The following is a 72089-nucleotide window of genomic DNA, read 5'->3' as shown; positions in this document are numbered from 1 at the left end:
ACAAGCATAGGTCACTTATACCTTACATTTACATTCTACACGAAAATATGAAGTTTATATGCTTGCAAACTGTGTTTCTCTTCACCTATTTCTCAACAACTAAAACAACAGCAAGAAATAAAAAAATACAAAGTGTAGTCTAAGCACGACAACTACAACATAACATAATACTGCCTATACATTAGTACTGTTTCCGATGCTAAAAATAAACATTAATAAACAAAGCTAATAGTTTTGGCTTTTTATTGTGAAAAGGATTTTGTCTTTTCAATCTCAAAGGGACGTATGAAGGTAGAGCAGGACAAATGAAGGGAAGCACAGAGAGTGATATTGTTTTGCAGGAGTGAAACCATCCAACTGCAAAATCTATAGTGATTGTTACAGATGATCTGGCTGTTTCTGTGTACGCTCTCCTAGACAGAAAAGAGAAATGATGCACATGAAGATAAAATGGATATGTAAGATGCTACACTGTTGATTGTGCTTGGCTGGTAGTTATGATGTAGCAAGTGAGTACTCACCAGTGAGATTCTTCCATAATGTTGTGGCTATCATGGAGCTGCACATATGTATTGATAGAAATTAAGGGAAAAGAGAAACATCTACATTTGTGCATACATACCGCCTCTGCATGTGCAGCAAATCTATTTGCTGTGCTTGATTGACAGCACGTTTGTTTATAATACGGACAGAGTAGCATGAGCTTTGGTATTATTTCACTGATATTGAAGTGCTCCAATCATGTAGTAATGAACTTGTAGTTTTGTTTATACGTGTAGTGAGGTGAAGAAGAGTGCTGTTATATTTTGTGGACACTTACCATATTTGTATGTGCAGCTAATCCCTCGTGTTAGACCTGACATCCTTGGTGTGTTTTCGCCTGACTTTTTGCCTTCTGATCTCCTGTTTTGCTGACCTTATTATTGCTAGCTTTAGGATTGTGGGCACTTTACTACTTCTAACAAGTGCTAAAGTACATATGCTCTGTACTCTAAACATGATACCATTGGGTTGTCCAAGATTGACATATTTAATTAACTATTTAATTTACTTCTAAATTGTAAAAGTGCACTTTATGTGCCCAGGGCCTGTAAATTAAATGCTACTAGTGAATATAAGGTTCTAGAAAGAAAATGAAGAGCAAACTATGCTAATGATGACAAATAGGTCTACAGACTAGAAATGAAAAAAAATACACAGGCTGATAAAACGATCATAGGCATAATTTCCAGAGTTCACTATATCCCGAAAGAAGTTGTCACCAATTTTAAATCTTTTCTTAGTCTATAGCTAGCTCATCCTCCTCCAGTTTCCTTCTAGGTACCTTGTAATAATGTTGCATCCTTTTTTCTTGTTAAAATTGCTAAAATTCATTACATTTATTCTCTGATCCTTAGCCTACCACAAGACATATTTCTGGACCCCTAGTGTGGGAGCCTTTGCTCCCTGAGACCAGAAACAAAGCTTTTCCGGGGCAGAGGTGTTCACACCTCCCCAGGCCAGGAAGAGCCATCTGTGGTAGGGGAGCTTCAAAGGCCTGGCAGCCTTTGTAATGTGACTCCAGCCTTTCCTGCTATCAGGAGCAGGCCCCCTTCCTGTCTCCCCTCCATTTCGGCGGGAAGACAGACGGCAAAAATTAACCAACCCAGAAGGTGTGCCCACCTTTGCCAACTCCGCCCCTCAGGTGGGGGAGGTGAGGTGAAGCCCACTCTTCAGTGCCAGCCATCTTGCAGAAGGCAGGCACTACCCAATCAGGATTAGGGATTTTACTCACTCCCCCACGTGGGGTGAGCACTCCAAGGGTGTAGTCACCCTAAGGTCAGTAGCCCATTGGCTACTGACCCAGAGACCCCTAAACGCCCCCTAAATACAGTATTTAGGGGACAGCCCTGATCCAAGAAAGCAGATTCCCGCAACCTATGAAGAAAAAGGACGAAAGAAGACGCCCAGCAGAGAAGACTGCAGAGAACAACTGATTTGGCCCCAGCCCTACCGGCCCATCTGCAGTTACCGGAGATCCTGCGCCAAAAATCATCTTGGCCTGCAGCCAGTGACCTCCAGAACCCCTGGGAGGACTGACTGCCTTCAACAAAGATCAGATCTCCTGTGAACAGCAGCCCTGTTCAAAAGAAACTCAGAAAACAGACTATGAGCCTGATTAGGAAAAAACAAAAACACGCCTGGAACCATCACTGCACCCGATGCGCACAGACTGATTCGGAGTGGCCCATTGGCCCCAGCGAGGTCCCCCAGCACTCCAGAGTCCAAGTCCACTGTGGGTTGACCCCTCCAGGACTTCCCGACGTCGCCTGCAGCCTCTGCACGGAGACCCCCCAACCGCGAGTGGCCCAGTAAGGTGAAATCCGACCTCAAAAGACACCCCTGCCTTTAGCCGCCCTGCGCCCTGGATAAAAGAACCCAAGGTGCACCTATGTCCCCGAGCCCTCCAACTTACCTGCCCAGCTGTTGGTTCCTCCGGGAAGGCTTCCTGGACTGAGCCTGCAGCTAAAAACACAAAACTGAAAATCCCTATTGATAACAACACGGCACCCAATGCCAAAACAGCACCCTTCACCCAGCCGCCCCTGCGCCGCTGCAGGTGCACTTTGTGTGCTAAACCGGATACCCCTTTGCCCTGAGCCTAACACCAGGAGCTTGGCTCCCACAACCAAGTGGCCTGCTAGTCAGCAGCCACCAACCGGAGGCCCCATATCTCCCATTGGATAACATTGGGCCTCAACACTCTGCACCCGGCCGCCCTAGTGCCGCTGAGGGTGTAACAAGAGTTCATCACTGATCATGGGGGACCCCTGAGTCTACCCGTAGAACCTCAACTCCCACTGCCAAGTACTTACCTTTAAACCGATAACACTATTTTACTCCATAGGATAACATTGACTGTTTTTCTTGGAAAAGTTTCTAAGTGTGGAGTTTGAAAACCTAAATAAATTCTTTAACATTGTGCTTTTTTACAAAAACGATTTTACTTACTTGTTTGCATGAAATGTCCCAGGGTAGTATCCAGGTATACTACTCCGAGAAAGAAAAGTAATCTAAAAAGTAACTTACCTGGTATTTTACTGAAAAGCCCATTCAAGTCTATGTACTGTATTTACAAAGCATTGCATTTCTCTTAAACAATACTGTAAGTCAAAACAAAGTGCATATACAATTACCATTCCAAGCTGTATTACAACTGTATATTCACTGCAAAGTATTTATCCCTTACCTGTGCCAGGCTTGCTTGGTTCTATGAAATACAATAACTAAAAATATATTTTTATACAAAAACAATTGGTCTGAAGTTCATTTTTTGAGTGTGTACAACAAATGCTTAACACTGTCCTCTGATGCTGCCACACTACCACAAATAGAGAGAGGTGCTATCTAACTTTATCTCTGCCTACCTTTGGGGTTCCACTGAACTCTGTGCGCACTATACCTCACTTTGGTATAGTGTACACAGAGCCAGCTTCCTAAACTACCTCAGGGTTTTGGCAGGATAATCAGAAGTGTGTGATTTACCTGAAGCCACAGAAGAGACTGAGGATTTATTCAGTACCTGCACATGCACATTTATCTTCTATCCTGTCCTGTAGTTCCAGACTGAAATGCAGTGGCACGTCTTTCTCACTTAAGAGAAGCAGAGTGTGTCTGCCCATTCCAATTTAAATCTGTTAACCCTTGCAACAAAGCATACCTCAGGCTGTGAGGCTCAGTGACAGTATTTTGTTTTAATTGCTTTTTTATTAAACCACAATGTTTGAAAACCACACATCACACAACTATTAAATAGAAAACTGCTACTGTGGGACTGTCCTAATCACATACCACAGTGCCCCTGGAAGGAGGAGGCCCTGGGTAGTGACTCTTTAGCCCATCCCTTAAAGGTCTCTGAAACACAGAGTGCTCCCTGTAGGCCTGCAGCCCATTGGGCCGAGAGCAAGGAGGTTAGTTGGAGGGAATGAAGACCAGGCAGATATTCTGCCAGCCCACAAAGCCATACGCAGTCATCCTTTATGAATGTCTCAACACTCACTTTTCTCTTGTGTACACATCCCAAACTATAACAATTACTTTGATACAGAGGTAGGGAACACACCAGCTTACCAGCTGAAGGGTTTTCAATAGGTCAAAAGTCATAATGTCTGTGCTAAAAAGTCTTATGACAGTTACATTATCCCCTTGCTTAAAAGCCTGCACATAAGACCGGTACAGGAAAGAGTTAACTTTAAGATTTGTTGTTTAACATTCATGTGCTCGAATGTACTGCTGACAATATTGTAGCTAGGTCTGGTGGCTTAGTGGACTAATGTGCCTGCTGTAGGAGCCTGTGTTTCACCTCATGGACACAGGTTCAAATCTCACTGGGTCAACTCAGCCTTTTATCCTTCTGAGGTTGATAAAGGGAATATCATTCAGTAGGGTAACAATAAACATCTGTTATTCAGCGCCAAGATGCTCTCTGCATGCATGTGCGCTTTACAAATACACGTCTTGATATTAGTGCATTACAGATGAACGATCCCAAAGATGGTTAATTCAGATGCATTACAGTAGAGCTATCCCTTCAGGTACAGCTCTTGGATTCCAGGCTTGCAAGGCATTCCTCATTCATAACATAATAATCCAGCCTTTTCCTAGGACAGCATGGTTTAACTTCAGATCAAATAGCCATACAGGGCACATAGGCAGTGTAGCTATCCTTCTTGCTGCAATGCTCTGTAATATGATGCGGTTACAGAGAATAAAAACACTGCAGGGCGATGGATCATGTATGTAGTCCATCATTCTGAGAAATACAATAAAGAACAAAATACAGCTTACCCAAAGTCAATAGTAGGAAGAAATATAACATAAGGAGAGAATTAGTGTGAAATGCTGGGTAGATCTTTAGAATAAGGGTGACTTAAGAGATATTTCCTGGATATGTATGTGTGTCACTATGCTCTTCCAACTAAAGGTTGATGGTAATATAAATGCGAGGAGCTTAAGTATGATCACAAGAGAATATTCTCAAAAATGACAGCGGATATTTACGGTGGTTTTGTTACGAGGTTACTGATAACTTATACTTACATGCACCATTGCTCCAGTAACCAGACACTCCGATTTTTACTATTCCACACAATAAATGCATGTCCCCTAAACAGTGTTCTTCTGCAGTGTACCTCGGATTTGGAGCTGGGTGTACCTGTTATATGAAGTACATCATGCTGAAAAAGGGCTCACCAGGGCTCGAAGGCCATAACTATGGCCTAGCACTCGTACCCCTCTGCGTGGATTAAGCAAGTATATTTTAAAAAGGGGCATAAAAGTTAAAAGCACCCACTTTTCCCAATTATTGCTGTAAGGTTTTTATTTTTGAAAGGTTAATACTTGGTAATTCTTTGCGCTCTTCCCGCACTCTTCCTATCAAAAAACACACGCCGAAAACAGACAGCTGCTCGCATTTTCTCTGCTCCCCACAACAAAGATGTTAAAGAGTTTGCATTTTGTATTGGGAGGAAAGAGTGCCCTGCAAATCAGAGGTTTTAAACATTTAGAAAGGTAAACTTCTATCCTTTTCAGAACAGGAGAGAAGGCAGCGCTGTATTAGCAAAACAATGTTTTTTGGCCGACCACCTGAATAGGTGCTAATGTATGTAAACCAATGCCTTTGTTTCCTTTCCGAGGCAGGAAACGGAGGTCAAAGTCAAAAGCTGAGGCCTTCCCTGTCTGAATGAAAGGAACACCCCGCCCTTCCCCCAGCAACATGTTTTGGGCTGCGACTTCAAAACTTGCTCAGGAATTGCAGAGACCCGAGAATAATGTAAAGTGTAATGCTTGTAGCGTAATGTTTAAGAGGTTCTAGTATATTTAAAATAAGGGGGTAATGACTATGTTGTCACAGTCCCTTCAAATTTAATACAGACATCCTCATGTCAAATCTCAAATCCTATCAGCAATACACAGAATATGTTTTCAGTAAAATAAAAGGGTTTTGGTTGAAGTCTTCTGTGGGCCACAAACTGAAACCTTGACGTCCAGCAATAGTGAGGTGCGTTCAGATTTGGAAACGGCTGAAGCAACATTACCACAACAAAAGCAATTAAATAAACTGGCGCCAAACCTCGTACTCTGTGGTTCTTTGTACTGCAATTATCCTAACCCTTCATACACCTGGATCTCGCATTGTAAAAGTGATGGTTGTCCCCAAATATATCTGTTTTTGTTATCAGATTGTTTGTTTTTATGACTGTGATACAGTCACATAACTGCTGTAAGGGGTCCGTCTGTTCGTATTTAATAATTTCTCTGCATGTTTTTGTTTTGCGCAAGTCTTATCATCCCCATTAACAGTTTTCTTTCTTGTTATCTGTTACATAAATTCAGACTATTTTTTGTCATTTCGTACTGCCCCCAGCCCCCCAAAAATAAAAGTGGCTTATAGTATTTAGTGTTCCGGTGCATGTGTGGCAAGAGATTTATAATCTGGTATAATGGTGATAAAAGCATGCATAACAAGCATTGGCATAGCCAATAGGTCTCGCCTTTGGGACCTTATAAGTGTTTAGTTAGTGATGATTAAGTGCTTTAGGATGGGTAAAGCATGCAGGTGAAAGGGGGAGAATAGTGTGCAAATTGAGAGCTTGTCAGGAAAAGGGTGGGGATGAGATATGGCTTAAGGGCTACAGCTGCCACTTTTGGATCTGGGCTGGAGTCCCGACGTTGTTTTAACACCCTGTGATCCTGGGCAAGTCACTTAATCTCCCTGCGCCTAAAGCATAGTTAACTTGCCCTTGTATAATATAAGTGTTGATCTTGTAAAACACTCCAAATCCTTCTGGTTGAGTTCAGGCTATATAAAAACTGAGAGAAAGTAGTAAACATCACTAGAAAATGGACTGAAAACACAGAATAGTTTGACATACACATGTCACTTGCCTTGAAACGCCGGCTTTCTAATTAGGTGCCTGTATGTGACTTAATATGAATGGGACAAGAAAGAGAGCAAAATAAATTAAAGAGAGAAAAGAGAAGAGAGCGATGCAGGCAGGCATGGAGCAAGGGAGGGAAGAAAAGGGGAGAGGACAAAGAATGGTTGAGCGAGGATGAGAGGAGACAGACTGGGAATTAGAAAAAAAGAGGGGCAGGTGAGAATAAAAGAGAGTGAGAAATAGCAACAATTGATTGAAAAATGAGAACAGACCGAAAAGGAAGAAAGAGAGAAGAGTGTGCAGAGGAAGACGGGAGCGAGATAAGAAGAGAAAAGTTTAAAGAGAAGCATAGGAGAAATAAGAGAAAAGAGATTAAGAGTAAGGGAGGAAGAAACAGAGAGAAGAAGGCATGGAGCAAGAGGGTGGATTAGAGAGCGACTACAAAGAGTGAGACCGAGCGAGAGACCAGAGAGAGAGTGTGGGGAATGCCTGGGCTGTAAAACCGATGAACCCTGCATATTTTAATCTAAGCAATTTTCTTCAAGCGTATTATTTTTTTGCACATCACGTTGTCAGTCATATTGTCGGCACACAAAAGCATCTCGTTCCCGCTTTAAAAGCTGTTTTTTCACGAATTCCAAGACATCCCTTCCTTGACAATACGGAGAGACCATGATTGGGGCGATAGGGGAAGTGGCAGTTTTTGGGAGGCGCATAATTGAACAGTGTTGTTGGCGCGGCTGCCCATTCCTCCGCGGATTTGGCATAGTGGGAGGTTGACAAGAATTGGAGCAGTTATGCTTGCTCGAATGGTTTGTCCAGAGCAGTGATTCATGTTTTCCCCTAAAGGCTGCCCCTCATTAGCATGAACTCTGGGAGAGCGCACACCGACCTCAGACTCCCGGCAGGAGAAGCCTGAATAAGCTCCCGAAAAATGATTGCAAAGGCGCTTTGGCTCCTGCTTTGCGCCGTGGAGATGTGTAGCGCGGAGGCGCGAGGGAGAGGTCCCTGACGTGAACTACGCCAGCACGGCCAATTTCCGAATTCCTGCGTGACACTGTACCTAATGCTGTAATATCGCTGTGATTATTAATTTATTAAGCTGTTTAGGAATAGGCATTTTAAACATGAACAGCTAAAATACTGTTTTTTATGGCGGTTATGTTAAAAAAAAAAAAAAAAGCTGTACTCCACAAGACAAGAGCGATGTATTCACTTATGTATGTATTTATTTTAAGAATTTTATAAAGCGCGCTAGTTTGTGGTAAAGAACCACTTCATAAACCTGACCTGGAAAATGTGTTTACATTGTGTATTTTCAGGCTTTGTGAAGCTTATCACTCTGGTCTGTTTCATTAGCAGACTGGAGAAGGCTGAAACTCTTCCGTGCAGTAAGGGAGGGGGAGGAGCGGGTGAGAGAGGGGGAGGAAAGCCGGCCATGCCAGGAATGCTAGAAACCAGGATAGCAGCTGTGCACGTGCACGACATCGTGAACGAAAGCTGGAGGCCTGAAAAAAGACATTAGGTTAGCACTTCCAAAACCCGCTTACTAAAACTCTCGCCAGAGCAGGTCTATAAGCGCTGGCTCAGGCGAGACCTAAAAATGATTTAGATCAGTTGTGAAGCATCCTGGTGGTGACTGCTTTAAATGCCCATTGCCTCATGCAGAGTGTAGTACATTACAAGAAAAAATACAATGGCAGTGAGGGCTCAAAACAAGGGTGCACTGGTGTATTATCAAGACAACTTCTATTATCACACCTACACGCTCAACTTTCAGTGGCCCCACTGCCCCTGGGCCACGTTAATACAAAGTCCAGCTTTTGACGAAAAGGAGCGTGTCCCAATCAATCAATAATTTTTCTTTACAAGAATAGTAATTTATATTCCATTACTTATTCATCCAAATAATCACTTGGGGGCTCGCGTTTAATTTGAATCCAAATGTTTATTCAATCAGTATTATTTATCACAAGTAGTCAGCTCAGCCCAGGCAAATACGTTATGGAATAAAAATTACTATTGTTGTAATCTTGGAAAGAAAAATGATTAAGTGTGGTACATTATTCAGATGACAAAGGTCCTGATGAGACAAAACAAGTAGACATGGGTCGAAATGTTGGCAATGCCGCCTTTGGTTGTTTAGCGCTTTCGATTTCACTAGGAAATATTGCATACAAACGGATACTAATTAATTCCAAAACTGTTCAGAATAATTTTTCACCAATAGGCTTTATACAGGGTCTTGTTGTATGGTTTTGTATAGATGTTCACTGTTTGAGCACTACGTTGTCTGCACTGTCATTGCATTATGTAAATTGTTATGTTATATCATGCCAAAGCCATCATAGGAAATCTGACTGAAAGCATACGAGATAAACTACCAACAATAAGACCTGCAGTTTTGATAAGAAATACCACCATAACACATATTATAAATGTGCACATCTATCCGTCACACATCACACTGCTAAGTTCTGTGTCCCATAACAGGACAGCCAAACCTCTGAGGATATCATACACAATGTGGAAGCGCATCCCACATAGGCTCAAAGCAAAGACAATACATCTTTGGGCCGGCCCCTGTAATTAATTTAGGTAGGTAGTAGGTGGGACAAGTTGGTCTCTCTAGAGGACAACCATTCTGAACCACTATTAAATCTTCACACTATATAGTTTGCTAGGTTTCAAAGTAATAATTATGATCACTTAAAAAGTCATGAGGAGGAAGCAGGTTCGCAAATTCTACCTAGTATCAAGGTTACTCCTTGTAATTACAAACAGTATGTCTGGCACTTTAAACACTGATTACTTTTAGAACTTTATTGCTAACAGATTTATGAAACTATATGGTGACACTTTTTGACTTCGATTCACAGCAAATTGAACATATTTTGTTTTTGTATTAGGTATTCAAAATATGCTTTGTTTTTACTTCCAAAGAGTGAATTTCTTAAGTCAAGAATTATGTCAGAGCTGCTTGTTCCCTTTTCACTTACTTATTAAAGTCTCTGTAACATTCCATGTACCTAATGTTAAAAGTTAGTGGAACTCTATTTCAAGGATGTTTATTAAAAATATTTTTTTCAAAGGACAATAGTCAAAGACAGCATAAACACTGGTTAAATCTTACGGCATAGACAGTTCACTACAGTGGCAAAGGGAATGGAGCCAGGCGCGCAAAGCCCATTGGGCTCAAAGGACTTCAGCCGCCCAGGCCCTCCCCACCCGTCGTGTGTGTCAGCTCGGGTGAGACAGCTTCCTGGGCACACACAGACAATTTTTGAGCTGCTGGTCTGGAGTCCGTCTTACTGCAGCCGCACCAGAGTGCTTCACAGGTCTCTAAAAGACCATTTACTTGTTAACAAGGCTTTGTTGTTTTTCAACTCTTCTTAGAACCCTGCATCTCCACTCTGCACTCCCCCTCCCGCCCACGATATTTTTAGTAGCCCCGGCCCCCCGAAATTTGGCTCTAGTTGCGCCTCTGAATGGAGCTATGGGTTGAGGGTAGGAATTCCTCAGGTACCTTTGTGGAGGAAGCAAACAATATGCGGTAGGTATGACATACAAAGATGGGGTAAGTCATGATGCGTAGTCGGGTAGAGAGTTCAGCTGTAAACCAGTGTGGCAGATTAAACGTTCGCGGAAGGTGATGAAAGTCGGCTGATCAGAATCAAATTGAACAACAATCGGGCTAACCAGCTATCTATGGAAAGGAGAGCACGAACAGGGGATAAGGAGTGAGGGGGAAGAGAGGTATGCTCGGAGTGTATTTAGGGGAGTCGAGAATTTCAGAGGGAAAAGAGGCCCTAATTCCACCAAGAACCTAAAATGCGTAAACAAGTTAATCTGATACATCTCATCAATGCCTTACAAAAAAACAACCTTCTGCATGTACAATAAACAAACAAGACTAGTGAGAAAAAGAATACACAAGAGAAACAAAACGGCAACTATAAAATAAACATTGCTTTACCTGTTCCTAACGTAACTTAGCATGCTGGGATTTTTACTAAAACTACAAGTCACAGAATGCAGCGCACTATTGTTTTAATAGCCAGGCCAGACAGAGGGTCCACACCTGATGACAGGACACTTGAAATATTAACCTATGAGTTTTGGTGAATTACACTAGCCATACTTTGAATAATTGGACTTGCTGCTTCTGCACTGTTTAACCCATCAGACGGTATCCTTGAAGTTGCATGTAGGGTAGGGGACAACCATCTTGGATGCAGTGAAGTTTAAATACAAACAATTAGGAGAAACAACGAGCATTGAAGAACACATTTTGTCCCAACCATCTTCGACATAGTCAAGGTAAACAATTAGGGGAAAAAAACGGGTTCTGAAAAACAACCCATTACTTGTCTCACTTACTCTATCTTCTTGAAGCACTCCTTGCCTGCCGCCTAGTAGCATGGTCTAGATTTGCTTAGCATCCTAGCATCAAAAGAAACCAGGTGCAAATATTGAGCAAGCAGAATATCCTTTGATATATGCACCTGTAATATTAAATGTCACCATATTGCTCCCTTAGGGCCTAGATGTACTAAGCCTTTGAGTCGCCCATGCATCAAGCATGGCGATGCAGGTCAACACTAAGCCTTATTTGGAATTTAAAAACCACCTGCCGCCTGTTGCCCACCTCTTTCTTGATGTCCCGACAGACCACCTTTTCGGTACCCCCACCTTGCTTCCTCCTATTCCCCCCTTCCCGTTCCATTCCCAGGGGAGCCTTCCTCCTCCTCCCCCTGCTGCCCACTTCCCCACTCTGATTGTTCCAGGATCAGACGAGTCCTTTCCTATCTTCTTCCTGGATCCCAAAGGACCACCCTGACATTGACACAGGACTCCCCTGCCCCCTCTGCCCCCCCACCTGGACCCCTTGGTTCCCCAAATTTATAGTGACGTTTCGCTTTACCTTGTTATTTTCGGTCGTGTTTTATGGTCTTATGCATGCAGTTACTACGTGCTCACAGCTTGTCATTCATGTTTCTTTCAATAAAGAAAGCTACAAAAAAAAGAATGCTTTTGCCTCATTCCAGTGCATATAAACACATGGAGCAAAGTATTGTTTTCTTTATGTTTGTCCTATTAAAAATCAGTTAAGTAATTTTTGAGTATCTTGTTTTCTTCTGTCCCATACATTCATACTGCAAAATCAATGCAAAATTCATGTGTTCCTTGTTTTGCAATAGTTAAAAAGTGATGTAGAAATAAATAGTAGTGCAAAACTTAGCAGGTTTCGGATGGCTTCTTATAAATCCAAGCATATTCTATCATGTTAAAATAACCTGTTGAATCTGACCACTGTTTAGTACAAGAAAACCTGATCCCTTCCCTTCACCCCCCTCAAAGAAGGAAAGTCTTTTTATATGTTAATTTAAACAAACTCCTCCTAGAAAAGGTGAATGTGCAGCTATGAATGGTTTGTGAAATCGACTAAAGGAAAGGACAGATGTTCTCAAAGTAGTCTACTACTTACCGCAATCATTTGAGTTTTGCAGTGATTGTTTCCCAGTACAAACATTTGTGCTAAACTACCTGTGTACTTTATTGCCTAAGAATAAATACAATATTGCAATTTGTAGGGAACAGCATTCTTCTGTTGGGGGAAATCAGGGATCAGTTTAACCATCTTTTAAATGACAGGTGGAGTGCACTGCAAAGACGGCATTTTTTTAAAATGTTGTTTTGTTTTGATATTTTAGGTTATTCTGAATGATATGAAACATAAATGCATTTGTAAAGGTAACCTATACATGTGTAGGAGTAAGAAGCCAACAACATAAGGGGCTGAAAAATTTATAAAAATCTTGTAAAAACTCGATTTCTAAAGCATTGCTATTTACATTTATTCTGACATGGTTAGGTAGTTACTCTTTTTGACTATAATTTGCAACTTGAAAAATATATCGACTGAAGGGGTATTTTGTCCTTATTATTTCTTCTAATTTTATTAAGTCTGGTTAGGGTTTTTATTAAATAAATGGACTGTGCTGCTTTTTAAAGACATTGGCAGATGTACCAACATTTTGCAATGGGTTTGCTTCACAAAAGTGATGCAACCCAGTACAAAATGTTTATTTTTAATTTACCATCTAGCTCAAAATATGATTTGCGCTGGAACGTTGTCTAAAAGTAACGCAAAGCAGTGTTTTGCATCACTTTGCATCAAGGGAGCTTGCCATGGGCAGTACATGAACATTCACATGCAACCACCCATGGATTTTAATGTAAAACCCTATCTGCTAACAGTAGTAGACAGGTTTTTGCACCAAAAAATAATGCAATTTCGAGGAAGGTGTAAAAAAGGAGAATGCTTTTTTCTCCCCAAACCTTTACAGTGAAGCACACATCTAAAGTAGGAAAAGTTTTAAAGTTTGTCTAGGAAAAATATTTTGTTCTGGAAGGGTAGCCTTCCAGTAAAAAACCCATGCTAGACATAACAGAGGCACCTTTGCACTATGGTAGCATGTGTTTGACAGTAGGCAGCCTGATTGTGTGCCAGTTTCGGTCACTGTACAACCAGTAACTTAGTTACTCAGCCAATTAACATCTTCAAATCCTATTTTGCATGGAATCAAAACAGTTCCTACAAAAGAAACTCATAATTTTTACAATCCTAACATATACATGTTAAGGCAGAAATTCAAAGATTCTCTTTAACTCTATAGTCATAAAGAAAGATGTTCGGGTTTGCTGACCTTCTTACTGCAAAGGTATCAAACTACTTGGCACAGTGGCAAATCACACCTCCCAAACTATCCCTCATCAAGATTTTTGGTGCACACTCTTTTCTCTGCATTTTATTCCGCTCTTTAAATCAGTCAAAAGAAATAGTATCATGATATTTCAATATATCTTCTAAGAAGTTACCTTATTTTATAAGAGCATCCCTCTTCTGCTAAAATTATACGTCCCCATGCTGTGGGCACTGATTGCAAGGCCGTAATAGCCTTTAGCACAATGAGGCGCTAGTCACTCGCTCATCTAGCCATTATCTAAAAGAATATATTTCATAGTGCATATTAATATGGGAACAAAGCAACAAAAAAAACCTCTAAATTCCTGATACAAGCATTAAAATGCAATAACAGGCATTGATGCCTCAAGGTAATTTGCAAAAAACAATCAAATCAGTTTATATCCGATCTCAGTGCAGTGCATTATATCCTATCTCAGTGATAAGGATAAAAAGGCAATAGTGAAGTATTCTGGGTTTAGAGACTGACTCTAATTGCTTTTAGCAATATTTATAAAACCACAAACAATTTTCAGACACAAAAAGTCTAAATTAAATAGCTTCATGTAAATAAAACTTTTATTTTAATAAATAGTGAAAAGGTTATTTTCATGAAAATATTTGTATAAATACAGTATTATGCAGCTTTCCCTTTGAAATGTCTGTCCTTTCTGCTGCTAACATGAGATTCTGGTGAACAAAGTGTGTTTAAATGCAAAGTGTGTTTAAGCCTGCAGTACCACTGACTGTCTCCGGGGGCAGAGCTGAGCAAAAATATAAACACACTTGATGAAACACAGGTCCCCACAAGGCAATTTTTTTAAAAGTTGTAAAAATTTACACAGATGTTCCTGAAGCCATTTTTTATGATTTAGAAGACATTGCCTTGTGGGGACCTGGGTTCAGGTCCCCACAGTGCAATCAAGTCCCCACAGCGTGAGTGTGTTATCACACCCAAGTCCCCACAAGGATAGTAACACAAACCCAACCACACACACAACCACACATACAACTACACACACACTTAACCACACCAACAACAACACACACACAACCACACCACACACTCACACAACCACACACACACACACAACCACACACACAACCACAGACACACAACCACATACACACACACAACTACACCCACAACCACAACCACACACAACCACACACACAAACACAACCACACAACCACACACACACAACAACACACAACCACACACACAACCACAACCCCACACACAACCACACACACAACCACACACAACCACACACACAACCATAACCACACACACAACCACACACACAACCGCAACCATACACACAAACACACACACAAACACACACACACACAACCACACACACAAAAACAACCACACACACACAACCACACAAACAACCACACCCACACAACCACACCCACAACCACACCAAACACACACAACCACAACCACACCCAACCACACCCACAACCACACACAAACACAACCACACACACATACACAACCACACACAAACCCACACACAAACACACCCACAACCACACAACCACACAAACAACCACACCCACAACCACACCCACACCCAACCACACACACAACCACACACACACAACCACAACCATACACACAACCACACACACAACACACACAACCACACACATACACAACCACAAACACAACCCCCCCACACACACAACCACACACAACCACAACCACACACACAACCACACACACACAACCACACACACACAACCACACACAAAACCACACACAAACACAACCACACACACAACCACACACACACAACCACAACCACACACACAACCATACACACAACCACACACAACCACATAACCACACACAACCACACACACAACCACACAACCACACAACCACAACCACACACACAACCACACACACACACAACCACACACACAACCACACACAACCACACACAAGCAGAACCACACACACAACCACACACACAACCACACACAACCACACACACAACCACACACACAACCACACATACAACCACACACACAACCACACACACACAACCATGCACACACAACCACACACACAACCACACACACAACCACAACCACACACACACACACACAACCACACACACAACCACACAGACACACCCACACACACAACCACACACAACCACACACACAACCACATACACAACCACACACACAACCACACACACACAACCACACATACACACAACCACACACACACAACCACACACACAAGCACACACAAGCACACATACACAAGCACACACACACACACAAGCACACACACACAACCACACACACAACCACACACACAACCACACACACAACCACACCCAACCACACCCAACCACACATCCACACACACACACCCACAACCACACACACAACCGCACCCACACACAACCACAACTACACACACAACCACAACCACACACACAACCACAAACACACACACAACCACACACAACCACAACCATTTACGCAACCACACACACACAACCACACCCAACTGCACACACACAACCACAACCACACACAAAACCACACACACAACCACACACACAACCACACTGTTGGACAGGCCACACGAAGGGCTTGTTCCCTCCCCGCATGACAGGGCCTAAGCCCCGGCCCGCCATGCGTGACCCACACGAATCACCCGCACTCCGTCTCCCGACGGAACTCCTGCCCCTGGACCTCCATGTATCACGGGACCGAGCCACCACCGGCTCCCCCGGCCGGATCAAGCCGCCATCTTGGGCCCTGCGCCACGAGGCCGCGTGGCCTCCACCTGACCCTAACCCTGGGCCTGGCCGGCCCCGGCATCCCGGCACCACCATCCACCCAGGAGGTGAACGGACCACTTGGCAGGTCAATGGGAGAACGAAGCGTCAAGGGCTCTCCCCCGCCAGGTGCCGATCGCCTCCAGCTCCCCCAGGCGCTGGCTCCACCCCCTGCTGGGTGTCTGGACACCTTCATCCCGGACCCTCTGACCTCCAAGTGCGAGGGTCCGGACATCAAAGGGCGCCAGACCTATAACTAGGGCAGCTCAGGAGCAGGACGGCAGTTGTATCCTGGAGTCGAGAGACACCGAGAGAACTCAGCCTTGACGGACTACTGGCGCTGCCGTAGCCCTATCTTGTGAACTATCGTCCTGCCTGCTGGCGCTGCCGCGGCCTTCTGCAACATCCATCCTCGTCGGGACCTGCTGGCGCTGCCGCGGCCCGTTGTAACGACCATCCTCACCGGGACCTGCTGGCGCTGCCGCGGACCGTGCATCGACCATCTCTCCGGGACCTGCTGGCGCTGCCGCGGACCGTGTATCAACCATCTTCACCGGGACCTGCTGGCGCTGCCGCGGCCCGTCCCAGCTAGAACACCGAGCTCGAGGATTGTGAGCTATCCACCATACCACCTCAACTACCAGACTGGTAACCAGACTGTCCCGCTACCCCCTTTCCCCATCTTGAGAGACTTGAATCGAGGGGACCCCTGAGTCCAGACCTCCTTGTACCTTCCATCGTACCGTAAGAAATTGCCTATAAAGAACGCTAAATATTCTCCTTGTATGGTGTCTGTCTGTGGGGGGGAAGTTATTTATCTGTACGATCGCTGGAGACGGCTCTCCCCGGAGACCTCTCCCCTTGTCCTCGGCCGACCCTCCCGGTCCATCTAACATTGGTGGCCAGCGGCGCGATCCGAATCAACGCGTAATCGTACAGAGAGTAGCTCACCCCACGACAAAACCACGATGTTCCACTGAAAAGTTCCAAATGGATAAATTGGAAGAATATAGCCACCGCGAACTTAAACAATTCTGCATGGAACTAGGCATTGCTACCACCGGCCTGAGTACCAAAGACGATTTAAAGCGCGCCCTTGAGTCGTGGGCGGAAACTGGGGTCACCGGATCCCCCGACCAAAACAGTGTCGCACCAGAGGGGAACGCCACGGCTCCCGAGGAGCGGGGAACGGGCCTCTCGCAGGAGGAGATCCAAGAAAGAGAAAGAACCAGATTACATGAGTTAGAAATGGCACGACTCAAGATGGACGGTGAACTAAAGTTAGCCGAGCAGAAACTAAATCTAGAACATCTGCGGCTCCGAGAAGAGCGAGAAGAAAAACAGAGACAGAGAGAGCTCGAGGAAAAAAGAATAACACTCGAACACGAGCGCAAACTGGCGGAAATAGAACTCCGGAAACAGAATAAAGAACAGGGGGTGCCTGAGCGACCGCACACCCCGGGAGCAACCGAGAGAAAAGTCCACATCCCCAAGGATGTTGTCCGAGAATATGTCCGAGAGGACGACATACAACAGTGGTTCAAAGCCTACGAGATCGCCATGACCTCCCACCGGATCGACCGGAGTGATTGGGGAGCCGGACTATGGGGGAGGTTCGTCAACGAAGGCCGCGATGCCCTATTGCAGCTCCCAGATCACCAGATGTCGTCCTACGACCACATGAAGGCTGCCCTCCTCACCCGCTACGGCCTCACGCCCGAGATGTACCGCCAGAGGTTCAGAGACTGCACCCGGATCCCGGGTACAACTTGGGTGGAGTACGTCAACTATTTCAGCCGAGCCTTCGAGGGTTGGATCAAGGGGAGCCATGTAACGACCTACGAGCAACTCTTTAACCTTATGGTATGGGAGCACCTGTCGAACAACTGTTTCGTCGAGCTCAGGCAGCACCTCCTCGACAGTAAATTGACTGACCCCCGGCAACTCGCCGCCGAAGCTGACCCGAGTGGGCCGGAGAGGACCGCACGAGCAAAACCGAAACAACCAAGGCCAGCGCCGTCCCCGGGGAGGAGGAGGAGGCCAGGGGCGAGGGAGAGACACCATCCCGGCAACACCCGTGGCCAGCACCCCGCCCCCGGCCGGGCGGGGCAACCCCCCGATGCGCCCGGGGTTCCGAGCCAACGTCACGTGCCACCGATGCCAGCGAGTCGGCCACTACGCCAATGACCCGAGCTGCCCGCAGAACCAAACACCAAAGCCCCGCCAGGTAGCGGCCGCCGCCCTGGGGGAAGAACGACTATCAGAGGAACAGGAAGAATATGAGCCGGCCCAGCAAGAGTGGGAACCGGCCGCCATTGTTCTAGCATGCCTAGGGGGAAAGGACATGGTTCCGCGGGCCCCCCTACCCGCCAACACCCGGAAATATGGCCAATGGGTGACCATTAATGGACGTCGGGCCGAGGCCTTACGTGACACAGGCGCCAGTGTGACGGCCGTCCGCTGTCACCTGGTGAAGCCCGAGCAGATCCTGCCGAACATTCTCTGCCCCGTCCGCTCAGCCGACAATTCCGAGAGTCTGTGTCAAATGGCCTGCGTCCCCTTCGAATGGGGAGGGGTCTCCGGCCTGTTGAAGGTGACGGTCCGGGATGATGCACCCGTGGACTGCCTCCTGGGGAATGACCTTGAGAGTTCCCCGTGGGCCACCGTCGAAAGAAGAGAGCACCTGGGGATGCTGGGCCTCCCGGACTGGGCCTGCGTAACCACCCGGTCCATGGCCGCCCGTGCCGTCCCCCGATCAGAAGATCCAGAATGGCCAGCACCTCCGCCCCCGGTCGCCCCAGTAGAGGACCACGACGAGACCAACCCCCCAGAACCAACGGCCGAAGGGGTCGCGCAACCCCAGGACCTTCCCGGCCTGGCTCAGTGGCGCCAAGAAGGGGGGCCCACCCAAGAGCAGTTCCGCCAGGAGCAAAAGACCTGCCCCTCCCTCGAGGGGCTCCGCCAGCAAGCCAGCGCCCAGAGCGCAGGGGACTCCACCGGAACTCATTGGGTCTATTGGGATAACGACCTGCTATACAGCGAACAAAGAATCGCAGAACTAGGGGCCAGTCGAGTGCTGGTGGTGCCTCTCCGCTTCAGAGACTTCCTACTAACTCTGGCCCACGATGTCCCCCTGGCTGGACACCTGGGCCAGGACAAAACCTACAGTCGCCTAGTGACTCACTTTTTCTGGCCGAAGATGCGGAACGACGTCCTTAACCACTGCCGGTCCTGCCCCACGTGCCAAGCCAGTGGGAAGAGCGGCCGTAAGCTGAAAGCCCCTCTGCAACCCTTCCCAGTGGTCACCACCCCGTTCGAGAGGGTAGGAATAGACATTGTGGGGCCCCTGGACCCCCGCACGGCACAAGGACATATGTTCATCCTGGTACTGGTGGACCACGCCACCCGCTACCCCGAGGCGGTGCCCCTACGAACTGTAACAGCCCCGGTGGTTGGCCGGGCCCTAATGGGGATCTTCTCCCGAGTGGGCTTCCCCCGAGAAGTCGTCAGCGACCGAGGCACGAACTTTATCTCGAAATATATGAAGTCCCTCTGGCAACAGTGCGGGGTCACCTACCGATTCACGACCCCCTATCACCCCCAAGGGAACGGACTAGTGGAGCGATTCAACCGCACCCTCAAGGGGATGATTGGGGGATTGGAAGAGCCCCTCCGTCGCCAGTGGGATGTACTACTCCCGTGCCTCCTCTTCGCCTATCGAGAAGTTCCCCAGAAGTCCCTCGGCTTTAGCCCTTTCGAACTCCTGTACGGGCACCCTGTGCGAGGGCCCCTCAGCCTAGTCAAAGAAGGTTGGGAGATGACCCCCCTAAAGACCCCTCCAGACGTCTTCAAGTACCTCCTGGCCCTCCGCAATCAGACCCGACGCTTCAGGGAGATGGCAAAAGCGAACCTCGAGGCCAGTCAGGAGGACATGAAAAAATGGTACGATCACAATGCCTCCTCCGTCGAGTTCGAACCTGGTCAACAAGTGTGGGTGATGTCCCCCACCGAACCATGTGCCTTGCAAGATAAGTGGATGGGGCCCTTCAAAGTGGTCGAGCGCAAAAGCCCCGTCACTTACCTCATCGACATGGGGACCCCCCGGAACCCCCTTCGGGTCCTCCACACCAACAGACTCAAACCACACTTTGTGCGCTCAGAACTCAACCTCCTGATGGCTACGGACAGTGGGGCGGAGGAAGACTCCGAACCCCTCCCGGATCTCCTGAAGACTCAGGAGAACGACGGTTCCGTGGACGGGGTCCGGCTCTCCGATGCCCTCACCCCAGAGCAACGCCAGGGCTGCCGGGACCTCCTACTGCGGTTCGCTACACTGTTCTCCCTCACCCCCGGGATCACCCCTTGGTGCTTGCACGACGTGGACACCGGGGACAGTCCCCCTGTCCGACACCGGGCCTACCGCGTGCCAGATCGGGTACGGGCCTGCATCCAAGAGGAAGTGGCCAAAATGCTCACGATCGGGGTCATCGAGCCCTCGGACAGCCCCTGGGCCAGCCCAGTTGTACTGGTCCCCAAAGCCGCTGCCCCCGGCACCACGCCTGAACTGAGATTCTGCGTCGACTACCGGGGCTTGAACGCTGTCACCCGGACCGACGCTCATCCTATCCCCCGAGCAGATGAATTGATCGACCGGCTGGGGGCCGCCCACTATCTCAGCATCTTCGACCTAACAGCGGGCTACTGGCAGATCGGTCTCACACCCCGGGCTCAGGAACGGTCTGCCTTCTCTACCCCCGATGGCCACTACCACTTCAAGGTCATGCCCTTCGGCATGAAGAATGCCCCCGCTACTTTTCAACGTCTAGTGAACAAGGTCTTGGCGGGGCTCGAGGAGTTCAGCGCTGCCTACCTGGACGATATCGCGGTGTACAGCCGCCACTGGTCCGACCACCTCCTCCACCTCCAAGAGGTCCTGCAGGCCCTCCAGCGGGCCGGCCTCACGATTAAGGCTGGCAAATGCCAAATTGGTCAAGGGTCCGTGACCTACCTCGGGCACCAGGTGGGAAGCGGGCTGGTGGCCCCGCTGCAACCTAAAATTGCTGCCATCCAGTCCTGGCAGCCCCCCGTCACCCAGACCGAGGTCCGAGCCTTCTTGGGACTCACCGGCTACTACCGGCGGTTCGTGAGGGACTACGGCAGCATTGTGGGGCCCCTCACGGGTCTCACGTCCAAAAACCAGCCGAAGCGGATTAACTGGACCACCGACTGTCAAGCGGCCTTCGAAAAGCTGAAGGCCGCCCTGTGCACCGCCCCTGTGCTCCAGGCCCCCGATTACAGTCGGGAATTCATTGTACAGACAGACGCCTCCGACCACGGCATCGGAGCGGTTCTTTCCCAACTGAACCCCGAGGGCCATGACCAGCCGGTGGCCTTCATCAGCAGACGTCTCCTGGCCCGAGAACAGCGCTGGAGCACAATCGAGAGGGAGGCCTTCGCAGTGGTGTGGGCCCTCAAAAAGCTCCGGCCCTATCTCTTCGGTACCCACTTCCGGGTACAAACAGACCATCGACCCCTGCAGTGGCTGATGCAGATGCGGGGAGAGAACCCAAAACTATTGCGCTGGTCCATCTCCCTGCAGGGAATGGACTTCACCGTGGAACACCGACCGGGCCAAGACCACGCCAACGCAGATGGCCTGTCACGCTTCTTCCGCCTCGACGAGGAGAGTCCCCAGGAAGATGGGTGACTCTCCCCGCCTTCAGCTGGGGGGGACGCATGTTGGACAGGCCACACGAAGGGCTTGCTCCCTCCCCGCATGACAGGGCCTAAGCCCCGGCCCGCCAGGCGTGACCCACACGAATCACCCGCACTCCGTCTCCCGACGGAACTCCTGCCCCCGGACCTCCATGTATCACGGGACCGAGCCACCACCGGCTCCCCCGGCCGGATCAAGCCGCCATCTTGGGCCCTGCGCCACGAGGCCGCGTGGCCTCCACCCGACCCTAACCCTGGGCCTGGCCGGCCCCGGCATCCCGGCACCACCATCCACCCAGGAGGTGAACGGACCACTTGGCAGGTCAATGGGAGAACGAAGCGTCAAGGGCTCTCCCCCGCCAGGTGCCGATCGCCTCCAGCTCCCCCAGGCGCTGGCTCCACCCCCTGCTGGGTGTCTGGACACCTTCATCCCGGACCCTCCGACCTCCAAGTACGAGGGTCCGGACATCAAAGGGCGCCAGACCTATGACTAGGGCAGCTCCGGAGCAGGACGGCAGTTGTATCCTGGAGTCGAGAGACACCGAGAGAACTCAGCCTTGACGGACTACTGGCGCTGCCGTAGCCCTATCTTGTGAACTATCGTCCTGCCTGCTGGCGCTGCCGCGGCCATCTGCAACATCCATCCTCGTCGGGACCTGCTGGCACTGCCGCGGCCCGTTGTAACGACCATCCTCACCGGGACCTGCTGGCGCTGCCGCGGACCGTGCATCGACCATCTCTCCGGGACCTGCTGGCGCTGCCGCGGACCGTGTATCAACCATCTTCACCGGGACCTGCTGGCGCTGCCGCGGCCCGTCCCAGCTAGAACACCGAGCTCGAGGATTGTGAGCTATCCACCATACCACCTCAACTACCAGACTGGTAACCAGACTGTCCCGCTACCCCCTTTCCCCATCTTGAGAGACTTGAATCGAGGGGACCCCTGAGTCCAGACCTCCTTGTACCTTCCATCGTACCGTAAGAAATTGCCTATAAAGAACGCTAAATATTCTCCTTGTGTGGTGTCTGTCTGTGAGGGGAAGTTATTTATCTGTACGATCGCTGGAGACGGCTCTCCCCGGAGACCTCTCCCCTTGTCCTCGGCCGACCCTCCCGGTCCGTCTAACACACACACAACCACACACACAACCACACACACAACCACACATACAACCACACACACAACCACACACACACAACCATGCACACACAACCACACACACAACCACACACACAACCACAACCACACACACACACAACCACACACACAACCACACACACAACCACACACACAACCACACACACACAACCACACATACACACAACCACACACACACAACCACACACACAAGCACACACAAGCACACACACACAAGCACACACACACACACAAGCACACACACACAACCACACACACAACCACACACACAACCACACACACAACCACACACAACCACACCCAACCACACATCCACACACACACCCACAACCACACACACAACCGCACCCACACACAACCACAACTACACACACAACCACAACCACACACACAACCACACACACACACACAACCACACACAACCACAACCATTCACGTAACCACACACACACAACCACACCCAACTGCACACACACAACCACAACCACACACAAAACCACACACACAACCACACACACACAACCACACACAACCCCACACACAACCACACACACAACCATACCCACACAACCACACCCACAACAACAAACACAACCACACCCAACCACATAACCACACCCACAACCACACACACACAACCACAATCACACACAACCACACACACAACCACAATCACAACCACACACACACAACCACACAGAACCACACACACAACCACACACAACCACACACACACACATACCCACACAACACCACACACACACACAACCACACACACACTACCATACACACAACCGCACACACACCCACACACACACCCACACACAACCACACACACAACCATACACACAACCACACACACAACCACGCACACACAAGCACAAACACACAAGCACACACACAAGCACACACACACAACCACACACTCAACCAGACACACAACCACACACAACCACACATCCACACACACACCCACAACCACACCCACAACGCACCCACACACAACCACAACTACACACACAACCACAACCAAACACACAACCACAACCATACACACAACCACACACACAACCACACACACACACACACACACACACACAACCACAACCACACACACACCCACAACCACACACACAACCACACACACAAGAACACACACGCACAACCACAACCATACACACAACCACACACAACCGCACACACACAACCACACACACAACCACAACCAAACACAACCACAACCACACACACAACCACACACACACACAACCACACACACACACAACCACAAACACACAACCACACACACACAACCACACACACAACCACTCACAACCACACACACAACTACACACACACAACCACCCACACACAACCACACACACAACCACACACACAACCACAACCCCACACACAACTACACACACAACCACACACACAACCACACACAACCACACACACACAACCATACACACACACACACGCACAACCACACACAACCACACACACACAACCACACACACACACACAACCACAACGACACACACAACCACACACACACAACCACAACCACACACACAACCACACACAACCATATATCCACACACACACCCACAACCACACCCGCACCCACAAACACACCCACACACAACCACAACCACACACACAACCACACACACAAGAACACACACGCACAACCACAACCATACACACAACCACACACAACCGCACACACACAACCACACACACAACCACAACCAAACACAACCACACACACAACCACACACACACACAACCACACACACACACAACCACAAACACACAACCACACACAACCACACACACAACCACACACAACCACACACAACCACACACACAACCAGACACAACCACACACACAACCACAACCACACACACAACTACACACAACCACACACACACAACCACATATACACATACAACCACACACACACACACAAAACCACACACACAAACACACACACACAACCACACACACACACACAACCACACAACCATGCACCCACAACCACTCCACACACACAACCACACACAACCACACATCCACACACACAACCACACCGGCACCCACAACCACACCCACACACAACCACACACACAACCACAACCACACACACAACCACACACACAACCACACACACAAGCAGAACCACACACACAACCACACACACAACCACACACAACCACACACACCACCACACACACAACCACACATACAACCACACACACAACCACACACACAACCACACAACCACACACACACAACCACTCACACAACCACAACCACACCCACACACACAACCACACACACAACCACACACACACAACCACACAGACACACAACCACACACACAACCACACACAACCACACACACAACCACACACACACACAACCACACACACACAACCACACACACAAACCCACACACACACACAACCACACACACAACCAACCACACAACCACACACACAACCACACAACCACACACACCACACACACACAACCACACACACACAACCACACACACAAAACCAAAGACACACACAACCACACACACAACCACACACACACACACACAACCACACACCCAACCACACAACCACACACACAACCACACAGCCACACACAGCACACACACACACAACCACACACGCACACAACCAAAGACACACACAACCAAAGACACACACAACCACACACACACTGTTGGAAGGCAGACCTCGGGGGAGTCGGAGAGACCACCCAGGGGGGCCCCCACACTGTACGAAGTAGCCGAGCACAGCTGAGAAGCCTCCTAGGAGAGGTCTGTAGGAGAGTAGGGTCTGCAATCCTATGATCACCCAGATTTTTTGCTTTTGCTTCATTGGTTTACGACTTTCCCTGGCTGTGGGCCTGCCAATCAGACCCACAGCCTAGCTGTTCTCTCTCCAAATTAACACATATACATTAGGTACATCCACTAATTGGAACTGGGCCGCCTTGTCAGTCCCTGTCTCAGCATACCACAGGTATCCAGGGCATCGGTGTACCCAGGGCCTACCAGGGGCTGCAGCATGTATTATGCCACCCCTGGATGGCCGCCCAAATCTGACACAACTGGCTGCACGACAGCTGGGGCAAAGTGGTGTAATCACCCGTTGCTGTAGGTGTAGTATTCCTACACCTAACCCTAAAATGGACACATGGATTCCTATCAGTCACTCCTATGGCAGGCCTTATCAATCCTGAAGGCAGAGTGCAGGGAATCAGGTGGGACGGTGCTCTGGCGCGAGCTGAGCCCGTCGACGGCTTGTGGAACCAAGTCCTAATAGCCGTTCCATGGTGACGCGGGCCAACTACTTTATAATGCCTTATAATCCTTGCGGTTATTTGCTAACTTTGGCATCGCATCACCTACACATGTCGAGTAAGGTATCATATGAATTGGAATACGAACCCCTCGCCAGTTTTGGCGATGGGGTTAGCATTCCCCCCTTTTAGAGGGGCACGACATGGAAGTAACCTTGAACCCCGGTTAAAGTTGACTCAAGCCTCAGCATCACAAAATGGATGCTGCCACCAGACACAAGTCTGACCTCCTGCTGCTGGGAGACCTTCCAGCGAGGGGGGCTTGGACAAAGGGTTTCCTGTCGAGGGCGGTGTTAGCACCATCCCAGACAGGGTTTGTGTATCCCAGGTAGGCAGGGCTGAAAGGAAGGTGATTGCAAGTGGCACCCCGGTGCTCACTGGGCATAGCCCGGCTCAAACCAGTTTCGGGGGCGCACCAGCCCCTGAGCTGGGGCGAAGCCGGACAAAGGATAGGGGTGTAACCACCCCCCTCCTGGCTCCACCCATAGGTAGGACCTAGTCACGGGCCAGCCCCTTTTCTTAGAATAAAGGTAGGAGCGAGTCCCCTTCCCAAATTGGATAATTCTGAATCTTGAACTACTTTCCACGAAAGGAACTCTTGACTTTTTCTGAAGACTCTCCCTTGTGGCTAAGGAGTAGCCACCCTGCACCAGCAGGCACCACCTAAGCGCTTGCGGTTTGCTGTACATCTCTCCTACGGATCAAGACTGCCCAGCTCGACGAGACCCGGGTTCCCTGCCATCTCTGACCTCTACCTACATCGACAGCCCAGCTGAGATTCGTAGGTGTGACGAGACCTGCGGGACCGGCCATCTTCAGAACCTGCACGACGCTTATCTAGCACGCCCACCGAGGGACCCTCGAGTGAGTGCACCTAGGGTTTGAGAAGCCCTAACCCTGAGCAGCTCCAGCACCGAAGTCTGCCTCCCCAGCATCCACGAGATCTGCGTGGGGGCCCTTCCGCTCCTTGCTGTTCACCGCGTTGTCCGACCACTTGCCGACCGGCTTGTGGCCCTCTTCACGACGCACCACGATTGTTTCATCACTAGTCTGGTTGCTCCAGACTTGCTCTTGCTCCCCTTCAACAGAGGAGTACCACGGACCCTCCTGGTCCACTCCAGACGCCATCTTGACTCCACCGCGTGGGCTTGCCACTGCCAAGACCTGCTGTCCCACTCCTGGGCCCAGCATCATCGACAGCAGACACCTGCGTGGGACAGCTCGCCCTCCATCCTGGTCGCCGCCGCGCCTCCTGGTCCGAGGAACAGCCGAGTACGACGTCATCCACTCACCTGGTCGAGGTGACTTCAGCCGGTACCTTCCTGGTACCCACACGATCGCTGGCTAGCGGTTAAGAACTGAGTCCCCTCTGCTTTCAGGTTTCCTTTATCACCGATCCAGGCTTGGATCTCGCTGAACATTGACACTGGTCGCCTGCCAGCAACTTCTTCTTTCAGGCTCCCGAGACTACAACAAGGACTCCCGACATCTTGCTGAAACCCCCGCAGCCGCAGCCTCTGGCTAGGTAACTCGAGCATCTCGGTGCTCCAGCGTAGGTTCACTTTACAAGTGTCCAGCTCCTTTCCCGTTTAGTCCAACTGATCGGATTCCTCCGGAATCAGTAACTTTAGGCTTTCTAACCTCTCCCATTTCACTGTTAGTGTATATGGTTTCTCGTGCCCCTCGGGCATTTGTGTAAATTGTGCAACCAGAAGTATTTTCCTAAGAGTTTTGTATTGTGCTTAGCTCCCTGACTCATAAAGAGCCAGGGTAGTCTTGTTATAAATAAATATCCTTTATTTTCATAACAACTTGTGTGGTGTCCTTTCACTTGGTGTTTAAGGGGTATATGTGATGGTAAACAGCTGGCTTAACACGCCCTCTAGAGTTTAGCCTAAGACTGCTCGTATCCACGCTACTAGGATAGCTGGTCTATAAGGTTGACTTACAACCAATCATCAATAAGGGTCGTTTGGAATGATACACAGTGATCACTAGAATAGTGAGCACTACATTTCAGGCCAACTTCTCACAAGGTCCTTCTCCTATACCGTACTAGCACAGTAACACCACCACACAGGACTCGAGGATGTTTATCAAGATGAGCAATTCTTTATCAGCATTTAGGAAGTTACGGTTATTGATATGTACAAGGGGGGATCGAGGGATCCGCGAGAGTCTCAAAGTCTTTGGTAGGGACGGGGTAGCGGGGCAGTCTTTAGTAGCAGCTGGGTACGAGGGTACCTTAGGCCCAGTTCTTGATCCTCAAGCTGGAGGGACTCTGGGTCTCGGAGTGGTCGAGCCGCGACGGCGTCAGCAGGGCTCTGGCGATCAGTTCGTGGAGCTTGAGCCGCGACTAGGTCAGCAGGGCTCTTAAGGTGTTTCAGTTCAGCTCGAGCCGCGACGACGTCAGCAGGGCTCCGGGGGAGGTTTCAGCGAGGTTGGGCCGCGACAGCGTCAGCAGGGCCCCGATGTTCCGTGAGGTTCCTTGTCTCAATAAGGTGGAGCCGCGTCGCAGTCAGCAGGGCTCGTGGTATAGTGTCAAGCAAGAGTTCTTCTCCGTAGGGTCAGCCGCGATTCCATCAGCAGGGCTCTTGACTCCGGGATACAACTACTGTCCCATTGCGGGGTTGCCCCAGATATAGGTCTGGAGCCCTTTGATGTCCGGACCCTTGCGCCTGGGGGGGCGGAGAGGCCGGGCTGGGAGAGGCCAGACACCCAGCGGGAGAGGCGCCAGGCCCGGGGAGGCCGGAGGACGATCGCACCTAGGTGTTGAGGGACGGTGGGGGTCTGTGAGACCGGCCTCACGGCGTAGGCCCTCCCGATCATCCGACCAACCTGCAACCACCCCAAGACACGGCATCTCTGACTCCGGCCGCCCCAGCCACACAGACCCGAGGGCCGGCCAGAGCCCCCGCCAGACTCGACACCCTACCACGCATGTCCGACCAAGGGAGTGGGAACCCCCCGAGCCAGACCATGAGGCGCCAGCCCAGTCACACCTCGGAGCGCCTTCCCCCGGGAGGGCTCGATCGGCCACCAGGCCCCTGTGGCGCAGGCGCCTCGCCTGCCGAGCGTCTGGGGTCCCTCCCAGACCCACCTGAAAAGACCAAAGGAACGAGCGGCAGGAAATCCCGCCGACCCCCCTCAGTCACCAAAGGCCCCTCTCTGCGAGGACTCCGGACTTCAAAGGGCAGGGGGAGTATAATAGGGGGTGCCGGAGGGACGAATGGCAGAGAAGACCTGGAACCATCGGAGTCCTGCTGACGCTGTCGCGGCTCCCGAACACCGAACCACCTGGGCCTGCTGAGTGACTCGCGGCCTCCAGCCCTTGAACCATCTGAGCCCTGCTGACGCGGTCGCGGCTCCCGAACTCCGAACCACCTGTGCCTGCTGAGTGACTCGCGGCCCCCGACCATCGAACCACCTGAGCCCTGCTGACGAAATCGCGGCTCCCGAACTCCGAACTACCTGGGCCTGCTGAGTGACTCGCGGCTCTCCCCTCGAGGAAGAATTGGCAGGAGATCGCCAAGAGAACAACACCCTCCAGCTCGAGGATTGTGAGCTTTCCGCCGGATACTTTGCAGAGACCCTACATTCAAAGACTGTCCCGCTACCCCCATTCCCCTACCACCGATTTGTAGTCTCTTGTGCCACTGATGTACTACTTGCAACTTGGATCATAAAGATCCCTTGAAACCTTCGATAAAAGTACCTATCGTCCTACGAAGAAATACGTGTGGTGTCCCTCTGTTCGTAGTGCAAGCTCAGGGTGTGCGCGCCTGGTTCGGCCTACTTGGGAGAGGTGGATCAAAGGGGTGGGCAAGACGTGTGTCGAACCCCTCTCCGGCGAGCGCCTTTCCAACATTTGGTGGCAGACGACGGGATCCGAGCCGACACCGAAAGAGAGCGTGCAGTGAACGACTGACGCACTACCAAACAGAGATGGAAGGGGAAACCTCCCTGGGTGCCGCAGGTACCGAAATGAGCTCGACGTTCCGAGAGGATCAATTGGACTATTATACGCATAGAGAATTAAAACAATTTTGCAAAGACCTTGGAATCGCTACCACCGGATTAAGCACAAAGGAAGACTTCCAGAAAGTATTAAAGACCTGGGTCGAGACAGGGGCGTCCCCGACCCAAACAGAAGGAGATTCCGCCCATGAACCACGAAGCATCCCGGTGAGAAACAGCGGGCCAGAGGGGAACCTGTCCCCCGAGGAACTAGCAGACCGAGAGAGAGGCCGCAACCACGAACTTGAACTGGCCAAGCTGAAAATCGAGGGAGAAATAAAACTGGCCGAGAAAAAGTTAGCCGTCGAGCAGTTACGGCTACAAGGGGAACTCGAGGAAAAGAGACGCCAAAGAGAGCACGAAGAAAAGAAACTCCAGCTGGAACATGAACGCAGCCTAAAAGAGATCGAGTTGAGGGCTAAAAGTGAAGAGTCACTACCCTCCGGGAATCTACCATCCGCTTCCACCGTAGAAGCCAAAGTCCACATCCCCAAGGATGTGGTAAAGGAGTATTACAAAAACGACGATATCCAGCAGTGGTTTAAGGCCTACGAAGTCGCCATGACCTCTCACCGAGTCCCGCAGAAGGATTGGGGGGCTGGGCTATGGGGCCGGTTCTTAAGCGAAGGGAGAGATACCCTGCTGGATCTGCCCTCCACGGTCATGAACTCCTACAGCCACATGAAGGAAGCCCTCGTGGGCCGATATGGACTCACCCCCGAAATGTACCGGCAACGATTCCGAGATTGCAAAAAGATACCGGGCACCACATGGGTAGAATACGTGAACTTTTACAGCCGGGCCTTGGACGGGTGGGTCAAGGGCAGCAAGGTCTCCACCTTCGAAGAGCTGTTTGATCTGATAGCCTGGGAACATTTGGCGGCCAATTGCTTTGTAGAACTGCGCCAACATCTCCTGGACAGTAAACTTACCGACCCTCGAAAACTGGCCGCCGAGGCTGACCGTTGGGTGAACACCCGGGCCACCCGAGGCCCCGTGGGGGACTACGGTCGCCACAGTCAAGGACCACCCCACCAGAGGGGCGGGGGAAACCAAGGCCGACCGAGAGACTTCCAAGGGGGGCCTCCGCACAGCCCTCCCAGCAGCCCACCAGCGGCAGGTCCAGCCCCGTCCCCAGCCAGCACCGGAGCCCCGGGGCGGCTAGGACCACGAGCCAGGACCACCTGCTTCCGCTGCCAACAGCCCGGACACTACGCCAATGACCCCCAGTGTCCCCTGTATCAACGACCCGCAACGACCAACCCTCCGGCCCGGCAGATGGCCTCCGTGGCCCTAGGGGAAGAGATAGAGGACGCCGAAGAGTGGGAACCAGCTGCCATGGCCCTGGTCTCCCTTGGGGATCGAGAAATGGTCCCCGGAACACCCTTGCCCGCCAACACGAAGAAGTACCGACAGCAAGTGACCATCAACGGCCGCCGATTCGAGGGCCTCCGTGATACCGGGGCAAGTGTCACCGCGGTCCACCGCAACCTGATCTCTGAAGACCAGATCCTACCCGATGCCCTCTGTCCGGTCATATCCTCCGACAATTCCGAGAGCCTCTGCCAGATGGCTCTGGTACCTTTCGAGTGGGGAGGAGTCTCCGGAGAATTGAAAGTAGCTGTCCGAACATCACAGCCCGTAGACTGCCTCCTGGGCAACGACCTTGAGAATTCCCCGTGGGGGCAAGTAGAACGAAGAGCCCATCTCGAGATGATGGGCCTACCCGAATGGGTCTGCGCCACCACGCGCTCCATGACCGCGCGAGTGCCTCGCTCCGAGGGCGTTGAGGCCCTCCCACTGAGCACTGTCCCCGAGAAACGGGACACCCTACCAGAAACGGACAACCCTCCTCCGGAAGGAGAAGAAGACACTCACCCGGGCGCGGGGTCGGAACCTTCCGCCCCTGAGGCACTGACTGAGCTCGGAGAACTGCCCGAGATGGCCCAGTGGCGCTGTGAGGGAGGTCCCTCCCGTGAAGAGTTCTGCCAAGAACAGGCCACCTGCCCTTCCCTCGTGGGACTCCGACAACAAGCCGAAGCCCAGAACGCCGGTGACCAGTCCGGGACCCACTGGGTATATTGGGACAATGGCCTCCTATACAGCGAACAAAAGTCAGCCGAGCTAGGCGCAGCCCGAGTACTGGTAGTACCCCTGCGCTTCCGAAGCCTCCTCCTGGGCCTGGCCCACGATGTACCCTTGGCAGGACACTTAGGCCAAGACAAAACATATCAGCGAATAGTTACCCACTTCTATTGGCCCAAGATGCGAGCAGATGTAGAGGCCCACTGTAAATCCTGCCTCACGTGCCAGGGCAGTGGGAAAAGTGGCGGAAAGCGCAAGGCTCCATTACAACCCTTTCCCGTTGTGAGTACCACGTTTGAGCGAGTTGGCATCGACATCGTGGGACCCCTGGATCCGAAGACCGCCCAGGGCCACAGATTTATCCTCGTCCTGGTGGACCATGCCACCCGCTACCCCGAGGCCATTCCCCTCCGCACCGTGACGGCTCCAGTGGTGGGCCGGGCTCTCATGGGGATCTTCTCCCGTGTAGGATTCCCTCGTGAGGTTGTGAGTGATCGCGGCACTATCTTCATATCCCGCTACATGAAGTCCCTGTGGCAGCAGTGCGGAGTAACATATAAGTTCACGACCCCCTACCACCCCCAGGGCAACGGCCTGGTGGAACGCTTTAACAGAACCCTGAAGGGGATGATCCTGGGCCTCGAGGAGCCCCTGCGCCGAAGGTGGGACGTCCTCCTCCCTTGCCTCCTGTTCGCGTACCGGGAAGTTCCCCAAAAGTCCCTGGGGTTCAGCAAGTTCGAACTACTATACAGACACCCCGTCCGGGGGCCCCTGAGCCTGGTCAAAGAGGGCTGGGAGACAAGCCCCCGGGGGACCCCCCCTGATGTGTTCCGCTACATCCTGGTGCTCCGCAACCAGACCCGGAAGTTCAGAGAACTCGCAGAAGCTAACCTCGAGGCCAGTCAGGAAGAAATGAAGCGCTGGTATGACCAGAATGCAACTCTGGTCGAGTTCCAGCCGGGCCAGCAGGTTTGGGTCACGGCCCCGGTGAAACCCTGCGCCCTACAAGACAAATGGACTGGCCCCTTCAAGGTGATCGAGCGGAAGAGTCAGGTCACGTACCTGGTCGATGTGCAGTCCATGCGGAACCCCCTCCGGGTCCTCCACGTGAACCGTCTCAAGCCCCACTTTGTGAGATCGGAGTTGAGTTTGCTCCTGGCCACCGACGATGGGGCGGAAGAAGACACTGAACCCCTGCCTGACCCCCTGTGCGCTAAAGAAATAGATGGTTCTGTGGAGGGAGTGAAACTGTCGACCACCCTCACCCCCCAACAGTCCGACGACTGTCGCCAGCTGCTCAGACAATTCGCAGACCTCTTCTCATTAATCCCAAGGGTCACCGACTGGTGTGTCCACGACGTGGACACCGGCGACAGCCCACCTGTGAGACTCCGAGCCTACCGGGTGCCTGACCGGGTCCGCACCTGCATCAAGACCGAAGTACAGAAGATGTTGACCCTTGGAGTGATCGAACCCTCCGATAGCCCCTGGGCCAGCCCGGTAGTCCTGGTCCCGAAAGCGGCCGCCCCTGGGGTCGCCCCCGAACTAAGATTCTGTGTGGACTACCGGGGGCTCAATGCGGTCACCCGAGCGGACGCTCATCCTATCCCCCGCGCCGACGAGCTCATCGACCGCCTTGGGGCCGCTCGTTTCCTTAGCACCTTCGACCTGACCTGCGGTTACTGGCAGATTGCGCTCACGGAGGGAGCGAAGGAACGCTCCGCCTTCTCCACCCCCGATGGACACTACCGCTTCAGGGTCATGCCGTTCAGAATGAAAAATGCCCCGGCCACCTTCCAGCGGTTGGTAAACAAGGTCTTGGCCGGACTCGAGGAGTTCAGCGCAGCGTACCTTGACGACATAGCCGTATTCAGCTCTCAATGGCACGAGCATCTCCAACACCTCCGGCAAGTACTACTGGCCCTGCGCCAAGCCGGCCTAACCGTGAAGGCCAGCAAATGTCAGCTCGGGCAAGGCTCCGTGGTCTATCTGGGGCATCAGGTGGGCAGCGGGCAGGTCGCCCCCCTCCAACCAAAGATCGACGCCATCAAGTCCTGGGAGCCCCCCACCACTCAGACGGAAGTCCGGGCTTTCCTGGGCCTCACAGGATACTACCGGAGGTTCATTAAAAACTATGGTAGCCTCGCAGGGCCCCTCACGGAGTTGACCTCCAAAAAGCTCCCGAAGAAGGTACAGTGGACCCCCCCGTGCCAGCAAGCGTTCGACGCCTTGAAAACCGCCATATGCACCGCCCCAGTACTCAAGGCCCCCGACTACTCCCGAGAGTTTGTGGTCCAGACCGACGCGTCCGAACACGGCATCGGGGCCGTCCTCTCGCAGTACAACGACAAGGGCATAGACCAGCCGATAGCCTTCATCAGCCGAAGGCTGCTGCCCCGAGAACAGCGTTGGAGTACCATAGAACGAGAGACCTTCGCCGTAGTCTGGGCCCTCAAGAAACTACGGCCCTACTTGTTCGGAACCCACTTCCGAGTGCAGATGGACCACCGGCCCTTGTGGTGGCTGATGCAGATGAGGGGAGAGAACCCCAAGCTATTACGATGGTCAATCTCCCTCCAAGGGATGGACTTCACGGTCGAGCATCGCCCCAGGACGGATCATGCCAACGCCGATGGCCTGTCCCGATTCTTCCGCTTCGGCGAGGAGAACCCCCCAGTGGATGGGTAGTTCTCCCCGCCTTTCAGCTGGGGGGGACGCGTGTGAGACCGGCCTCATGGCGTAGGCCCTCCCGATCATCCGACCAACCTGCAACCACCCCAAGACACGGCATCTCTGACTCCGGCCGCCCCAGCCACACAGACCCGAGGGCCGGCCAGAGCCCCCGCCAGACTCGACACCCTACCACGCATGTCCGACCAAGGGAGCGGGAACCCCCCGAGCCAGACCATGAGGTGCCAGCCCAGTCACACCTCGGAGCGCCTTCCCCCGGGAGGGCTCGATCGGCCACCAGGCCCCTGTGGCACAGGCGCCTTGCCTGCCGAGCGTCTGGGGTCCCTCCCAGACCCACCTGAAAAGACCAAAGGAACGAGCGGCAGGGAATCCCGCCGAACCCCCTCAGTCACCAAAGGCCCCTCTTTGCGAGGACTCCGGACTTCAAAGTGCAGGGGGAGTATAATAGGGGGTGCCGGAGGGACGAATGGCAGAGAAGACCTGGAACCATCGGAGTCCTGCTGACGCTGTCGCGGCTCCCGAATACCGAACCACCTGGGCCTGCTGAGTGACTCGCGGCCTCCAGCCCTTGAACCATCTGAGCCCTGCTGACGCGGTCGCGGCTCCCGAACTCCGAACCACCTGTGCCTGCTGAGTGACTCGCGGCCCCCGACCATCGAACCACCTGAGCCCTGCTGACGAGATCGCGGCTCCCGAACTCCGAACTACCTGGGCCTGCTGAGTGACTCGCGGCTCTCCCCTCGAGGAAGAATTGGCAGGAGATCGCCAAGAGAACAACACCCTCCAGCTCGAGGATTGTGAGCTTTCCGCCGGATACTTTGCAGAGACCCTACATTCAAAGACTGTCCCGCTACCCCCATTCCCCTACCACCGATTTGTAGTCTCTTGTGCCACTGATGTACTACTTGCAACTTGGATCATAAAGATCCCTTGAAACCTTCGATAAAAGTACCTATCGTCCTACGAAGAAATACGTGTGGTGTCCCTCTGTTCGTAGTGCAAGCTCAGGGTGTGCGCGCCTGGTTCGGCCTACTTGGGAGAGGTGGATCAAAGGGGTGGGCAAGACGTGTGTCGAACCCCTCTCCGGCGAGCGCCTTTCCAACAGGGTCCCATCGAAACTCTCCTCCTCCGGGAGTGGTGAAGTGGCCATGCGGTGCCCCCTGGCCAGATCTTGGTGCCTCGATGTCGGGGCTTCGCTGGGGCCGAGGCCGGAGGGAGCCGGGCTGCGTGGGCTGGTGCGTGGAGCAAGCATGGGGGGGACCCCGAAGGGATGAGGGGTCCCTGTGCAGCCTGGAAAAGGGGGCCGCTGAGGCGGGTGTAGGAAAACGGGTACTGTGAGACCGGCCTCACGGCGTAGGCCCTCCCGATCATCCAACCAACCTGCAACCACCCCAAGACACGGCATCTCTGACTCCGGCCGCCCCAGCCACACAGACCCGAGGGCCGGCCAGAGCCCCCGCCAGACTCGACACCCTACCACGCATGTCCGACCAAGGGAGCGGGAACCCCCCGAGCCAGAGCATGAGGCGCCAGCCCAGTCACACCTCGGATCGCCTTCCCCCGTGAGGGCTCGATCGGCCACCAGGCCCCTGTGGCGCAGGCGCCTCGCCTGCCGAGCGTCTGGGGTCCCTCCCAGACCCACCTGAAAAGACCAAAGGAACGAGCGGCAGGAAATCCCGCCGAACCCCCTCAGTCACCAAAGGCCCCTCTCTGCGAGGACTCCGGACTTCAAAGGGCAGGGGGAGTATAATAGGGGGTGCCGGAGGGACGAATGGCAGAGAAGACCTGGAACCATCGGAGCCCTGCTGACGCTGTCGCGGCTCCCGAACACCGAACCACCTGGGCCTGCTGAGTGACTCGCGGCCTCCAGCCCTTGAACCATCTGAGCCCTGCTGACGCGGTCGCGGCTCCCGAACTCCGAACCACCTGTGCCTGCTGAGTGACTCGCGGCCCCCGACCATCGAACCACCTGAGCCCTGCTGACGAGATCGCGGCTCCCGAACTCCGAACTACCTGTGCCTGCTGAGTGACTCGCGGCTCTCCCCTCGAGGAAGAATTGGCAGGAGATCGCCAAGAGAACAACACCCTCCAGCTCGAGGATTGTGAGCTGTCCGCAGGATACTTTGCAGAGACCCTACATTCAAAGACTGTCCCGCTACCCCCATTCCCCTACCACCGATTTGTAGTCTCTTGTGCCACTGATGTACTACTTGCAACTTGGATCATAAAGATCCCTTGAAACCTTCGATAAAAGTACCTATGGTCCTACGAAGAAATACGTGTGGTGTCCCTCTGTTCGTAGTGTAAGCTCAGGGTGTGCGCGCCTGGTTCGGCCTACTTGGGAGAGGTGGATCAAAGGGGTGGGCAAGACGTGTATCGAACCCCTCTCCGGCGAGCGCCTTTCCAACATTTGGTGGCAGACGACGGGATCCGAGCCGACACCGAAAGAGAGCATGCAGTGAACGACTGACGCACTACCAAACAGAGATGGAAGGAGAAACCTCCCTGGGTGCAGCAGGTACCGAAATGAGCTGGACGTTCCGAGAGGATCAATTGGACTATTATACGCATAGGGAATTAAAACAATTTTGCAAAGACCTTGGAATCGCTACCACCGGATTAAGCACAAAGGAAGACTCCCAGAAAGTATTAAAGACCTGGGTCGAGACAGGGGCGTCCCCGACCCAAACAGAAGGAGATTCCGCCCATGAACCACGAAGCATCCCGGTGAGAAACAGCGGGCCAGAGGGGAACCTGTCCCCCGAGGAACTAGCAGACCGAGAGAGAGGCCGCAACCACGAACTTGAACTGGCCAAGCTGAAAATCGAGGGAGAAATAAAACTGGCCGAGAAAAAGTTAGCCGTCGAGCAGTTACGGCTACAAGGGGAACTCGAGGAAAAGAGACGCCAAAGAGAGCACGAAGAAAAGAAACTCCAGCTGGAACATGTACGCAGACTAAAAGAGATCGAGTTGAGGGCTAAAAGTGAAGAGTCACGACCCTCCGGGAATCTACCATCCGCTTCCACCGTAGAAGCCAAAGTCCACATCCCCAAGGATGTGGTAAAGGAGTATTACAAAAACGACGATATCCAGCAGTGGTTTAAGGCCTACGAAGTCGCCATGACCTCTCACGAGTCCCGCAGAAGGATTGGGGGGCTGGGCTATGGGGCCGGTTTTTAAGCGAAGGGAGAGATACCCTGCTGGATCTGCCCTCCACGGTCATGAACTCCTACAGCCACATGAAGGAAGCCCTCGTGGGCTGATATGGACTCACCCCCGAAATGTACCGGCAACGATTCCGAGATTGCAAAAAGATACTGGGCACCACATGGGTAGAATACGTGAACTTTTACAGCCGGGCCTTGGACGGGTGGGTCAAGGGCAGCAAGGTCTCCACCTTCGAAGAGCTGTTTGATCTGATAGCCTGGGAACATTTAGCGGCCAATTGCTTTGTAGAACTGCGCCAACATCTCCTGGACAGTAAACTTACCGACCCTCGAAAACTGGCCGCCGAGGCTGACCGTTGGGTGAACACCCGGGCCACCCGAGGCCCCGTGGGGGACTACGGTCACCACAGTCAAGGACCATCCCGCCAGAGGGGCGGGGGAAACCAAGGCCGACCGAGAGACTTCCAAGGAGGGCCTCCACACAGCCCTCCCAGCAGCCCACCAGCGGCAGGTCCAGCCCCGTCCCCAGCCAGCACCGGAGCCCCGGGGCGGCTAGGGCCACGAGCCAGGACCACCTGCTTCCGCTGCCAACAGCCCGGACACTACGCCAATGACCCCCAGTGTCCCCTGTATCAACGACCCGCAACGACCAACCCTCCGGCCCGGCAGATGGCCTCCGTGGCCCTAGGGGAAGAGATAGAGGACGCCGAAGAGTGGGAACCAGCTGCCATGGCCCTGGTCTCCCTTGGGGATCGAGAAATGGTCCCCGAAACACCCTTGCCCGCCAACACGAAGAAGTACCGACAGCAGGTGACCATCAACGGCCACCGAGTCGAGGGCCTCCGCGATACCGGGGCAAGTGTCACCGCGGTCCACCGCAACCTGATCTCTGAAGACCAGATCCTACCCGATGCCCTCTGTCCGGTCATATCCTCCGACAATTCCGAGAGCCTCTGCCAGATGGCTCTGGTACCTTTCGAATGGGGAGGAGTCTCCGGAGAATTGAAAGTAGCCGTCCGAACATCACAGCCCGTAGACTGCCTCCTGGGCAACGACCTTGAGAGTTCCCCATGGGGGCAAGTAGAACGAAGAGCCCATCTCGAGATGATGGGCCTACCCGAATGGGTCTGCGCCACCACGCGCTCCATGACCGCGCGAGTGCCTCGCTCCGAGGGCGTTGAGGCCCTCCCACTGAACACTGTCCCCGAGAAACGGGACACCCTACCAGAAACGGACAACCCTCCTCCAGAAGGAGAAGAAGACACTAACCCGGGCGAGGGGTCGGAACCTTCCGCCCCTGAGGCACTGACTGAGCTCGGAGAACTGCCCGAGATGGCCCAGTGGCGCTGTGAGGGAGGTCCCTCCCGTGAAGAGTTCTGCCAAGAACAGGCCACCTGGCCTTCCCTCGTGGGACTCCGACAACAAGCCGAAGCCCAGACCGCCGGTGACCGGTCCGGGACCCACTGGGTATATTGGGACAATGGCCTCCTATACAGCGAACAAAAGTCAGCCGAGCTAGGCGCAGCCCGAGTACTGGTAGTACCCCTGCGCTTCCGAAGCCTCCTCCTGGGCCTGGCCCACGATGTACCCTTGGCAGGACACTTAGGCCAAGACAAAACATATCAGCGATTTGTCCCACTTCTATTGGCCCAAGATGCGAGCAAATGTAGAGGCCCACTGTAAATCCTGCCTCACGTGCCAGGGCAGTGGGAAAAGTGGCGGAAAGCGCAAGGCTCCATTACAACCCTTTCCCGTTGTGAGTACCCCGTTTGAGCGGGTTGGCATCGACATCGTGGGACCCCTGGATCCGAAGACCGCCCAGGGCCACAGATTTATCCTCGTCCTGGTGGACCATGCCACCCGCTACCCCGAGGCCATTCCCCTCCGCACCGTGACGGCTCCAGTGGTGGGCCGGGCTCTCATGGGGATCTTCTCCCGTGTAGGATTCCCTCGTGAGGTTGTGAGTGATCGCGGCACTAACTTCATATCCCGCTACATGAAGTCCCTGTGGCAGCAGTGCGGAGTAACATATAAGTTTACGACCCCCTACCACCCCCAGGGCAACGGCCTGGTGGAACGCTTTAACAGAACCCTGAAGGGGATGATCCTGGGCCTCGAGGAGCCCCTGCGCCGAAGATGGGACGTCCTCCTCCCTTGCCTCCTGTTCGCGTACCGGGAAGTTCCCCAAAAGTCCCTGGGGTTCAGCCCGTTCGAACTACTATAAGGACACCCCGTCCGGGGGCCCCTGAGCCTGGTCAAGGAGGGCTGGGAGACAAGCCCCCGGGGGACCCCCCCTGATGTGTTCCGCTACATCCTGGCGCCCCGCAACCAGATCCGGAAGTTCAGAGAACTTGCAGAAGCTAACCTCGAGGCCAGTCAAGAAGAAATGAAGCGCTGGTATGACCAGAACGCAACTCTGGTCGAGTTCCAGCCGGGCCAGCAGGTTTGAGTCATGGCCCCGGTGAAACCCTGCGCCCTACAAGACAAATGGACTGGCTCCTTCAAGGTGATCGAGCGGAAGAGTCAGGTCACGTACCTGGTCGATGTGCAGTCCCCGCGGAACCCCCTCCGGGTTCTCCACGTGAACCGTCTCAAGCCCCACTTTGTGAGATCGGAGTTGAGTTTGCTCCTGGCCACCGACGATGGGGCGGAAGAAGACACTGAACCCCTGCCCGACCCCCTGTGCACTAAAGAAATAGATGGTTCCGTGGAGGGAGTGAAACTGTCGACCACCCTCACCCCCCAACAGTCCGACGACTGTCGCCAGCTGCTCAGACAATTCGCAGACCTCTTCTCCCTAATCCCAAGGGTCACCGACTGGTGTGTCCACGACGTGGACACCGGCGACAGCCCACCTGTGAGACACCGAGCCTACCGGGTGCCTGACCGGGTCCGCACCTGCATCAAGACCGAAGTACAGAAGATGTTGACCCTTGGAGTGATCGAACCCTCCGATAGCCCCTGGGCCAGCCCGGTAGTCCTGGTCCCAAAAGCGGCCGCCCCTGGGGTCGCCCCCGAACTAAGATTCTGTGTGGACTACCGGGGGCTCAATGCGGTCACCCGAGCGGACGCTCATCCTATCCCCCGCGCCGACGAGCTCATCGACCGCCTTGGGGCCGCTCGTTTCCTCAGCACCTTCGACCTGACCTGCGGTTACTGGCAGATTGCGCTCACGGAGGGGGCAAAGGAACGCTCCGCCTTCTCCACCCCCGATGGACACTACCGCTTCAGGGTCATGCCGTTCGGGATGAAAAATGCCCCGGCCACCTTCCAGCGGTTGGTAAACAAGGTCTTGGCCGGACTCAAGGAGTTCAGCGCAGCGTACCTTGACGACATAGCCGTATTCAGATCTCAATGGCACGAGCATCTCCAACACCTCCGGCAAGTACTACTGGCCCTGCGCCAGGCCGGCCTAACCGTGAAGGCCAGCAAATGTCAGCTCGGGCAAGGCTCCGTGGTCTATCTGGGGCATCAGGTGGGCAGCGGGCAGGTCGCCCCCCTCCAACCAAAGATCGACGCCATCAAGTCCTGGGAGCCCCCCACCACTCAGACGGAAGTCCGGGCTTTCCTGGGCCTCACAGGATACTACCGGAGGTTCATTAAAAACTATGGTAGCCTCGCAGGGCCCCTCACGGAGTTGACCTCCAAAAAGCTCCCGAAGAAGGTACAGTGGACCCCCCCGTGCCAGCAAGCGTTCGACGCCTTGAAAACCGCCATATGCACCGCCCCAGTACTCAAGGCCCCCGACTACTCCCAAGAGTTTGTGGTCCAGACCGACGCGTCCGAACACGGCATCGGGGCCGTCCTCTCGCAGTACAACGACAAGGGCATAGATCAGCCGATAGCCTTCATCAGCCGAAGGCTGCTGCCTCGAGAACAGCGTTGGAGTACCATAGAACGAGAGACCTTCGCCGTAGTCTGGGCCCTCAAGAAACTACGGCCCTACTTGTTCGGAACCCACTTCTGAGTGCAGACGGACCACCGGCCCTTGCGGTAACTGATGCAGATGAGGGGAGAGAACCCCAAGCTATTACGATGGTCAATCTCCCTCCAAGGGATGGACTTCACTGTCGAGCATCGCCCCGGGACGGATCATGCCAACGCCGACGGCCTGTCCCGATTCTTCCGCTTCGGCAAGGAGAACCCCCCAGTGGATGGGTAGTTCTCCCCGCCTTTCAGCTCCCGATCATCCAACCAACCTGCAACCACCCCAAGACACGGCATCTCTGACTCCGGCCGCCCCAGCCACACAGACCCGAGGGCCGGCCAGAGCCCCCGCCAGACTCGACACCCTACCACGCATGTCCGACCAAGGGAGCAGGATCCCCCCGAGCCAGACCATGAGGCGCCAGCCCAGTCACACCTCGGATCGCCTTCCCCCGGGAGGGCTCGATCGGCCACCAGGCCCCTGTGGCGCAGGCGCCTCGCCTGCCGAGCGTCTGGGGTCCCTCCCAGACCCACCTGAAAAGACCAAAGGAACGAGCGGCAGGAAATCCCGCCGAACCCCCTCAGTCACCAAAGGCCCCTCTCTGCGAGGACTCCGGACTTCAAAGGGCAGGGGGAGTATAATAGGGGGTGCCGGAGGGACGAATGGCAGAGAAGACCTGGAACCATCGGAGCCCTGCTGATGCTGTCACGGCTCCCGAACACCGAACCACCTGGGCCTGCTGAGTGACTCGCGGCCTCCAGCCCTTGAACCATCTGAGCCCTGCTGACGCGGTCGCGGCTCCCGAACTCCGAACCACCTGTGCCTGCTGAGTGACTCGCGGCCCCCGACCATCGAACCACCTGAGCCCTGCTGACGAGATCGCGGCTCCCGAACTCCGAACTACCTGTGCCTGCTGAGTGACTCGCGGCTCTCCCCTCGAGGAAGAATTGGCAGGAGATCGCCAAGAGAACAACACCCTCCAGCTCGAGGATTGTGAGCTGTCCGCAGGATACTTTGCAGAGACCCTACATTCAAAGACTGTCCCGCTACCCCCATTCCCCTACCACCGATTTGTAGTCTCTTGTGCCACTGATGTACTACTTGCAACTTGGATCATAAAGATCCCTTGAAACCTTCGATAAAAGTACCTATCGTCCTACGAAGAAATACGTGTGGTGTCCCTCTGTTCGTAGTGTAAGCTCAGGGTGTGCGCGCCTGGTTCGGCCTACTTGGGAGAGGTGGATCAAAGGGGTGGGCAAGACGTGTATTGAACCCCTCTCCGGCGAGCGCCTTTCCAACAGGTACAATCCAAAGGGGGCCTCGAAGGGAGGAGGGGTCCCTGGCGGCCTGAAAGGGTGGCCCGTGTAGGCCGGTGCGGGGGACGAGCGCAATCCAAGAGGGTTAAGACAACGCCACGAGGCCGGGTCCAACAGGCGTCCCCCCCAGCCGAAGGCAGGGAGAGTCACCCATTTCCTTGGGGGTTCTCCTCGTCGAGGCGGAAGAAGCGGGACAGGCCGTCGGCGTTGGTGTGGTCATTGCCGGGCCGGTGTTCAACAGAGAAGTCCATCCCTTGCAGCGAGATGGACCATCGCAGCAGCTTGGGGTTCTCGCCCCTCATTTGCATTAACCACCGCAAGGGCCGGTGGTCGGTCTGGACCCGGAAGTGGGTGCCGAAGAGATAGGGCCGGAGCTTTTTGAGGGCCCACACTACAGCGAAGGCCTCCCGCTTGATGGTGCTCCACCGCTGCTCCCGGGGCAGCAGCCGTCGGCTGATGAAGGCCACGGGTCTGTCGAGTCCCCCCGAATCTACCTGGGACAGGATGGCCCCAATTCCATATTCGGAGGCGTCCGTCTGCACCACGAACTCCTTGCTGTAGTCAGGGGCCTGTAGCACGGGGGCAGTGCACATCGCTGTTTTGAGAGTCTCAAAGGCCGTCTGGCAGCGGGGGGTCCAGTGTACCTTCTTGGGCTGCTTTTTTGACGTGAGCTCTGTGAGGGGGCCGACAATGCTCCCATAGTCTCTGATGAATCGCCGGTAGTACCCGGTGAGGCCCAGGAAGGCCCGGACAGCTGTCTGGGTGGTGGGGGGTTCCCACGCCTGGATGGCATCAACTTTCGGTTGGAGGGGAGCCACCTGACCGCTCCCTACTTGATGGCCCAGATAGGTCACCGATCCTTGGCCTATCTGGCATTTGCTGGCCTTGATCGTGAGCCCGGCCCCTTGGAGGGCGGCCAGGACTGCTTTGAGGTGCCCCAGGTGCTCAGCCCAGTGGCTGCTGTATACGGCAATGTCATCTAAATAAGCCGCGCTGAAGGCCTCTAGCCCAGCCAGGACCTTGTTCACTAGTCTCTGGAAGGTGGCCGGGGAGTTCTTCATGCCGAAGGGCATCACCCGAAAGTGGTAGTGCCCATCAGGGGTGGAGAAAGCGGATCTCTCTTGGGCACCGGGGGTGAGCTGGATCTGCCAGTACCCGGCGGTGAGGTCAAAAGTGCTCAGGTAGTGGGCTGCCCCTAAGCGGTCGATGAGCTCGTCGGCCCGGGGAAGAGGATGGGCATCGGTCTTGGTAACAGCGTTCAGGGCCCGGTAGTCCACACAAAATCGTAGCTCCGGGGGGGTGCCTGGTGCAGCGGCCTTTGGCACCAGGACGACGGGACTGGCCCACGGGCTGTCGGAGGGCTCGATGACCCCGAGGGCCAGCATCTTCGCCACCTCAGCCTGGATGCAGGCCCGCACCCAGTCGGGTACTCTGTAGGCTCTCTGTCGCATGGGGGGACTGTTCCCAGTGTCGACGTCGTGGACACACCATGGAGTCACCCCCGGAGTGAGGGAGAAGAGGGCCGCAAAGGGCTGCAACAGTTGCTGACAGTCGTGGTGCTGTTCCGGGGTCAGGGAGGAGGCGAGTTGGACGCCTTCGATGGTCCCGTCGTGGTCGCTGGTCCGCAGGAGGTCGGGTAGGGGCTCGGAGTCGCCTTCGCCCCCGTCGTCGGTCGCTAGCAGTAGGCTTAGTTCGGTCCGGGCAAAGTGGGGTTTGAGCCGGTTAGCGTGTAGAACCCGGAGGGGGTTCCGGGGAGACTCCATGTCGATCAGGTAGGTGACAGGGGTCTTCTTCTCCACTACCTTGATGGGCCTGGTCCATTTGTCCTGGAGGGCGCAGGGGTCAACCGGTGACATTACCCAGACTTGCTGGCCCGGCTCAAACTCGATGGTAGAGGCGTTTTGATCGTACCATCTTTTCATGTCCTCTTGGCTGGCCTCGAGGTTGGCTTCGGCCAGGGCTCGGAACCTTCGTGTCTGGTTTTGTAGGGTCAGGAGGTATCTGTAGACGTCGGGAGGGGCATCTCGGAGCTTCGTCTCCCAGCCCTCCCAGACCAGGCTGAGGGGTCCTCGGACTGGATGCCCGTACAACAATTCGAAAGGGCTGAACCCCAGGGACTTCTGCGGGACCTCCCGATAGGCAAACAGGAGGCACAGCAGCAGGACATCCCATCTCCGCCGTAGGGGTTCTTCCAGGCCCTTGATCATGCCTTTTAAGGTTCTGTTGAACCGCTCGACCAGTCCGTTCCCCTGAGGGTGGTAGGGGGTGGTGAACTTGTACGTGACCCCGCACTGCTGCCACAGGGACCGCATGTATTTAGAGATGAAGTTCGTACCTCGGTCGCTCACCACTTCTCGGGGGAACCCCACTCTCGAGAAGATCCCCATTAAGGCCCGGCCCACTACGGGGGCTGTCACAGTTCGAAGCGGGATGGCCTCAGGGTACCTGGTTGCGTGGTCTACGAGGACCAGGATGAAGCGGTGACCCAGGGCGGTCCGGGGGTCCAGGGGCCCTACGATGTCTATTCCGACCCGTTCGAACGGGGTGTTGACTGCTGGGAAGGGCTGGAGAGGGGCTTTGACCCGTCCCCCCGTCTTGCCGCTGGCTTGGCAGGTCTGGCAGGACCGGCAGTGGTTGTCCACGTCCCTCCGCATCCGGGGCCAGTAGAAGTGGGTCACCAGGCGGCTGTAGGTTTTGTCCTGCCCCAGGTGCCCGGCGAGGGGCACATCATGTGCCAGGTTAAGGAGGAACTCCCGGAATCGGAGGGGGACCACCAGCACTCGACTGGCCCCCAGTTCTGCAATCTTCTGCTCGCTGTACAGTAGTCCTTCGGCCCAATAGACCCAGTGGGTTCCGGTCTGGTCACCGTTGGCCTGCGAGGCCGCTTGCTGCCGGACTCCTTCAAGGGAGGGGCAGGTCTTTTGTTCCTGGAAGACCTGTTCTCTGGTGGGGCCCCCGTCGTGGCGCCATTGGGCAAGCTCCGGGAGTGTGCCGAGAGAGGCGATCTCGTCCGGGGGGGGCACCGTGGATCTGGCATCGGTGTCCGCTTCTTCCTCGCTGGAGGCAGGTGGTGGCACGGGCCCCTCGGGCTCGACGGTGTCGGCGGCCATGGACGAACGGGGGGCCTGGGCGGCCATGGACCGGGTGGTGGCGCAGGCCCATTCGGGTAGTCCTAGCATTCGGAGATGCTCTCGCCGCTCCACTTGAGCCCAGGGGGAACTCTCGAGATCGTTCCCCAGGAGGCAGTCCACCGGAGCGTCGTCGCGGACAGTCACCTTCAGCATGCCCGTCACCCCTCCCCATTCGAAGGGAATCTAGGCCATCTGACACATGCTCTCGCTGTTGTCGGCCGTCCGGACGGGGCATAGCACATTCGGTAGGATCTGTTCGGGGGCCACCAGGTGGCAGCGGACAGCGGTGACACTGGCTCCGGTGTCACGGAGGGCTTCGGCCCGTCGTCCATTGATAGTGACCCACTGTTGGTACTTCTGGGTGTTGCTCGGGATGGGTGTTCGGGGCACCATTTCTCGGCTGCCCAGGCAGACCAGGGACATGGCCGCCGGCTCCCACTCAGTGGACCCACCGTCGAGGGGTTCTTCCTCTTCCTCCCTGTCGGGGCGGGGGCCCGCTGGTCCCACTTCGTCGGTTCAGGGGGCAGGCAGGGTCGCTGGCATAGTGTCCTGTTTGTTGGCAGCTGTAGCAGGTTATCGTGGGCCGGGGTCCGGTTTTGGCTGGCGTCGTCCCTTTTCGGACTAGGTTCGGGGAGGTGTGTTGCTGAGGCGGCCCCCGAGGCGGACTCCGGGGCGGCCCGGCTGGGATGTCCCGATTCCTGTTCGACCCTCCTCCCCCGCCGCGCTGGCGGGGGGGTCCGGTGGGGTTTCACTGGTACTCCCCCATCGAGCTCCGGGGGACTCGGGTGTTGACCCATCAATCGGCCTCGGCGGCGAGCTTCCGCGGCTCAGTCAGCTTGCTGTCGAGGAGGTGTTGTCTTAGCTCCACGAAGCAGTTGTTGGAGAGGTGTTCCCAAATAATGAGGTCGACCAGCTGCCCGTAGGTGGTGACCTTGCTCCCCTTGATCCAACCTTCTAGGGCCCTGCTGAAAAAGTCAACATACTCTACCCACGTGGTACCGGGGATTTTCTTGCAGTCTCTGAAACGCTGGCGGTACATTTCCGCGGTTAGTCCATAGCGGGTGAGCAGGGCCTCCTTCATATGGTCGTACGAGGTCATCACCTCTTCCGGGAGCTGGAGTAGGGTGTCTCGGCCCTCGCTAAGGAACCGACCCCATAGGCCGGCACCCCAATCCTTCCGGGGTACCCGATGGGAGGTCATGGCCACCTCGTACGCCTTAAACCACTGCTGGATGTCGTCGTTTTTATAGCACTCCTTGACGACATCTTTGGGAATATGGACCTTGGCTTCGGTGGGCGGCAGAGCGTCTCTATTGCTGGGGTTGCCGGTCTCCCCCTTCTGGGCCTTGAGCTCGAGTTCTTTGAGGCCCCGCTCGTGTTCGAGGGTCAGCCTTTTCTCCTCCAGCTCTCGATGCCGCTTCTTCTCCTCTGTCTCCTCTTGTAGCCGTAGCTGTTCCATGGCCAATTTCTTTTCAGCCAGCAGGAGTTCGCCGTCCAGCCGAAGTCGTGCGAGCTCTAGCTCATGGGTCCGGACCTTCTCCCGCTCTCGTATTTCTTCCGCGGAGAGGCCGGTTTCCAGGCTGTTTCTCCCTCCGTTCGCTGGGGTCGGTGCTGGTGGCGTGGCTGCATTCAGGGGCAGGGGACCTTCACTCTGGGAGGGACCCGCCTCGGACTCTATCCAGGTTCTCAGGGCTTTCTGCATCTCTTCCTTGGTACCTAGGCCGGTGGTCGCAATGCCCTTGTCCTTGCAGAACTGTTTTAACTCTTTGTGCGTGTACTCTTCCAATCGTTCTGGTTGGAACTCCATGGTCGCGGTGGTTTCCTGGTTGCTCATGGTCTCTGTTCGTCTGGATGGATAGCGAGTGGGTTACTTGCTTGTACGATCTGCGTTCGGCTCGGATCCCGTCGCTGGCCACCAAATGTTGGAAGGCGGACCTCGGGGGAGTCGGAGAGACCACCCAGGGGGGCCCCCACACTGTACGAAGTAGCCGAGCGCTGCTGAGAAGCCTCCTAGGAGAGGTACTTCTCCTATACCGTACTAGCACAGTAACACCACCACACAGGACTCGAGGATGTTTATCAAGACGAGCAATTCTTTATCAGCATTTAGGAAGTTACGGTTATCGATATATACAAGGGGGGATCGAGGGATCCGCGAGAGTCTCAAAGTCTTTGGTAGGGACGGGGTAGCGGGGCAGTCTTTAGTAGCAGCTGGGTACGAGGGTACCTTAGGCCCAGTTCTTGATCCTCAAGCTGGAGGGACTCTGGGTCTCGGAATGGTCGAGCCGCGACGGCGTCAGCAGGGCTCTGGCGATCAGTTTGTGGAGCTTGAGCCGCGACTAGGTCAGCAGGGCTCTTAAGGTGTTTCAGTTCAGCTCGAGCCGCGACGACGTCAGCAGGGCTCCGGGGGAGGTTTCAGCGAGGTTGGGCCGCGACAGCATCAGCAGGGCCCCGATGTTCCGTGAGGTTCCTTGTCTCAATAAGGTGTCAGCAGGGCTCATGGTATAGTGTCAAGCAAGAGTGCTTCTCCGTAGGGTCAGCCGCGATTCCATCAGCAGGGCTCTTGACTCCGGGATACAACTACTGTCCCATTGCGGGGTTGCCCCAGATATAGGTCTGGAGCCCTTTGATGTCCGGACCCTTGCGCCTGGGGGGGCGGAGAGGCCGGGCTGGGAGAGGCCAGACGCCCAGCGGGAGAGGCGCCAGGCCCGGGGAGGCCGGAGGACGATCGCACCTAGGTGTTGAGGGACGGTGGGGGTCCCATCGAAACTCTCCTCCTCTGGGAGTGGTGAAGTGGCCATGCGGTGCCCCCTGGCCAGATCTTGGTGCCTCGATGTCGGGACTTCGCTGGGGCCGAGGCCGGAGGGAGCCGGGCTGCGTGGGCTGGTGGGTGGAGCAAGCATGGGGGGGACCCCGAAGGGATGAGGGGTCCCTGTGCGGCCTGGAAAAGGGGGCCGCTGAGGCGGGTGTAGGAAAACGGGTACAATCCAAAGGGGGCCTCGAAGGGAGGAGGGGTCCCTGGTGGCCTGAAAGGGCGGCCCGTGTAGGCCGGTGCGGGGGACGAGCACAATCCAAGAGGGTTAAGACCACGCCACGAGGCCGGGTCCAACACACACATAACCACACACACAACCACACACACAACCAAAGACACACACAACCACACACACAACCACACACACATAACCACACACACACACACACAACCACACCTGCACCCACAACCACACCCACACCCACAATCACACCCACACACACAACCACACACACAACCACACACACACAACCACACACACACAACCACACGCACAACCACACACAAACAACCACACACACACAACCACACACACACACACAACCACACACACACAACCACACACACAACCACACACACAACCACATACACAACCACACCAAGCATTGGCATAGCCAATAGGTCTCACCTTTGTGACCTTATAAGTGTTTAGCCACACAACAGTTGATGTGGTTGCGCCAAGGATATTGTGCTGCATAACTAAATACTTGGAAGGTCCCAAAAGTGAGACCTATTGGCTATGCCAATGCTTGTTTATTGTTGCAATTGGATCAGACGCCTTTTAAAAAGTTGTCTCTGTGCCTCCTGCGCCCAAAGCATGAGAGATGGGGTAAAGAGGAAAGACTTTGAGGGGTAATGAGGTAAAAATACAAAAGGAAAAGGACGATACAAAGAGACATGCAATCAATCGAGATACAACAGCAGGGGCTGTGTGTGTAAACCGTGACAGCACCAGAAAAACACTATCTTTGTGAGGTATGGTCCCCATAGTGTGTTTAGGTACTTTCAAGCGAGTCTCTTAAAAAACTGCAGTTAGGGCAGTTATATTTGCCTCGGTCCGGTGTGTGTGTCTGTGTGTGTGTGTTTGTGTGTGCGTATGTGTGTGTCTGTGCGCTTAGGTACATGTGTGTGTGCATGTGTGTTTTTGTGTGTGTGTGTCTGTGTGTGTGTGCGCGTGCATGCATGAGTGCATGCTTGTGTGTGTGTGACATAGGACGCCCTATGGGAAGTTAGGACTATGAAGGAATTGAGAATGGGCTTTAAAAGGAGGGCTGTCTGACTGTCTCCTATGGACCAGTGCAGCCAGGTGCTTCTTTGTCTTCATCAGGGACGTTCCCAGAAAGTTTCTGCAAACAGGAGGGGAAGGGGAGCATGCTGTCCAGACCCCAGCCAACCCCTAGGGCATGGGAGGCCTAAGGGAATGGCTGGATGACTGCCACTCAAACCATGCAGAATAGACTTTACCAATTGGTGGGCCCTGAGGAGAGAGAGTCTTTTCACTCTTTATCTACTGATCAGCCAGACAGGAGTGTTGGAGCCGGCCTCGTGGTGTGGTCCTGTTCCCCCTCGCCAAGCCGCACGAGGTCCCCTGCACCTCGGGGCTCCTCCATTTTGGATTGTACGTGACTCTGCGCACCAGCCTACGTGACCCCGCTCAACCTGGCCTCGGCCCCAGCCAGCCCCGACATCAAGGCACCAACAACTGGCCAGGGGGTACCACGTGAACACTTCCCCACTCCCGTCGGAGGGCAGTATCGATGGGACCCCCAACCGTCCTCCCACACCTAGGCGCGATCACCCCACAGCTCTCCTGGGCCTGGCGCCTCTCCTGCTGAGCGTCTGGCCGCTCCCGACCCGGCCTCTCCGCCCCCCCGGGCGCAAGGGTCCGGACATCAAAGGGCTCCAGACCTATATCTGGGGCGACCCTGCAGCAGGACGGTAGTTGTATCCCAAGAGCCCTGCTGATCGGATCGCGGCTGACCCTACGGAGAAAGACTCATCCTGGAACCACACTCTGAGCCCTGCTGACTACGTCGCGGCTCCACCGTGCTTAAAGACCTTCACGAACCTTTGGGGCCCTGCTGACACTGTCGCGGCCCGACCTTGTTGAACTTGCCATCAGAGCCCGGCTGACCTCGTCGCGGCTCGACCGAAGCGGACCTACCACCGGAGCCCTGCTGACTGTGTCGCGGCTCGACCTAAGCGGAACTACCACCCGAGCCCTGCAGACACCGTCGCGGCTCTCCACGTCCGAGTTGCTTTGAGACCAGCACCTGCCGCTCCGATCCCCAGAGCCACCTTCGGCCTAACGCAAGGTCTGGCGCAGAGCTTCCCCGTACCAGGCTGGTACTAAGACTGTCCCGCTACCCTGTCCCTACAAAGACATTGAGACTCTTTCTGGATCTCTCGATCCCCCTGTAAATATTTCGAATGTGCTACTATTGATAAAGTACCTAGATAAGCAACTGATACGGAGTCCTGTGTGGTGGTGTTACTGGGCCTAGTACGATCATAGGAGAAAGACCTCTCCTAGGAGGCTTCTCAGCGGCGCTCGGCTATAACTTTGCGGTAGGAAGGTGCCCCGGAGTGGGTCCCCCTGACTCCCCGGTGGTCCTCCCTCCAACATTTGGTGGCCAGCGACGGGATCCGAGCCAGACGCAATCGTACAGGCAAGTAACGCACCCGCTGCCTAACCAGACGGAAAAAGAAAGAGAACCATGAGCAGCCAAGAAACAACCGTGGCCGCAACCTTCCAGCAAGAAAGGTTGGAAGAATACACCCACAAAGAATTGAAACAATTCTGCAAGGACAAAGGGATCCCAACCACAGGATTGGGCACCAAGGAAGAAATGCAGAAAGCCCTGAAAGCCTGGGCAGAATCCGAGGCCACTCCACCCCAAGGCGAAGGGACCTCGGCCCGGGACGAAAACCTGCCGCCGACCATGACCCCGGCAGATGGGGGACGAAGCATCCCGGAAGCCGGCCTATCCCACGAAGAAATGCGAGAACGGGAGAGGGTCCGGACACACGAATTGGAACTCGCACGACTCCGGCTGGACGGTGAACTCCTGCTGGGGAGAAATGTTGGCCTTGGAGCAACTACGGCTGCAGGAGGAAATCGAAGAAAAGAAACAGCATCGAGAACTAGAAGAGAAACGGCTAACCCTCGAGCACGAGAGGGGCCTCAAGGAACTCGAACTGAAATCCAAAACGGGGGAGACCAGCACCCCCGGATCCCGGGACGCTCTGCCACTGACCGAGCCAAAGGTTCATATCCCCAAGGATGTCGTCAAGGAGTACTATAAAAACGACGACATCCAGCAATGGTTCCGAGCAGACGAGGTAGCCATGACCTCCCATCGGGTACCCCGGAAGGATTGGGGTGCCGGCCTATGGGGGAGGTTCCTCAGCGAGGGCCGGGATACCCTGCTGCAACTCCCCGATGCGGTGATGACCTCGTACGACCACATGAAAGAGGCCCTACTCACCCGCTACGGACTATCAGCCGAGATGTACCGGCAGCGCTTCCGGTACTGCAAGAAGCTCCCCGGTACCACATGGGTCGAATACGTGGACTTCTTCAGCAGAGCCTTTGAAGGGTGGATCAGAGGGAGCAAGGTCACCTCGTACAACGAACCGTTCGACCTCATTGTCTGGGAGCACCTCGCCAACAACTGCTTTGTCGAACAACGAGGCAACACCTCCTTGACAGCAAACTGACCGAGCCCCGGAAGCTCGCCGCCGAAGCCGACCGATGGGTCAACACCCGGGTCCCCCGGAACCCCGTGGGGGACTACCAACGGAGTACCACGGGACCTCCTCGCCAGTGGGGCGGAGGAGGAGGGTCCCACCGCAGTCGAGAATTCCCGGCCGGGCCGCCCCGAAGCCCGCCACGAGGCCAAGCCGCCAACCACACGTCCCCGACCCTGGTCCGTAGGGGGACCCCCATCGCCAAGCCTGGACCCCGACCAACAGTGACCTGCTTCGGCTGCCAACAGACAGGCCACTATGCGAGCGACCCGGCCTGCCCCGTGAACCAACGAAACGGGACCGCTGGGCCCCCTCCCCGACAAATAGCCGCCGCAGCCCTGGGGGAAGGAGAAGAAGAGGAGGAAAACCGCGACGTCGGATCCCCCGAGTGGGAACCGGCTGCCATGTCACTCGTATGCCTGGGCACCCGAGAAATGGTGCCCCGAGCCCCCATCCCGAGCAACACCCAGAAGTACCAGCAGTGGGTCACCATCAATGGGCAATGGGCCGAAGCCCTCCGTGACACTGGGGCCAGTGTGACCGCTGTCCGCTGCCACCTGGTGTCCCCCGAACAGATCCTGCCGCATGTCCTATGCCCTGTCCGGACCGCGGACAACACCGAAAGCATGTGCCAGATGGCCCGGAACCTCTTCGAGTGGGGAGGGGTGTCAGGCACCCTGAAAGTAACTGTCCGCGACGACGCTCCAGTGGACTGCCTCCTGGGGAACGACCTGGAGAGCTCCCCCTGGGCCCAGGTGGAGCGCCGAGAGCATCTGAGGATGCTAGGGCTGCCCGAATGGGCCTGCGCCACCACCCGGTCCATGACCACCCAACCAGCCGCTGCAGCGGCCCCCGTCGAGCCTGCCGGTCCAGAACTGCCACCCTCCTCCGGCACGGAGGAGCCTGACGATGAGGCCGGGCCATCCGAACTTTACCCCGACGAGGCCGCCTCCCTCAGCGAGATCCCCGAGCTGGCCCAGTGGCGCCACGACGGGGGCCCCACCCGCGAACAGTTCCAACAAGGACAGAAGGCCTGCCCGTCCCTTGAGGGGGCCCGACAGCAAGCGGCCGCCCAGGCCACGGGGGACCCCACAGGAACCCACTGGATCTATTGGGACAATGACTTGTTATATAGCGAACAGAAAGTCGCCGAACTAGGAGCCGGCCGTGTGTTGGTGGTTCCCCTCCGATTCCGAGACTTCCTCCTGAACCTGGCGCATGACGTGCCCCTCGCCGGACACCTCGGGCGAGACAAGACCTACAGCCGCTTGGTGACCCATTTTTATTGGCCCCGAATGCGGAGAGACGTGGACCACCACTGCCGGTCCTGCCAGACCTGCCAAGCCAGCGGGAAGACTGGGGGTCGAGTCAAGGCCCCCCTCCAACCATTTCCAGCCTTCCACACCCCGTTCGAACGGGTAGGGATCGACATCGTGGGGCCCCTCGACCCCCGAACCGCCCTGGGCCACCGCTTCATCCTGGTACTGGTCGACCACGCCACCCGATACCCAGAGGCCATCCCCCTCCGAACTGTGACAGCTCCAGTGGTGGGCCGGGCCCTGATGGGCATCTTCTCCAGGGTGGGGTTCCCCCGAGAAGTGGTGAGCGACAGGGGTACGAACTTCATCTCGAAATACATGAGATCCCTCTGGCAACAATGTGGGGTCACCTACAAGTTCACCACCCCTTACCACCCCCAGGGGAACGGACTGGTCGAGCGGTTCAACAGAACCTTGAAAGGAATGATCAAGGGCCTGGAAGAGCCCCTGAGGAGGAGATGGGACGTCCTGCTGCCATGCCTCCTGTTCGCCTATCGAGAGGTTCCACAGAAATCCCTGGGCTTCAGCCCCTTCGAACTGTTGTATGGGCACCCCGTCCGAGGGCCCCTCAGCCTGGTCAAAGAGGGCTGGGAGGCGAGCGTCCAAGATGCCCCCCCGACGTCTACGGGTACCTCTTGACCCTGCGGAACCAGACTCGGAAGTTCCGGGCCCTGGCAAAAGCCAACCTCGAAGCCAGCCAAGAAGACATGAAACGCTGGTATGACGAAAATGCCTCGACCATCGAGTTCGAGCCGGGCCAGCAAGTCTGGGTCATGTCGCCCGTGGACCCCTGCGCCCTTCAGGACAAATGGACCGGGCCCTTCAAGGTGGTTGAGAAGAAGAGCCCCGTCACCTACTTGGTCGACATGGAGTCCCTAAGGAACCCCCTCCGGGTCCTACACGCCAACCGGCTCAAGCCCCACTTTGCCCGAACCGAACTAAGCCTGCTGCTGGCTACCGACGATGGGGGCGAAAGCGACTCCGAGCCCCTACCCGACCCCCTGGGGTCCTCGGACCAAGACGGCTCCATGGAGGGCGTCAAACTCTCCACCACCCTGACCCCAGAACAGCGCCATGACTGCCGGCAGCTGCTGCAACCCTTCGCTGCCCTCTTCTCTCTCACGCCCGGGGTGACCCCCTGGTGCGTCCACGACGTGGATACCGGGGACAGCCCCCCTGTGCGACACCGCGCCTACAGAGTGCCCGACCGGGTCCGAGCCTGCATACAAACGGAGGTCTCCAAGATGCTCGCCCTCGGAGTCATCGAGCCATCCGACAGCCCGTGGGCCAGCCCTGTGGTCTTGGTGCCGAAGGCCGCCGCCCCCGGCACCCCCCCGGAACTCAGATTTTGTGTGGACTACAGGGGCCTAAACGCAGACACCAAGACCGATGCCCACCCCCTGCCACGGGCAGACGAGCTGATCGACCGCTTAGGGGCCGCCCGCTACCTAAGCACTTTTGATCTCACCGCTGGGTACTGGCAGATCAGGCTCACCCCCGGCGCCCAGGAACGATCCGCCTTCTCCACCCCCGATGGGCACTACCACTTTCGGGTGATGCCCTTCGGTATGAAGAACGCCCCAGCGACCTTCCAGAGACTGGTGAACAAGGTCCTGGCCGGACTAGAAGCCTTCAGCGCGGCCTACTTAGACAACATTGCAGTCTTCAGCAACCACTGGGCCGCGCACCTAGGACACCTCAGAGAAGTCCTGGCCGCTCTCCAAAGGGCCGGACTCACGATTAAGTCCAGCAAGTGCCAGATCGGTCAAGGATCAGTGACCTATCTGGGCCATCAGGTGGGGAGTGGCCAGGTGGCGCCCCTCCAGTTGAAGGTCGATGCCATCCAGGCGTGGGAGCCCCCCGCCACCCAAACAGCTGTCCGGGCCTTCTTAGGCCTCACAGGCTACTACCGGCGATTTATCAAGGATTATGGCAGTATTGTGGGGCCCCTCACAGAGCTCACTTCCAAGAAGCAGCCCAAGACGGTGCACTGGACACCCCGCTGTCAGACCGCTTTTGAAACCCTCAAGGCGGCAATGTGCGCTGCCCCTGTACTACAGGCCCCTGACTACGGCAAGGAATTTGTGGTTCAGACAGATGCCTCGGAGTACGGGGTTGGGGCGGTCCTCTTCCAGATGGACACCGAGGGCCTCGACAGACCTGTGGCCTTCATCAGCCGCCGACTGTTGCCCCGAGAACAGAGGTGGAGCACCATCGAGCGGGAGGCCTTCGCCGTGGTATGGGCTCTCAAAAAGCTCCGGCCCTACCTTTTCGGCACCCACTTCCGAGTCCAGACTGACCACCGGCCCCTGCGGTGGCTAATGCAGATGCGGGGCGAGAACCCCAAATTGTTGCGATGGTCAATCTCGCTGCAAGGGATGGACTTCACCGTAGAGCACCGGCCCGGCAACGACCACGCCAATGCCGACGGCCTATCCAGATTCTTCCACCTCGGCGAGAAGAACCCCCAAGGAGATGGGTGACTCTCCCTGCCTTCAGCTGGGAGGGACGCTTGTTGGAGCCGGCCTCGTGGCGTGGTCCTGTTCCCCCTCGCCAAGCCGCACGAGGTCCCCTGCACCTCGGGGCTCCTCCATTTTGGATTGTACGTGACTCTGCGCACCAGCCTACGTGACCCCGCTCAACCCGGCCTCGGCCCCAGCCAGCCCCGACATCAAGGCACCAACAACTGGCCAGGGGGTACCACGTGAACACTTCCCCACTCCCGGCGGAGGGCAGTATCGATGGGAACCCCAACCGTCCTCCCACACCTAGGTGCGATCGCCCCACAGCTCTCCTGGGCCTGGCGCCTCTCCTGCTGAGCGTCTGGCCGCTCCCGACCCGGCCTCTCCGCCCCCCCGGGCGCAAGGGTCCAGACATCAAAGGGCTCCAGACCTATATCTGGGGCGACCCTGCAACAGGACGGTAGTTGTATCCCGGAGTCAAGAGCCCTGCTGATCGGATCGCGGCTGACCCTACGGAGAAAGACTCATCCTGGAACCACGCTCTGAGCCCTGCTGACTACGTCGCGGCTCCACCGTGCTTAAAGACCTTCACGAACCTTTGGGGCCCTGCTGACGCTGTAGCGGCCCGACCTTGTTGAACTTGCCATCAGAGCCCAGCTGACCTCGTCGCGGCTCGACCGAAGCGGACCTACCACCGGAGCCCTGCTGACTGTGTCGCGGCTCGACCTAAGCAGAACTACCACCCGAGCCCTGCAGACACCATCGGGGCTCTCCACGTCCGAGCTGCTTTGAGACCAGCACCTGCCGCTCCGATCCCCGGAGCCACCTTCGGCCTAACGCAAGGTCTGGCGCAGAGCTTCCCCGTACCAGGCTGGTACTAAGACTGTCCCGCTACCCTGTCCCTACAAAGACATTGAGACTCTTTCTGGATCTCTCGATCTCCCTGTAAATATTTCGAATGTGCTACTATTGATAAATTACCTAGATAAGCAACTGATACGGAGTCCTGTGTGGTGGTGTTACTGGGCCTAGTACGATCATAGGAGAAAGACCTCTCCTAGGAGGCTTCTCAGCGGCGCTCGGCTATAACTTTGCGGTAGGAAGGTGCCCCGGAGTGGGTCCCCCTGACTCCCCGGTGGTCCTCCCTCCAACAAGGAGCATACAAAAGTAGTAGCTGTTAGGTCTGGGGAGGCCTGCTGCTGTCAGCTTATCCACCTGTACACCTGTTCTGAAGGGAGACTACAGGAGGAGAGTGCCCTGGGTGGCACATCTGCCCTACCGCAAGCATGCCATCACAGTCGCCTGGACACTCCTCAGAGTAGCCATGCGCTTTCGGAATCCCGCCAGCACTGTGGGCTCAAGGGGTCTGTCAAGCCAATTCTACTTTTGTAACTAAACTGAATAATTTCATTTCTGACAGCTGTTAGTTGGATGGTTCTCTAGACCAAAAAGGGGCAACCCAGTAATCCAGGGACTTGGGCTGGACAGTAAATATGTAAAAGGTGGTCCCCACGGGGGAAGTGTAGCCCTTGGCTTCCACAGCAATAGTATCAAACAGAGATAGAGTAACCCCCTTACAAGACTCGTTTTTCAATAATGCGTTTAGTGCATTTATTTTTATGTATCTTCTCAGTCATGAATATATATATCAATTTTTAGCGTTTATTATACATTACTTATAGCATACAAACGATAAGGTGCTCCTATGAGGTGACGGTGCACTGAGAGTGATCAATAGTGAAAAAAGTGCATATGTGCTATGTAAAAAAATATATACATGTGACTGATAGGGATAATAGAGTGTTTGAAGTCAATACTTGTCAAGCGAGTATTGATATCCACCATCAAATTCTTAAAAACACAGTTAACATATGTTGATTCGTTGACGTTTCGACCCTTGGGCATGAGTTATTTAAAGCAGGGTCATCATCAGCGCGTAAAAAATATACAGGAAGCACCAAAAATAGTGGCAGAAGATTTTGCACAGTCAGATAGACATAATGGGCCTGATTCACAGAACTAACTTAAGACAAAATCCTAAACTTACTACCATTTTCGTATTCACAGAAGGCACTTACTCATTTTGGTATTCACAGAAGACACTTACTCACTTTGGTATTCACAGAAGTTAGGAGTCCTAACTTTAGGACTCCTAAATGCCTTCTGTGAATACCGAAAGTCTTAAAATTAGGATTTTTCTCAGTTTAGGAGTCCTAAAGTTAGGACTCCTAACTTTACTACTACTAAATTGAGAAAAATCCTAATTTTAAGGCTTTTGGTATTCACAGAAGGCATTTAGGAGTCTTAAAGTTAGGAGTCCTAACTTTACTACTACTAAATTGAGAAAAATCCTAATTTTAAGACTTTCGGTATTCACAGAAGGCATTTAGGAGTCCTAATGTTAGGAGTCCTAACTTTACTACTCCTAAACTGAGAAAAATCCTAATTTTAAGACTTTCGGTATTCACAGAAGGCATTTAGGAGTCCTAAAGATAGGACTCCTAACTTCTGTGAATACCAAAGTGAGTAAGTGCCTTCTGTGAATACCAAAATGAGTAAGGGCCTTCTGTGAATACCAAAATGGTAGTAAGTTTAGGATTTTGTCTTAAGTTAGTTCTGTGAATCGGGCCCTGAAATTCTAGTGAGTGAAATAACTTCCGAAAGGATATTTATCACAACATCTAGTAGAAAAACGGGCGCAATGCTGGATGTCAAAATCATCCAAAAATAAGCTCCTTCTTTAAATGCATTTTGTTCATTGTGCTTTAATAAGCAGCTTTCAATGAACCCAGACGAATAATGGGCGCAACGCTGGATGCTTAAGTCATCCACATGTATGTTCTTATCTTTTAAAATATAAAATGCATTGCTCTTCAGTGAGCAGCTTCCATTGTCTCCTTCAGTCAGCTTGCATTACAGAAAATATCCGTCTGGAATTTATTTCACCCTCTAGAATTTCAATTTCTATATGACTGTGCAATCTTCTGCCTCTACTTTTGGTGCTTCCTGTATATGTGTTACGTCCTGATGATGACCTTGCTTTAAATAACTTATGCCCAAGGGTCGAAACGTCGTCGAAGCAACATATGTTGACTGTGTTTTTAAGAATTTGATGATGGATATCAATACTCACTTGACGAGTATTGACTTCAAACACTCTATTATTCCTTTCAGCCACATGTATATATTTTTGTACATAGCACGTATGTGTTTTTTTCATTATTGGTCACTCTCACTCCGCCGTCACCTCATAGGAGCACCTTATCGTTTGTATGTATGAGTAATGTATAATAAACTCTAAAAATTGATATATATATATATTCATGACTGAGAAGATACATAAAAATAAATGTACTAAACGCATTATTGAAAAACGAGTCTTATAAGCGGTTTACTCTATCTCTGTTCTGATATTATTGCTGTGGAAGTCAAGGGCTACACTTTCCCTCGTGGGGACCAGATTTTACATTTTAGCTTTTAGCTGGAGGCAGCCAGCTAGAGTTCATTCTTTGATACTTCCTAAGTGCTGTGCGGTTATGGACAGAAGTGAAATAGGTGGCCACATTTGCATGTGTGGTGTTGATATAAAACACCATTTTCTGTGTTAAGTGTGAGATTAGCTTCAGTCAGATTGCCAAAACATTTTCTAGGACTTCATGATTCTACTGCAGGGTCATGCCAAATTCTAGGATATTGTCAAAGTAGTTCAAACAGTTAACGCCTTAAACTGTGTTGCAAATTCTCTCCTGAAATACTTCCCCGGTTGATGAGACCCCAAACGAAGTCGCTTGTATGAAAACAGGCCCACGCTATTGGCAAATGTGGTAATGTAAAGTATACACTCTTGCTGTCCTAACTGACGATACCCATTAAGACCAGCTTCGAAAAGATTTGTGCACCCTGTAGGTGATATTCCATGTTTTGGATGCAAAGGGATGACGTTCCATCTGTACTGCAAGGCTGAGCTGTTGCAAGTCTACACAGATGCAAATATGGCCACCTATTTGCCTCTTGAGCACAAGGACGATTGGAGAGAGCCAAGGCATAGCTCCCACCCATGGTACAGTGATGTCTTGTTAAATGAAGCTGCTGATTTCAGATTCCACCTACCCCTGGTTGTTAAATTGAATTCTTCTGAATTTTTGTGTTACAGGCCTCATAGGGTCACCTGTGTGCAAATTGATTTATCTGCTCTTCAGTGTGCCAAGCTCACGAAAAAAGTTTAGAAGCAACTTTGTGATTGCAGGCAGTTCCAATGCTCCCACTCTTTCAAAGCATTAACAGAGTGCAGACAGTAACTCCAGCTTTGCAGTCGATGACTGAAAACTCTGTAAACACCCAGCACCAATGAGAGCTTCACCTGCATGAAGCTCAAAATCACCTTAATGATCATCATGATGAAACGAGGGATCGAAGCGGGCTGCCAGTTCAAGGGAGAAGCGTATGTGAACCATGTTCTGAAATTTGCTGGTCAAAGTTTAATGTCCTTCGGCAGTTTGGCCAACTCTTCATCAGTCATTGCATTAGCGATGCCAGTGGTGATCGAGTGGAATGAGTGTTCCATGGATCCAAATGTCCAGCGCATGATCTGCCACCTCGTCATCTTCTCTCATCTCAATGTTTGGGATGTAGTATACATTGCTGTCCTTATTCGCTGTAAAATCCATAGAATTAGAAGAGTAACTCGCGGCCCTCTTTCTGAGAGTGACTTTTTATCTGTGGTAACAGGACTATGAGTCTTTCTAAGGAGTCTTGGTGTTTAGGCCTGAAAGACACAGAAAGACATAGTAACTATATTTCTTGGTGAGATTTGACCTGCACACCTTTTTTAGATGGCCCCTGGTCCTCCTCATATCCCATTTCCCTCTGAGCACAGGGCACATATTCAGGAACTGAGAACCACGTTGAACACATCCTTTCCTTGCTTTTCCAGAACAAGGGATCTTGACATGGCTCAGTTCACCACAGTAGACTTCAACATGCGTGTGGCAAAGCATTACCTCAATTTGTATGTTGTAGTGTGGGCCGTCTGGGCGGTAGTCAAGATGTCTTCGATCTTTCTAGGATTGAGCTCTAACCAGTTCCTGATTGCCAAAGACCCCCCATCTTCAGTTATTTGTGGTTTCAGAACTTTTTTGTAGCCTTATCAGTTGAAGTCTTCGTACAAGATTTATTCACATTTTATGTGAGCGCTTGTGTGGGCAAAGTGATGGAAAGATGATGCCAGCGATACATTCAATCAGCTCTAGTGTGGAAAAGGACTCTTGAGCTGCATTCTCTGGGAGAACAATACTGAAAGGCAATGCCAAATGTAGCTTGTCCCCTTGTGATGGATGCAAAGTGGGCGTAACAGGAACTGTGCACTCATAAGAGTCAACACAAATCTGCACCTACTAAAGTGAGGTCATCAGCATGAACCTCTTTGAAAACAGGAAGCTATACATTTGTTGTCCTTTAACAAAATGCAACAGAGCTTCCTTTCATGCAGTGTTGTGCTGTTTGAGTTTAGTAAAGTCTGCTCTTACAGTGTAAATGTGCAAAACTGCCGCCAGTGTTCACGATTTCTGTTGTATTGTTCTATGTGGCACCTTCTTTCGCGTTCTTTGTTTCCATGGCTCCTGCTTGGCATCTTCACTGGATTCTGGAGTGTGGAATCCAGGGGAGAGTCAGAATGGTTGCCGACGGCAAAGGACATGGATGGTAAAAGAGCTGTTAAAGTAATGATTTGGAGTTATCGCAACACGCCTCACACTGCCACCCAAGGCCCTTTCAGTCTTCTTAAGGGACGCATGGCATGTAACAAAGTGACACCGGCATGGATGTGCAAGGTGGGCTTCAAGCGTGTGCATAGGGACGTGTTGGCACGCAGAGTTCACAATTATCAGCAAAGGTACACCGTTAGACACAACAACAAAATTAGGAGTTGTGTTCATGATTTCAAAGTTGGTGACTGTGTAAGAACTTTTCTTGTGGGAAATCAAAGAGTGGGCTTATAAGTGGTCCAAGCCCAAAGAAGTTTTGAATGTTGTTGATAATTGTGTCTGATTGGATGATGGGAGGAGGTGGAACATGCGGAAAGTAACCATGTGCAACAGTTTGGAAAGTGATGTCTGGTTGAGTAACAAAAATGATTCCAGCCTTTCTGCTCCTAAAAATCTTGGCGTCAAAAGGGTGTCGAATCGCATCATGTCGGGCACTACTGTTCCCAATAATGCTGTGGTCAGAAGGGTGTCGGATTGCATCACGTCCAAGCCAAGCTGGCACAAAGATTATTTATGTGCTTAGGATACATTAGCACTTAGATTTCCAATTTGTTCAGGTTTTGTTCTTTAGCATTTTCTTTTTATAAAAAAATAATATATTTTAAGGGGGAAGATGTGTTGTATTGTACTATGTGGCACCTTCTTTCACATTCTTTGTTTCCATGGCTCCTGCTTGGCATCTTCACTGGATTCTGGAGTGTAGAATCCAGGGGAGAGTCAGAGCGGTTGCCGACAACGAAGGACCTGTTTGCCTCGGGGGTTGTTCCTACAAATAAACCACTTTCAACGAATTAAAGCGTCCAGACTACTTCTTAAAAATTTCTGTACCAGAATCCGGTATCCCATTCCAGTGGTGACCAAGAAACTATTTTGTGTTGCAGGGTTGGGGTATCCCCTGCCAACTCCTTTTTTACCAAGTTCGGGACAAGTAGTCTGGGGGTTCTATAACCTGCCTTCGGCCTTCCTTGAGGGAAGGAGATGTCCGACCACTTAAGAGGGGCATTGGAGGTGTCCTTGCGCAGGGAAGAGGCAGCCTAAAAGAGGGAGACAAGGATGGAGCTGAAGAGCGACGGATTGCGAGGGCTTTGCAAGTGGTGAAGGACCTTCACCACTCATGCCAAAAGGTGAGGTGTGGGTGGCACAAGTGTCCATGCTGTGTTTGGTGAACCACGGATGTGCCCGTGGGGCCTTCCTGACGATTAATAACGGGTCTGATTTAGATCTTGGCAGGACGGGTTACTATGTCAAAATGGTGCCGGATATCCCATCCGCCGAAATATAAATCCCATTATAGCCTATGGGATTTATATTTCAGGGGACGGGATATCCGTCACCGATGTGAAGGAGTAACCCGTCTGCCAAGATATAATTCAGGCCCACGGTGCTTTATAGGCTATCTACCTGAGTATAGCTGATAAAAGCTAGCACCTAGAAGTGTGAGGCGCTGAGAGACTCATTGAACTGACATGTTCCAAGGAGGAAGGTATCCCGTGTCATTGTAGGAGGACACAGATCAACACTGGAAAACACCACGGTGACCCATGGTGGGCGCCCAGCTTGGTTTAGGTGAGCGGAAGAGGGCTTCCGTTTGCACTCAAGGAAGATCCAGTGAAGCCAGACCACCCACCGGTACTGGTGCTGTCGATGCTCACCTGACTAGGTACACGTATGCGGAAACACTGCAGACTCCAATCGCATCGGCTCAGCCAGGGCAGAAAGCATAGGATCTCCCATCGGTGGGCCATGCATGGAGCACACCCCCTTGGGCTGCCCTGCCTAGAGATTGCAGTACTGATTAAATTCTGTACTTGTTCAATATCAGAGGCTGTCCCCGCAACGACACCCGCGCCCATGAACAAGATACAGGGCATCATGCGAAGCGCCATCTGACATTTATGTAGAGTTTTGTGTTGTGTATAAAAGTAAAGTCATTTTCCTTTTTAGAAACAAAAGCACTGACTGGACTTTGATATATTGATTGCTATTAAATTGTCTGCTGAGTTCTGTGTCTCTAACTCCACACCACCTCCTTGTGTAAGCCTTGGAGTGCTCGACTTCGTTACCCCGGGGTTCAAGTGTCAAAGGGGTGTACTTGGTGCCCATGTTTGGGCTCAGTAGTAGGGTTCAGTCCCAGGACACTAGTGGTAACTATGACTGTCACCATCAGAGCCTACTAAACCCTGTCTGCTCTGGGACTCCTGAAAACCTTCTCAAATTCAGTAACGGGCGATCAGGTGCCCACTGATTAAGAGGATGGCTTAATCGTCAGTAATAGTTGGTTGGGCCACTGAGATACAATGGTTTAATTCACTGTACCATTGTTTTTTTACCGCATATTTCACCCCAGGTTCACGTATTGGGGTACCCTTGTTTTTCTTAAAACTTAATTCACTGTAAAGCAGCGGTGCTGTCACAGGTTTTTAGAAGTGTGTCTCATTGCTTGTCCAGGTATCCTCATAGGGCATCGTATGTGAGTGAGCAGCTGTTTGAATCCGGCTTCTAAATCAACGCCCAGGATCCTGTCTCTTCCAGGGTCTCCCTGTGGTTGGAGGGAGGCAGCAAGCGCAGACCACAGTAGGTTATTTTGGGCATTCCTTGAGCATGAGGGAGATGGCTTGTGATTTAACTGTAGCCTTTATTTCCACAAGCTCCTGCTCACATGCGCTCTCTAGTATTCTAGTATGGTGCGCGACCTACGGGTAGAGTTTAGAAGGTTGTTGTAGTGTCTTGTAAATATGTATAGCGGGACCCTTCTGGTCCCTGATGGACTCTGTAGAAGAATGACATAATCGTTTGGGTGTGTCTAGGTGTGGTTGATAAAGTTCATGATGCAGTGCGTACAGTGAGTTAATGGTTACACTCTGAAGAATAAAGACGCGCACTACAGAGCTCCGTGTTCGTTGTGGTCATTTGCATGCTACCGGGCTGGCGAGGATGCGACAGCTGTCAGCCCTGCCCTGCCCTCTCATCTTCTCCTCTACCTCACAGAGCTGGCTTCAGCCTACTAGCTGCCAAACGGGATGTCAACGGATTGCCAGGTACCTATTTAGAAATGTGTTTAGTCCACTGGCCAATCAACTTTGTTGCTCTGGCTCTGAGCCCTGGCACTATTCATACATGAAAGCAAAAAACTGAATTGCTCCAGTACAAAACGACATTATTAAATCTTATTACAAGAAGGATTGCCTACCAAAATCACTTCATTTATTACAACTGAACAGGATAGAAAAGCGTATCTTGCAGATGCTCCAAGCCCACCAGAATAATATTAACTACATATAGTCGGCCAAATTATTGTGCCCTAGATTTCGGATAAAAAAATAATGCCACTTTAGATGGGCAGCCAGTGGAGGTTTCTATAATGTAATTAATGGAGCCAGTTTTAAAAATAGTCTCGGTTTGAAACAAAATCCCTTGTCTAAATTAACAGGTGTACGAAAAATTTGGAAGGCTTAGACACGTGCCCTAAAAAATACAAAGGTACCAGCAGACATAGAACCACCGCTGCAGCATCCAGCTCATCCTTTAATGGCAAAAATGTGCCAGTCACCAAACGAACTAAGAAATCCAGGGGCATATTTACAAACCCCTATCGCCACCACAACCTCACTTGCACTGAACGTGGCTTAATGCTGACTTGTAAATAAGGCACCCTTTCACGCTGTGTTTAGCGTGAACGGGGAGGGAAATGGGTGTTGCGGTGGGCATTCCACTGCAACATCCGTTGATTTTGATGCTGCCTCTTATTTACAGGGAAAACCTGGTATTAAACAGGCGAAACAAGGAGAAATGCTTTATTTCTCCTCCTTTTTGCTAATTCCATGTGTGCTGCACGAGGCAGCACACATAGAAACAGCAAAATGCCTATGATTGTTTATGTGCAGGAACATCCCTCTTCCTGCACATAAACAATCATTTGAAATAAAAATCCTTTAATTATGCAGCACCCATAGAAGTTACAAAATGACATTTAAAGATTGTTTTATGTGCAGGAAGGGGGACTTTCCTGCACATAAACAATCTTTCCCTCAACACAGTCATCCTTTCACTACGGTGCAAGGGTACCTGCATTGGCGCCAGGCAGCCTAATATAGTGCCAGAGCAGGGAGAAACGCAGGGCTGCACCATATTGTAGTAAATATGGTGCAGCCCTGCGTTTCTAAAGTGAGGAAGCGTGTCATTAGCCTTCTTGCCTTAGCGGCACGCTTTGCCACTTCATTGTAAATATGCCCCTCAGTGTCGCTCTGTTCTTGTACAAGCAGCAGTTTATATTTTAAGTAATTGGCTTTTGAATAGCGCTTGCTATTAATTGTTATGGTATCGTAATTTGTAATATTCCCTTTGGTGTGATGCTGGGAGCTTCAGTAATCGATTGTGTCAATCAGTCAATCAATCAGGATTTATAAAGCGCAGCAAATCACCTGTGAGGGTCTCAGCGTGCTTGAGTTCCTAGCTGCTTCACAGAGAAAGCTGTAAAAAATCAAGAAAAGCAGGAGAAAGCACTCAGAAAAACAGGGGGAAAGGAAGGAGAACGCAGTAATAAAAAAAACAAGGGAAAAGCAGGAGAAAGCACTCAGAAAAACAGGGGGAAAGGAAGGAGAATGCAGTAATAAAAAAAACAAGGGAAAAGCAGGAGAAAGCACTCAGAAAAACAGGGGGAAAGGAAGGAGAATGCAGTAATAAAAAAAACGAGGGGAAAGCAGGAGAAAGCACTCAGAAAAACAGGGGGAAAGGAAGGAGAATGCAGTAATAAAAAAAACAAGGGAAAAGCAGGAGAAAGCACTCAGAAAAACAGGGGGAAAGGAAGGAGAATGCAGTAATAAAAAAAACAAGGGAAAAGCAGGAGAAAGCACTCCGAAAAACAGGGGGAAGGAAGGAGAACGCAGTGAAAATGAGGCAAAAGCAGGAGAAAGCACTCAGAAAAACAGGGGGAAGGAAGGAGAATGCAGTAATAAAAAAAACGAGGGGAAAGCAGGAGAAAGCACTCAGAAAAACGGGGGGGGGAAGGAAGGAGAACGCAGTAATAAAAAAGACAAAAGCAGGAGAAAGCACTCCGAAAAACAGGGGGAAGGAAGGAGAACGCAGTGAAAATGAGGCAAAAGCAGGAGAAAGCACTCCGAAAAACAGGGGGAAGGAAGGAGAACGCAGTGAAAATGAGGCAAAAGCAGGAGAAAGCACTCAGAAAAACAGGGGGAAGGAAGGAGAATGCAGTAATAAAAAAAACGAGGGGAAAGCAGGAGAAAGCACTCAGAAAAACGGGGGGGGAAGGAAGGAGAACGCAGTAATAAAAAAGACAAAAGCAGGAGAAAGCACTCAGAAAAACGGGGGGAAGGAAGGAGAATGCAGTAATAAAAAAGACAAAAGCAGGAGAAAGCACTCAGAAAAACGGGGGGGGAAGGAAGGAGAACGCAGTAATAAAAAAGACAAAAGCAAGAGAAAGCACTCAGAAAAACAGGGGGAAAGGAAGGAGAACGCAGTAATAAAAAAGACAAAAGCAGGAGAAAACACTCAGAAAAACGGGGGGGAAGGAAGGAGAAAGTAGTAAAAAAAAAAAAACGAGGGAAAAGCAGGAGAAAGCGCTCAGAAAACCTGGGAGGAAGCAGAGTGGTGCAGCAGCACGGGAGACCTGGGCCTTGTGTCTGTTGTGAGTTGGCATTTGGTTGTGGTTGGTTAGCATGATGTGGTGTGTAGCTTAGTGTGTTAAAGCAAAACGAGTTTCATGTCTGAATGTCTTTGTTGTGTTTTTTTTTTGTTTGTTTTTTATTGTGGAATCGGATGCCCCCTCACCCCCCCCCCCCCCCCCCCCCCAACAAAAAATGCCCTTAATCAATGCATGGAAGAGAAAACTTGCAAACGATTGTTTTTCGTACAACTGTTAATTTCGTTTTAGGCCGGGACCATCTTTCAACCTGGCTGCATGCACAGCATTATAGTCTGCACTTAGTGTGATGTTTGCTTCTTTAGGTGTGAATACTGTGGTGGCTTCGAGCCAGAAGGGCAACGCGGATTGAATATTGGTCCATTTGCTTTTGATAAGTTATCCGTGGTCCCTTTTCCCTTCTGTTCCTTGCAGAGCACTTGGGCCTGGCAGGCCTCCCATGCACATCTGTGCCCATGCCAAGCCCCATTGTCTGGCGATGCCAGGCGCACCCCCTGGGCTTGCACAGGCCGTTAAATGCCAATATGCCAGCCCTGGAAGTAATGAAGGCTGCCCCACTGGTGTACCTGACCCAAGACCTGGAGCTGAAGGGGTACGCCTCTATAATGAGGTGCCCTACCCCCTTCAGGTGGCAAGGGATCAGAGAGGGTGGCGAGGAAAGGGCAAGGACCTGTGCCAACCACAGACAGGTGAGGTGCTTCCTTTGTTCACGGAGCGGTTTGGATAAGCGCCCTGGCAAGAACAGGTTGCGCGCCGGGCACGGGGCTCGCGCTGCTTACACTGAGCCACATGCCAAAAAAACAGAATGTTTAAAAAAAACAGGAACCGACTATCACTTTGTCCTGAATGACTGGCGGCACAAAAAGAACATTTCTAGTTAACACAAATATTTAATTGCTTTTAAGTTTAGGAAGTTTTTGGGGGTTTAAAAGTATATGGAAACGTTTCGAGATTTTGGTACACGATTTACTGTTATACTCATTATACCAATAACGTTTAATGATTTCACTTTATTTAGGGGATAAGTGCTTGTGCTGAATTTGCTACAAGCTGCTATCCCCTGTCCCCACTACCAGACAAAGAGCCTAATCTAGATTTTGGAGGAAGGTCCGTCGTTCCTCCGTCACAGACGGATTTCCGCCGGCCTGTCGAGCGGATCCGTCCGCAGCATTTAGGGTTTGGCATGACGGGCTGCCGTCCTTCATGCCGGGTGACGGTCTGTCAGCTGAACCTCAACCCTCTGTCCTCAGTCCACCCATCCACCGTTGATGGACACCAGTCCGTCAGCATTGGTATGGCGGACATCCCTCCGCCTTATTTAGAGTTGTCCGCTGCCAGAGTGGGGCAGAGGGACCCACGCAAACTAGGACAGCAGTGCCAGGCAGAAGTTCTGCCATCATGCTGGATGGCCGTCTGTTGGCTGAACATCAGCCCTCTGTTCACCCATCCAATGTTGATGGACACCAGTCCATCAGCATTGGTATGGCGGACATCCATCTGCCATATTTAGAGTTGTCCGCTGTCAGAGTGGGGTGGAGGGACCCACACAAACTAGGACAGCAGTGCCAGGCAGGGGTTCTAATGATGGACGTGTCCATCAACGTTTACAGATGCGCCCGCAGCACACACCTGATCCCAATCTACTCACAAGTACCTGCAGGTCCCACTACACAAGCCACCCCTCAACTACACAAACCATTTACCACTCACAACACCAAGCACCAGCAGCAGATTGGTGTAACTTTGAATTCAGCAGATTGTCAAGCCCTGTCACTGGGATCCAGTTAACCTTGTCAGTGGGTTCTATCCCTATTTACTTTGGAACCTGGTGCTGTTGGTTGTGCGTCGGTGCCTGGCCTTGACTCACTGGGTTCTGTCCTTCTCTACTGTGGAACCTGGTGCTGTCGGTTATGCGGCGGTGCCTGGCCTTGAGTCATTGGGTCCTGTCCATCTCTACTATGGAACCTGGTGCTGTCTGTTGTGCGACGGTGCCTGGTCTTGAGTCATTAGGTCCTGTCCTTCTCTACTATGGAACCTGGTGCTGTCTGTTGTGCGGCGGTGCCTGGCCTTGAGTCATTGGGTTCTGTCCTTCTCTACTATGGAACCTGGTGCTGTTGGTTGTGCGGCGGCGCCTGGCCTTGAGTCATTGGGTCCTGTCCTTCTCTACTATGGAACCTGGTGCTGTCTGTTGTGCGGCGGTGCCTGGCCTTGAGTCACTGGGTCCTGTCCTTCTCTACAATGGAACCTGGGGCTGTCGGTTGTGCGGCGGTGCCTAGCCTTGAGTCACTGGGTTCTGTCCTTCTCTACGATGGAACCTGGTGCTGTCGGTTGTGCGGCGGTGCCTGGCCTTGAGTCACTGGGTTCTATCCTTCTCTACTATGGAACCTGGGGCTGTCATTTATACGGCGGTGCCTGGCCTTGAGTCATTGGGTTCTATCCTTCTATACTATGGAACCTGGGGCTGTCGGTTGTGCGGCGGTGCCCCTGCCTTGAGTCACTGGGTTCTATCCTTCTCTACTATGGAACCTGGGGCTGTCGGTTGTGCGGCGGTGCCTGGCCTTGAGTCATTGGGTTCTATCCTTCTCTACTATGGAACCTGGGGCTGTCTGTTGTGGGCGGTGCCTGGCCTTGAGTCACTGGGTTCTGTCCTTCTCTACTATGGAACTTGGTGCTGTCGGTTGTGCGGCGGTGCCTGGCCTTGAGTCATTGGGTTCTATCCTTCTCTACTATGGAACCTGGGGCTGTCGGTTGTGGGCGGTGCCTGGCCTTGAGTCATTAGGTTCTACCCTTCTCTACTATGGAACCTGGGGCTGTCTGTTGTGGGCGGTGCCTGGCCTGGAGTCATTGGGCTCTAGCCTTCTATACTATGGAACCTGGGGCTGTCGGTTGTGCGGCGGTGCCTGGCCTTGAGTCACTGGGTTCTATCCTTCTCTACTATGGAACCTGGGGCTGTCGGTTGTGCGGCGGTGCCTGGCCTTGAGTCATTGGGTTCTATCCTTCTCTACTATGGAACCTGGGACTGTCTGTTTTGGGCGGTGCCTGGCCTTGAGTCACTGGGTTCTGTCCTTCTCTACTATGGAACCTGGTGCTGTCCGTTGTGCGGCGGTGCCTGGCCTTGAGTCACTGGGTTCTGTCCTTCTCTACTATGGAACCTGGTGCTGTCGGTTGTGCGGCGGTGCCTGGCCTTGAGTCAGTGGGTTCTATCCTTCTCTACTATGGAACCCGGTGCTGTCGGTTGTGCGG

Source organism: Triturus cristatus, chromosome 9 (genome assembly GCF_964204655.1).
Source record: "Triturus cristatus chromosome 9, aTriCri1.1, whole genome shotgun sequence".
NCBI classification, from domain to species: domain Eukaryota; kingdom Metazoa; phylum Chordata; class Amphibia; order Caudata; family Salamandridae; genus Triturus; species Triturus cristatus.
This window is presented reverse-complemented; position numbering follows the sequence as displayed.